Source organism: Lactuca serriola, chromosome 2 (genome assembly GCF_051521515.1).
Source record: "Lactuca serriola cultivar US96UC23 chromosome 2, Lser_US96UC23_V15, whole genome shotgun sequence".
Classification (NCBI taxonomy): Eukaryota; Viridiplantae; Streptophyta; class Magnoliopsida; order Asterales; family Asteraceae; genus Lactuca; species Lactuca serriola.
In genome coordinates this window covers 51,965,242-52,037,330 of record NC_136409.1, presented here as the reverse complement: position 1 = coordinate 52,037,330, position 72,089 = coordinate 51,965,242, and the positions used below count along the sequence as shown (strand labels likewise).

The 72,089-nt window shown below is 36.7% G+C and overlaps 1 protein-coding gene and 1 long non-coding RNA gene across 2 annotated transcripts; one reads left to right on the top strand and one right to left on the bottom strand.

Moving 5' to 3' along the window:
* Positions 1-27,176: 27,176 nt before the first annotated feature.
* Positions 27,177-30,328, bottom strand: LOC145086239 (O-methyltransferase family protein). Its single transcript, XM_079023987.1, has 4 exons — positions 29,907-30,328; positions 29,373-29,797; positions 29,104-29,168; positions 27,177-27,629 (listed from the first exon to the last, which is right to left on the bottom strand). Exons 1-4 carry the CDS (start codon positions 30,308-30,310, stop codon positions 27,330-27,332), a joined length of 1,194 nt encoding a protein of 397 aa, XP_078880113.1. The 5' UTR covers positions 30,311-30,328; the 3' UTR covers positions 27,177-27,329.
* A 20,552-nt stretch (positions 30,329-50,880) lies between these two features.
* LOC145086238 (uncharacterized) lies at positions 50,881-52,299 on the top strand. The gene is made up of 3 exons (XR_013700351.1): positions 50,881-51,336; positions 51,512-51,563; positions 52,078-52,299. It is a non-coding gene; the product is annotated as an uncharacterized LOC145086238 (long non-coding RNA).
* The last annotated feature ends 19,790 nt before the right edge of the window (positions 52,300-72,089 follow it).

Below are 72,089 nucleotides of genomic sequence, written 5' to 3'. Positions count from 1 at the left end.
CATTTTTAAATTTGTTTTTGTTTCTGTAAGTAGGTTTATTTAAATTTGCGTATTTTATTTTCTTTTACTTTTATTCTCACCCATGCACAAATTTAGGGGGAGAAATAATCAAAAATCCAAAAACAATAAAAATTTCAAAATCCAAAAACAATAAAAAATCCAGAAAATTAAAAATATTGCTGATAGTTTTGTTTGTAGGTGTCGTGACGGGAAATGAAATTAGCAAGTGATAACGGGCAATCTGAATCTGCGTAACATACCTAAGTTGAAATGTCAAACGCTCTGTGCTCGATGCGCTGGTAGGCACGAAAGATTTTAAACGGACTTGACTAGGAAGAGTTAAAACTTAAGTAATTCAAGGACTTGACAAACATTGACTTAGTTAGATCCGTTTAGCCTGACAATACGATGCTCGGATAGTTTGAGCAGGGAGATATACACGGGATCTACTAGTCACACTAATGAACCCGTATCTAGAACTGTGGATTCACTTCTCCTCGATGTGCAGATTCTGTCCTTAATTCTGGTTGGATGGGGTAACTGGGGAATTCCGATAAATTAGGTCTGTAGAAGGTTATTTTCTTTCTTTCTATATGTTAGTCATATGTTGCCTCCTCTACGTGATCGAGAGATCCGACCTGGAATGTAACATATGCAATTCTATCTCTCTGCATTTTCTCTCTATGTAATTCTTTCTATCTGTTAGCCATATACTGTCTCCTTTGCATGACTCAAAATCCGACCTGGTACACAGTATATGCACCATTCTCTTCTCAATCCCTCTAAAAACCTCAGTTAGTCATATGTTTCATCCTTTGCGTGATTGGAAGAGATCCGACCTGGATGTACAGCATATGCATTCTAAATCTATCTTCTCTCTTAATAATTGTCTGCTCACCCGGTGTAAGGAGTATTCTAGAAGTCCTTGATGGATGGGGCATATCAGGAAGCGGGAAACACATTCTAATATAATTATAATTGAACATATACAGATTATCTGTAGATCTCGCTGCTCAATTTAGGTGGACAACAATATCCCTGGTCGTCGTCAGCTAAATGGTCCCTAAGAAATTTACTTAAGAATAAGGGCCAAAAATGTCATATTATTGGTAAATTGTCCAAAATAATGTCACAAATGTTTCGTGCTTAATTGGACCACAATACTGGCGATCGATCAGACGAAGACGTGAAAATAAGGGTTCCGACAAGTGGAATAAGGATGTCCAACAACTTTGATCCCAGCGTCACAAATTCATTCTCAGTAATTAAACGTGTATGTTGTATATATTATTTGAAGTTATTTCCATTTAATTTAATTTATCTTATTTTTATTTTATTTTGTTAACTTGTAAAATCTAACAATTATTTTTAATTTTAAATTTTGTAGAATTAATTTTATTTTATTTTACTTTATTTTAATTTTAATTTTAGTTTTAATATTAATCCTCAAAAAGATTTGTTTTTTTTTAAGTTTTGAAAAATATTAGATTGTGTTGGATCCTGCCTTATACTGTGTGGACATCAGGTAAAGGAAAGCTAGGTATAAAAGGGGTTTACAGCCGGAATCCTCCTCATTCTTCTGATTCCGGCCGCAAACCCTCCCACTCTCTGTCTCCTCGAAAAAAATTTCTCGATTTTTGCGAAATTACTCCGATAGCTTTGGTATAGTTTCAATTAATTATTATATATTTGTTAAATCTTCGTTTATAGTCTTTTAAGAAAATGTACCTTTACTTTGTACATGATAATATCGAATAACATATTTTGTTATGTATATTGTATCACCCAGAATTCCAGGTATCTTATTTTAATTAATTATTTTGTGTCAAGAAGAGGGACTCGACAAGTTGACGCCTAAACTCGTCAAGTAGGGTCGCGATTGCTGACTGGATTTAATGAATGGACTCGACGAGTCCGCGCTATGGACAGAAACCCTAAATCTTTGGGCATGTGCCCTATTTAAGGGATCTTATGGCCCTCATTTGCGGCCACCTACACCCTTCAGAGCACCAGATAACCTAAGAGCATTTTGAGAGAGAGAAGAAGCCATTTTCATCATTCTAAGTGTGATTTTGCAAGAAAGAAGGAAGGAGGGCAAGCTGGGCAAATTAAGGAGCTCATATCTACCACCATTTGATCAGAAGAGGCTGCTAGAGGTATAAATCTATGCTCATTCTCTTGTATATGGTGATCTACTTGAATCTAGGGTTTTCTTATGCCTTCTTTAGCTTGGATTCGAAGCATATGAGGTCCCAAGGTGGAGTCCTTCTTAGATCTGGACCTTAAGAGGTCCAGAGAGTCCTAACTATCCTGCTTTATGCTATTCCATTAGAGATATGAACCTAGGATGCCATTTTAGAAGCTATTTCACCAAAAGAAGTCTTATGTGTGTTGCATGAGTGTAAAGATTGGACCTTTACGTAGTTATTGAGCATTGGGAAGTCAGATCTATAGTTTAGAGAAACAGATCTGACCTCAGAAGGTCATTTGAGTGTTGCCGTGGAAGGAACTCGCCGAGTCCATAAGGGAACTCGACGACTCGAGTTGGGTAGCCCCGCGATTCGTGACCAGTGGTAACCCGTTGAGTGAAAGGTTAACTCGACGAGTCGAGTGAGGATTTATGAGGATTAAAAGGACACACATGGACTCGCCGAGTCTGCTCAAAGTTTGACCGTTGACTAGAGTTGACTTTAGTTGACCTTAGGGTTTAGGTCAAGCTGGTTTAAGAGAGGTCAGGGAGGGGTAGAATGGTCTTCTACCCATTCTTTAGAAATGAGGTCAAGAGAAAGTATTGATTAGAGATGTTATTATGTTTATAGGAGGAGGCTATGTCGGGTTATCGAGCACAATAGGTTATCCGACATCGTACGAGGTGAGTCTTCTCACTATACCTTACTTTGAGTAGTAATTATGTGTGACCGAAAGGTCTTGTGTGCTATGATGAGTATGTGATGTATGATGTTATATGATTATGTGTTGTGTTATGTTATGAGTATTATGATATGGACGGGAAGGTCACTAAGGTATGGACCGGAAGGTCTACTGGAACTACGGGACGGAAGTCCCCTGAGACACATTGACCGGAAGGTCTTGAGGAGTTACAGCCTTGAGTGGCGTATGTGTTATATGTACTATTTTGGGGAACTCACTAAGCATTTATGTTTACCGTGTTGTGTGATATGTGTTTCTGGTACCAACGATGGTTGCGGGAAGGCGCCAACATGATTTGTACGCATTGATAGAGTTTTATGTATTTGAGATCTTGGGGTTGTTTTATTTGGATGACATGTGTTACATTGGATTTTGATATTTCTTATGAATGAAATTATGTTTTAAAAATGAAAAAATGTTTTGGAAATTCACGTTGTTACATATATAATGTCTTATTATGATTTCTCAATATTTTCGTGTATACGACGTTTATTATAGTTTATGATTCGTCGAATAACTTATATCTTCGTATCAATCTACTTATAATCTTGTGATGTTTCTTAATATTAATTAATATATCACAACAAGGTATAATTATATCATTTATAGCATTCTACTAATACTTATATAATTTATTAATGCTTTATACCTTTTAGATTGTTATTTTCATAAAATCTTAACCAATAATAAAGTATGATGTTATTTTATGTATAAAACTAGAAAATATTCAAAGCTTTAAATAGACACTCAAGTATTCTTCCCCAAAATTTAAACTGTAAAAGAGGGGCCCTAGAAACTCACATTCGATGCATGATCTCGATCTAGGCTCGCTTCGTGAAGCTTGTCGTGAGAAATCGCAAAGTAACCATTGTTGGACTTAAAAACATTTTCGGGTTTGTTTTGAAAAATATCAAACAATAGGATTTTCCTTGAAAATATTTAGGTCAAAGGGTTAGTTTTAATTTAAGGTATTAAACATTGGGACTTTTTTTGACATATTGTCTAAATATGACAAATGGGCACGTCTTATTTCTTTTGGGCGTCTGATTGGAATACACGGAATGCAGCAGCGACCAGGGTTAGCAACCCAACTCCAGCGTCCTACTGCAATCCTTCTCTCCTCGCCGACGACAACAATCAAGGGGAAGAAGAACATATCGAAGGCAGGTCGGAGAATAGGAACTCGATCGAAATCAGGAAACCAAGAGGCACCGGTGGTTTAGAAAACGCGATGGGGGGTGGTTCGGTGGTAGATTTCAATTGTAGGGAGGAGGGAAGAAGAAGTCCGTCAAAAACGGCGATTTATCCCTGGGTCTTCATGATTCGGTCGCCGACAACAACTCGAAAAAGAAATCAGAACAACAAGCAACAACGATTGGGTTTTGGGTGTTCGGCTAGGATCGGTGAACAAGAAGGGAGCACCTCCGGTACTTGGCCGGTCCGAAGAAAAGAGAAGGAAGAGGCAGCAAAGCTTCTCTCTTGTTGCTTAGGCAGTGAGATACAAAGGGGAAAAACGGGCGGAAATAGCAGCTACGGTGGGGTGGGGGGGAGGGTGTTCGACTTCTTTGTTTGACAGTAAGCAAATAGCAAAACGGGAAGGTCTTGATGTTTTCTTGATTTCAGGGAAATCTCCACTTTTGGTGGAGGTTTGGGTTGATTCAATTGACAGGTAAGGAACAAGAAAGAATCAAGAGAAGAGGCTGATGGCCTCTTGTTGTTTCTTGGCAGGAAATAATGAAGATGAAGGGAGGGGTCGATGCTTCTTCAATGACCATAAACCACCACTTCTTATGATGTTCTTCATAGCAAACGATCCCAACAACAAAGAAGGAAGAAAGCAATTGTTTGAGGCGATCAAATTTGTTCATCAATAGTTTGAGTAATTACTTAAGTGAAGCATTGTGTATAATATGTAGTGTGTAGTTTTGGGTAAGGTGAGGTGTAGAAGAAACATCAATATCTTTATCAGTATACTCTTAGATAGATTTAGAAGCAAAATATTGCTTCAATTATTAACATATTAACATGTATTTGTGTATGTATTAATATGTATTTGTATATGTATTAACATATATTACGTATTGAGTAATGTGGTAGAAACAGTGTAGATGTTATAGCCATATTGCTAGTAATTTAAAATAATTTATGATTGCCAACATTACAATGTCATATTTGGAATATCTATAACGGTTATATTTTCTAACTTTTTGGATCCGTGTACTTTAACTTTTACAAATCTGATTTTGGTTATGTTAAAAAAAATATTATAAAAATATAATAAAATAATAGACCGTAGTCTAAATTCAAAAACATGCTCGAAAACAGTTTACGAGGCTCGTAGTTATTCAAAATGAAACAGTGCACGGTTCGTTTCAAAAAAATCATATAAATACTGATTTTTATAACTTTAAATAGTTGTAACTTTCTCATACGACCTTCGTTTTGAACGATTCTTATATCCATGATGCCATGAGACTGTAATCTATTCAAATATCTTATCCATAATTCTCAAATATACTTAATGCAAAAGTTTATTTTTACGTCACCAATAAATTTAATTTTGGTAAATTTTTGTTCTATTCTCAACGATAGATGTTTTGAATAGTTTGAGACGTTTTAAAAGGTAATCATGAATATAATATTTTTAATATACATTATACGTATAAATTTTACACACAATTGGTCTTTGATATATAAAGGTTCGTGATTGTTTGATCGCCGAACTCTGACCAATTTTTATCGGTTGTTACACATTGACTAATTGAGCATTAAAATTAGTTTAATTTAGTTTACACAATAACCACCCTTTACTTTATTGTTATTAATTGAAGTAGCATTTAAATTATTTTAGCTAAACCATCACGTTTTATGTGTTAGACACCCATTTCTTACCTTAAACTATATTACTTCACGACTAGGTATACTGCATATTTGTGTTTAAGACTAGTTGGGATTATATAGAACTTTATAAATGAAATCTAGTGCAAATAAAATAGACAATCAAGTTTTGGCGTCGTTGCAGGGGAACTGTTGCGTTTAGTTCAAATTTTCTATTTGTTGATTAAATTTTGTTTATAGTTTATTCTTTATTTTTGTTTAATTTTTTTAGATTTTATTTTTTATTTTTTTTTTAATGGATACTAATGATGTTATTATTGAGCATGAGTTGCAGGCCCTTGATGATCTCTTTGATTCAGAAAAATATTTGAGGAGCTGGAGAGGTTGCTAGCTAAAGAGTCAGACGAAGACGAAGAACAAGAACAAGCTGAATTACAGGATCCATGTCGTCGTGTGACCATTACCACGACGTGGACCCCTGTTTTTTCGGTTTGTGTTTCAAAGCATAGGGTGATTATTCAAACTTTGGAGAAAGTTCTGATGTGTGGCACATTTCTGATGAGTGTCCAACCGGTTCCAACCATTGTCAACATTCTTGGATTTTATGGATTCAAGTTTGTTGGGCCGATTTTGGAAACAAAATATCAAATCTTTCAATTCGGTCCAAAAAGAATATTAAATGCAACAGATGGATTGGGATGATCCGATGCGAGTTTGTTCTTTTTCTTCTTCTTTTATTTTATAAGCTCTTAATTGTTTTTATACAATGAGAGCATTGTATAATTTATGTGTGGGGTAGGGAATCGAATTAAATAAAAAGGGCATGCTAGAAAAAATATATATGCTAGATTTAAAAAAAAAAATAGAAAGATTTAAAATAATAATCTAAAATTGAATCTAGTTAAAAACAAAATGTTTATATTGTTGTGCTGAGATCTGGATTGCTAGTGTTGTGTGCGACGATCTGGTGCGATTTCTATGTTTATTTGAGCCAATATATATGTTATATTGTATTTATGGACTTCTTATCCTAGTGAAATCATGGAACAAAGAAATGACATTAGTTTGCATCATGTACCAGGAATGTATCCAGGAGAGTTTATGTAGTATTTGCACCTTAGGCTAATACCTCTAACCAATAAGGGTTGTAGTTAAGTTCCCTTGATTAACCATATGTTTTTTTTATAGGATATTTAGTTTTGAGTGGAAAAAAAGTGAGAAAAGAAAAAAATAAAAAAAAGAGAGAGAGAGACAGAGAGAGAGAGAGAGAGAAAGAAAATAGAAAAAACAGTTACAAAAGTTTAAGAGAATAAGAGTCTACAAAGCTATGAAGATAAAAAAAAATATGAAGAAAAGTTCAAACATGGAAGACTCAAGAATAAGACAATGTGTCAAGTTATTATTTATTTTATTTTTTTATTTCTATGTTATTTTTCCATATGTATGCTTGGGAGCTTAACCAAAAATTACATTGAGGTTAAGAAAGATTTCTGAGGATATATTCGGAGGTATGCATATAATGAATGTTGTTCAAAAGAAGCGAGGAAGTGTTTATAAAGATTGTGAGTACTTAGGATTGGGGAGGTTATTAGGTTTAGACAAAAATACATGCATTGCAGTCTTGATGTAATAGAGAGGCTCAAAATGGATTATCTTGTGCAATGTTGGCAGCTTGGGTTTTAATGTGATAGTATGATAATAAATTTAGTTTTGCTTGACGGCAAGCAAAATATAAGTGTGGGGTATTTTGATATGGCCTTACTTAACTATATATTCTAGGCCATTATCTTAATATATTTGATTAAGATGTTGTACTTTTAGATATATGATAATTAATATGGTTGAAAATATAAAATTACAGTTAAAATGGGAGCTAGGATATAAGAGGTGGAGAATGGATGTGAAAAAGGCACAAAAATGATGTTGTTGGCAGTTTGACCCCTCGTCAGTGTTTTGAACATATCTCATGACTTATAACTCCGATTGACGAGATTCAAATTGTTCCAAAAGCTAGACACAATTTTGGACAACTTTAATGTTTTGAGAAAAGGATGATTCTCGATAACCACAACATGGTGATCACCACCACGACGCGTTGAATGGAATCTTTGAGATTCTTGAAGCTGACTTGGAGAATACGGGATATACTCGAGTACTAGGACATAGTGATGGTCAACCACGTCGTGGTGGCCAAAATTTTATAATTACATATATTTAAGACATTAGGTCGATTCCATAGGCTAAAGTCCTTAGGGATGCAATTGTTGACGAAGAAAAACCCTTCCAAGATCACTTTGGGGTCGGATTCGAAGCTAGTGAGCTAACTGGAGCAAGGATTTGAAGATTCAAGCGCTATTGTATCGAGATTTCACTTCGGGTTTGTTTGATGATCATGTCTAAAAATCTTTTGGTGGTGTTTTTCTTCTTTAGTTTACTAAATATAATGTAAAAACCTTTACTTTCACTAGATGTTGCCTTTGTTGATATGTTTTGATTTCGTTAGTAGGATTAATTGAATTTGCTTTTTACTTATGTTCGATTGATTGCATTACCTTTCATGTTAAAGTGGTGATTTTTATTGTTTATTGTTGAGTATTATTAGGGTTAGATGATCATTCTATATTGATGTAATTGAATCATATCAATCTGGGTCATATCGTTCATAGGTCGGATATATTTAATTAATTGTGTGTTCAATAATTGCATTATCATTGTGTTAGTTGTTCATTAATTATTAGTACTAGAAAATCCGATCAAGATAATTAGTCATATTACAATTCAGTAATCAATTCATAATCCATTGCACTTCTAATAAATCAAACATAAGAACTTGGGGGATTCGTATTCTAGCGGAAGTACTTCTTATCTATTGTTTTCATTAAGTTATTTAGTTTCGTTGATTAATTGAGCATTAAAGTTAGTTTAATTTAGTTTACACAAAAACCACCCTTTACTTTAGTGTTATTAAGTTAACTAACATTTGAATTATTTGATCTAAACCATCATCTTCCCTGTTTTCGACACCCTTTCTCATCTTAAATTATATCACCTAATGACTAAGTATGTTGGCTATTGTGTTTAAGACTAGTTGAGATTATATAGAACTTTATAAATAAAAAAACAATGTAAATAAATTACACAATCATTTTGTATCAGCAGAGAGTGATCAACCAACACACACACACACACACACACACACACACACATATATATATATATATATATATATATATATATATACTCTTTACAAAAGAAGAAGTTAAAGATTGATAAGTTAGTTATCAAAATTCTTCTACTTTTGATAGTTTTGTTTATCTGTGTGTAATAGCAATGTACTAAATGGGAAAAATGCAATGTACTTTAATGGTTGGTGTGTGGCTATGTGTTTCTAACTATTAAAAAAAGTTTAATATACTTTAATAGGAAAAGTACATGTAAGAGAAATGCATATTTTAGGCATTATTAATAAAACAAATATGGTAATAATTGTTGGATTAGTGTCTAAGTCCATAACTATTTTCGTATGTACTTGACCCGATGGTGCATGGTCCTTTTGGGTTGCCTTCACCAAAGCAATTTGATAGGATGAATTATGGGGAGAAAGGATTAAATATGATTTATTAATATATTATGAGAATAATATATTAAAGGAGAAATCATATTGTTTAATTAATATTAGTCAAGAATTAATAAGAATTAAGTTTGTGACTAAAAGAGATTAATTAAACTTAAGGGACTACAATTGTAATTATAAGATAATTGAAATTGGGCCATGGATTGCCTTATATTATAAGGTTGGACTAATTCTATGGGGAAACCCATTAGAAATCGTCCAAGGCCTTTAAGGAAAGGAGTTCATGGGTTGCTTAGGGCTTAAGCATCCAAATTAGGGTTTCCTTGTTAGATAACCCAAATAGTCTCACAATATATAGAACCCTTATACCCCAAAAACGTGGTGAACTTGTTCTCTAGGGTTTCCACACGTTTTTTGGGCAGCCTCCTTCTCTTCTCCTCTTCATCCTCTTGCTCTTGGTGTTTGTGAACCATTAGAGGAGTGACATTTGTGACTCTAAGCTTTCTAAGGTCAATACAAGGAGGATTTGAGATTGTTATTGCTACATAACAATCAAGGTATGATCTAAACCCTAATTATATGTTATATTGATTATCATATGCTAGATCTAGGGTTTATAGTCTTGGATGAATTGCATGTACAATAGAGAAACCTAGATCCAAGCATTAGGGTTTGTATGAGCACATAGGATGTTCTTATAGCCAAACCCATAAGTGGTATCAGAGCCTTGATTGGTTTCTATTGTATTGATGCATTATGTAGCTGAAAATCGAATTTTGGCTTACTGTTTGACCTGACTCGGCGAGTCACTACTTGGACTCAGTGAGTCAGCCCTACTCGGCGAGTTCCAAAGTGTGACTCGGCGAGTCGGAGCGTCAAACAGAGGAAACTTCATATCTTGTTGTTGTTTTGCTTAAGGATTATTACCATATTCGTTTTAAACCTATAAAATACGAATTTTATTGTTTCTTAATGAATATCCTTGCCGAAACACAAGATAATTACCAATTTATTAGATAATAACTTCCTTATATGATAAAGATTGGATTATTTGTATTAATTGGGTAACTTATTTTGCAAGAAATTGAAAATTAGGTCAAATATAGATAATGATGAAATTAATTGTTTAATTTATATTATTTGTTATTTGATCCTTGTGTTATGAAAAGTTTCAATTTTTCCCCTTTAGGTTTTATAGTTTAAATTCAAACTCAAAAGTTTAGTTTTGAAATTTAAATAGTTGAAACCCTAATGTTTTGAAAAGGTTTCAAAACTTGTCCTCAAGTTTTGGAATTTAAATTTTAATTAAAAGTTTAATTTTGATGTATATTTAAATTCTAAACCTAGTGTTTTGAAATGTTTCAAAACTTGCCCTCAAGTTTTGGAATTTAAAAGTTGATTAAAAGTTTAATTTAGGAATGTTAAATTCTAAAACCCTAGTATTGTTTTGAAAAGTTCGAATCATACCCTTATGGTTTTATTAATTAATTAAGGTATATAATTAAAAGAGGTTTAATAAATCCATAAAAGTTTAGGTTTACAATTTAATTGAATTAAAAGTATAATTGTTAAATTTGACCTCCTAGTATTTTAAAAGTGTAAAAACACCCTATATATATATATATATATATATATATATAACATTAAAAGTATAACATTATATATATATATATATATATATATGTGTGTGTGTGTGTGTGTATGAGTAAAAGTCTGTCTTACCGTTAGTAGGCCTCATTCACGAAGCTGGTCTATAAGGGGTGTTTAAGGAAATTGCCTATAAAATGGCGATTGAATGGGTATCCACTCTTACCCACCGCACTCTTGACTAGTGGAGGGTCGTTAGCCGAACGGGTAGGATAGGACAAAACCTTCCATTATAAGTATAATGAAGTACAAAAGTAACTTAATGTTTTACAAATTCCCAATCTTCGTTACTTAGGCAAAAGTGAATTGATGCAATTCCATGAAATTACACTTTGTGCCCTTGCGAAGACGTTAGTGGAGCGTGTGTGGTTAACCGGCACACTAAATGGTTCTAAGCAAAGGTAGCAAAGGGTGACTCAATGTTTGTCATAGTTCGGTGGAGCGTGTGTGGTTTACCCGCACATCGAATAGGTGACTATAACATGTGAGGGCACCATGTAAGTTTGCATGGTTATTCACACCCGCTTTGTGATCCTCGGCATCCCAGTCACAAACTAGAGGGGCATATCGAGATTTAAACATGCCATTGAAATGTTCAATGAATCTCAAAGGATCTAGGAGTTTTCATAGAATTTAAAACTTAAATTTATTTTTCGTTTTTTTTAATGGTGGAAATTAGTGAATCGTCATTCACTTACCTTCAAATATTCTGCAACTAGATTACGGCATCCCTTTTCTAGGTTGTAGCGTATTGTGTTGGGTCCTAGCCTTAGTATCTCATTTGGGTGATTTACTAAGGACTCGATCAATCAACTAACTTGAATTCGTTTTCTCCCGTTTTGTAGATGTCAAAGTACGACAACTATGGTCTTCCCAAATCCCGTGGAACAAGCATTCCACATGAAGATGATATTCCACGATTCGATCGAGGAACAAGAGATCATGTTTCACTTCCTCCACCTCCTCCAATTATTCTCCCTAACCCACAAGTTCGAAGACTTGAAAGGTTCAAGCTCACTCAAGCCCTTTTGGCAAGTAAACATAAGGAAGGAAAGTCGGTGTGTGCACACGTCCTAGGGATGAAGTCACACATTGATAAGTTAAGAATGTTGGGATCCGTTGTCTGTGAGGAGATGGCTGTTGATTGGGTTCTTCAGTCACTTCCTAACTCATATAATGAGTTCGTAAGAGAGTACTATATGATGAACTGCGACGTGACCCTTATAGATCTCACCTATATGCTTATTGCTGCTGAATCAGCAATGGATTGGCGCAATAGAAAAGCAAAGTTGATTGGTGAATCTGCCTTCAAGACCTCTATGGATATAGACAGTGGCAACGAAAGACATGCTATGATCGAAAAGTTTGATCATAAGAGAAAGGCAATGTTTGAAGTAGTTTCATGTCCTGTTCCAAAAGAGTCAATTTGCTTTTATTGCCAAGAGAAGGGGCATTGGAGACGAAGCTGTCCTATTTACCTAAGAGATCTAAGAGATGGGAGAGTCAAAACGTATGGCTCTGCTTTAGGTAAAAATCCATTGACTAACTCTTTTAAGCTTCTATTCTAGATTCTTAATACATAATGTGATAAGATTACAATTGATGTTTTGTAGGATCGAAGAAAAGAAAGGAAGCTTAAGGGAAGAAGTGAGCAGAATCTAACCGTGAAGAAATGGATTTCGATCGCATTACTTGAAGATTAGATTCTTGAGCTACTACTTAGAGTTAGAATTAGAAATATGTATGAGCATAGTTTTTCAATAAATTGCATTGTAAGGACAAATTTTTCCGCAATAAAATAAATTTTGATTTTATATTATTTATTTATCCTTGCAATGGCATGCATGAAAATTGATGTTTGAAGGTTTCTAATATTAGCAATAACGGATTTGATTTTTAATCATGTTGTTTGTGGAAATGTCGAGAATTTACCAAATAAGGAGAGTTTCTCATCGCCCAAGTTTCAATTGGACAGAAACATGGAATCATGCAACTTGGTTGCACGAAGAATGAGAAATTCCATATTTGGAAATTAGACTAATTCATTGACAAAGTGTCAAGTAAAGGACTAGGAGATCGAGCACACAAAGTTGCGTGTTGATCAAGTCCACCATAAGAGTAACATGATATTCGTCGTGATTTACTAAAGGTTTAGTAAATATGATTATACTTATAAGATTAAGTGTAATTCTGAATTGATTGAAAAAGTTTAAATCAATAGCGGAATGAATAAGAACAATCAAGTAGGCAGAAAGATAAAAGTTTCTCCATTCTAAGAAGAAAGGAGAGTACCTTTTATGATTTATGATAGGTCTTAATGATTAAAGAACCATATCTTAATTGATCCTCTAAGTGAGTCTTAGTACAATTGTATGTCTAAGAAGAGGAATCAAGAATTGAAGAAATGGTTAAATCAAGAAGTCAATCATACTTCGTTCCAAAACAAGTCTTAGAGTTAAGATTGTGACATTGAGTGATAAGTGTTAAGAAGGTTTATAACATTCATCAAATGTGGAAAGTTGTGATGTCTTGGATAAGACAAAGACCAACTAGGACCAATTTATATAGTGTTTTGATAAAAACTACACTAACTCTTGAATATTTGTTTGTCAAGAAATATTTGTTGACAAGAGAATCTTATATGTCAAGGAGTCAATGGGAGTCTTAATGGTCTTGAAAACAATTCAAAAAATAAACCTTATCGATCATCACTAGCACACGAGTTGAGGTTTACAACCTATCGTGTTCACACTATTTTGTTTCTATGCCATTTCAATTGAGTTAATTATGCATGTGAGTTCTATGAGTTCTCATTTGAACGCATAAAAGACAGGCACCTTGATCAATGGAAAGTATATTGATAGGAAAGGGTGAGCTGCTTAACTACTTGGAAGACATGGTGGGCAGCTGTGCTACCATAAGGCAAGAGATCAAGATTGAGAAGGTTCGGTCCATATGAGTTTGGATTTGTCGCAAACTTTGGTTTGACAAATTCACATGGATAGGAACACATACACCATTAAAATCTAAGTGTCATAAGATTCCCTCCTTCATGAAGATGACTGTGAGGAAATGCTTTCACTAAGAGAGATTTTAAGAAGATAGTGATTGTGAAAATTGTATTCTCGAATTCGATTATGGTTACGGTATCCCTTTCCATAATTCGAATTGTGAGATTTGGAAATTAGTCTGAACATTTAGGACTTAGTAAAATAAGTTCTGAATTAGTTTAGACGCACATGTGAGCTGTCTAAGGATAGGTGTGTGATTTTAGAGAAGCTTAGATAAAGGCTTATCGAAGCATTAGGTATTAGAAATATGAACTTAAGGAATTCAATAAGCATTGTTTTCTAGAAGTTCAAGTTGTTTTCTAAAACATGTCAAAGCTAGTGGGAGCATAAGTGTTATGCTTATGTGATAATAATCATTATGATAGTGGGAACATAAATGTAAGTGTCATAAGATTCCCTCCTTCATAAAAATGACTGTGAGGAAATACTTTCACTGAGAGAGATTTTAAGAAGATAGTGATTGTGAAATTGTATTCTCAAATTCGATTATGGTTACGGTATCCCTTTCCATGATTCGAATTGTGAGATTTGGCAATTAGTCTGAATTGTTTAGACACACATATGAGCTATCTAAGGCAAAGGTATATAAGCTTAGATAAAGGATTATCAAAGCATTAGGTATTAGAAACATGAACTTAAGAAATTCAATAAGTATTGTTTTTCTGGAAGTTAAGCTGGTTTCTGAATACATGTCAAAGCTAGTGGGAGCATAAGTGTTATGTTTATAATAATCATCATGATAGTGGGAGCATAAATGTTATGATTGTATGATTATTAAGGAAAGTATTGCAAGTTAGCAATATTAATTATAGAAAACAAGAGTCATACTTTGCAAAGTTGTAAAGGTTGAATAGTTGTTTTGCTATAATTAAAGGAGAGGATATTATGCTTCATTTCAAATTTAAAGGTTTAGGTTGTGAAATGTTAATAAATTTAGTCAAGGAAACATAGTGTGTTCTCAAATTTCGATTATGATTACGGCATTCCTCTTCATAGTTCGAATTTTGAGAACGTAGAACATAAAATATTATGGCAGAAGATTGATAAAGTATCAAATCTTCATGTAAGACATTATGCATCGTGTCTCATACGCTTCGGGTATAGGATTGATTGCAAATGCTATAATATTTGATCATTCTAAAATTTTCCAAATGTCTAGCGCATTTAGAGGGAAAATGACGAGAATCGGTTTTGACTAAGATAATTAAACAACTATCAAAGGACAATCCAAAGTTCGCCGAGGATCGGTCGCTTGTGAGTAGTTGGAAGTATAGTATTGGATGGACCATATCGACATTATTATGAATAGATAAGATTCCATTGAGAATGAGTTGTCATATGGTAAGTATGGAAAGGTATCCATATTGGGAGTTGGATATTGAGAATCAATGTCCAGATTAGAAATTTTATGCGAAAGGATGTTCAAAGGAATGTACTTTGAGTGAGAGACATCACATCTAAGGAGTTGTCTTGTAACAATCTCCGATAGAGGACTTTGTAATATCATTGGCAATAGTCATTGTGACTTTTGTGCTATGACATTACGAAAGGATCATTGCATAAAATGTTAGAATCTAGCATATTCCATAAGTGGCAAGAATTTGATATTCTTTTACTTATGAAAAAGGATTGGGAGTTGTGAAATGAGTATGATTAGAAATGTGTCCATTTGATCTATTTCACAAAGTAAGAACCATAGGTAAACATTGTGTGCATGCTAAGAGCATGGGACAAGTGTTGTAATAATTCAAGTAAGAAGTTGATTACCCGAAACAACAAATAATGAGTAATCGATATGGTGATAAATAAAAGGTGTTTTATTTATGCTCAAAGGTTTGAGGCCATATGGGATTAGTATTATTCTTGTGTTTCACTTTGCATGTTTTGACTTCCTGAATAATTTAATTGGTTTAGAGCAGTCAAATTATTCGAACGGGCCACAGTCGTTCATATGTTGGAAGTAGGTATGAATGAAGACAGTCGTGAATTGGTCTGTGGATTGTCTAAAGAGTATTAGACATAAGCAAATGTTTGCTGCAACGTTCATGAGTGCTTATGAATATGATTTGAGCATTGGATTAAACCCACGCTCACTTGGATCACTCCATGAATTGTATCACGAGTGATTGGTGAGACGATGACATCTTATATTCTTGAAACCGAGATGTGTGAGTTGTATCTTGCAAATCAGTTGCACATTGATAATATGTAAACGCACCAATAACGTGGTGTTATAAAACATATTGTTGTGTGTAATTCGGTGAGTGAGTGCAAGCGAGCATTGAATCAAAGTTTATCCGTTCCTTTTATCCGAAGTAGGATAAAAGCGATATCTTTGGGGCCCTCGATGATTTAGTGATGAAAAATGTAAATGCTCGGCCGGGCTAGCGCTAATTTGATTTGTTCAATTAGTCAGTCGTCATAAATCGGAAGTCGAGAAATAGTACAGAGAGAATGATTAGAAATCATGTCTCATATGATATCTAGAATGGAGGAATATATGATCCCTTATCTAAAGGACACGCGTATCTGATAGGATCAGAGTTGACAGCGGCTTTGGAAAGCTACGATTGCAAACCAGGATCAGAAGTCATACGCAGAATGGTTATTAGACTTATCCAAGTGGGAGACTGTTGGATTAGTGTCTAAGTCCATAACTATTTTGGTATGTACTTGACCCGATGGTGCATGGTCATTTTGGGTTGCCTTCACCAAAGCAACTTGATAGGATGAATTATGGAGAGAAAGGATTAAATATGATTTATTAATATATTATGAGAATAATATATTAAAGGAGAAATCATATTGTTTAATTAATATTAGTCAAGAATTAATAAGAATTAAGTTTGTGACTAAAAGAGATTAATTAAAATTAAGGGACTAGAATTGTAATTATAAGATAATTGCAATTGGGCCATGGATTGCCTTATATTATAAGGTTGGACGAATTCTATGGGGAAACCCATTAGAAATCATCCAAGGCCTTTAAGGAAAGGAGTCAATGGGTTGCTTAGGGCTTAAGCATCCAAATTAGGGTTTCTTTGTTAGATAACCCTAATAGTCTCACTATATATATAGAACCCTTATACCCCAAAAACGTGGTGAACTTGTTCTCTAGGGTTTCCACACGTTTTTTGGGCAGCCTCCTTCTCTTCTCCTCTTCATCCTCTTGCTCTTGGTGTTTGTGAACCATTAGAGGAGTGACATTTGTGACTCTAAGCTTTCTAAGGTCAATACAAGGAGGATTTGAGATTGTTATTGCTACATAACAATCAAGGTATGATCTAAACCCTAATTATATGTTATATTGATTATCATATGCTAGATCTAGGGTTTATAGTCTTGGATGAATTGCATGTACAATAGAGAAACCTAGATCCAAGCATTAGGGTTTGTATGAGCACATAGGATGTTCTTATAGCCAAAACCCATCAATAATTTGAGTTTTTGAGTCAGCTTCAACAATTCAGGAAAATAGTTATTATTCAATACCATTAGATCTTAAGTTTGAACTAATTACAAGTTTGAGTTTTCTAAAATACAGGAAATTAAAAAAAATGGCCAACATATGGATTTATTTCTTATTTTTTTGTTAGAGGTTGAATCATGGTAATCTATCGATGTATTTTGGGTATGCAAGAAAAAAAATAAAAATATAGCATGGTTGGGTCTAATTTTTTTAAGGTAGTTTATTGCGCTCTTCTTATCTCTTTCTTAAATGTCTTAAAAATAAGTGCTTGGATTTTCCTCATTACAAAAACTATAATATAATTATATCAATATTGTGTTTTATATATATATTTTTTGAAATAAGATGGATTTGGAGTGTGAAAGCTATGTCGATCATGTTCTTTGAAGACCTTTTTTTAGAAGGGATAATGACTTGAGAAGGTAACTAAGTATGCGTTTTGTACATATTTGGTCACTTAACTATTTTTGGTGCACTGTTAACCCTTAAACTTGTATTTTTGTCTAAATCATACCATTATTACTGACAATAGCAGGTAAAAAATGTTTTGAGGCACCTCCCGTGACATCTCCGGTCAAACGTGAGTTTTCCGACCATATTTTTTCCAGTCTTCTTCTCCGGTCAATCATCACTTTTCTGGTGAGTCGAAATCAGATTTCTCTTTTTCTAAAATGATCTTTTTTCCTTACAACTGAATGGAAGTTCATCTGAAAATCATGTTCATCAAATAAAAATCATGTCTCGGTTGTTCCTGAACATGAAAAAACCCCAATTCGAAACCTGCAAAATCATTTCTTCAACAAAATCGTTGCAATTATGGGTTACTTGAACAAAATTATATCGGTTTTTGGGTTTCTTGAACACAACATTTCAAGTTCTAGGGTTTTTAGATGAAGAACACACCGAAAAATGTAGAACAGATGCGAAGAGTTTCATGAGTGAATATGAGGTAATAAAACACAAACTCACAAAACAAGATGAATCTTCAAGTCCAAATCAAAAACCGATTCTGAAATCGTGTTCACGTTCATCCCTTTTTTCTACAGATCGATGTTTTAGTTCTTCAAAAAATCTCATAAATCAATGTTCTTCAGAATGATACAAACAATTTGTTGCAACAAATCTTCGATTTTATTCCAAAATCGAGTGGTTCTTTATTCCAAGTTTCATTATTTTGTTCCAAAATAGAGTGTCTTGAGTTCTCTGAGCTTTTCACATGAACACACATATGGCGAGACAAAATTACGTTTTTTGTTGGATTTCTGTGGGTTCTAAACTTATTTTTTCATGGGTAAATCAATAATATTGGTAAGGAAAAACTCACATTTGACTGGAAAAAATGGTCGGAAAATTCACATTTGACCGGGGAAGATAACCGGAGATGTCGTCGGAGGTGCTCCAACCTCCAAAACAGGTTTTACCTGCTATTGCCGGTAATAATGGTGTGATTTAGACAAAAATACAAGTTTAAGGGTTAACAGGGCACCAAAAATAGTTAAGTGACTAAACACGTACAAAACATATAGTTAGTTACCCTTTCAAGTCATTATCCCTTTTTAGAACGGCAGCATTGAAAAAACTAGCAAATAGCTAGAAAAAAAAGGAACATTAAGTTATTATAAGAGTGAGATTTAGTACCCAATTAATCCATTTAACACAAATTTAGGATTTCTAGAATTTATCCATAAAAAAAGATTGAGACCGGATGAAATCCCGAAGTCTCGCCTTGACGGGTTTAACATGAGCAAACAACAATCTATTACGAAAAAACCAAAGCGCCGAAAACATAGTAGACCCAAATGCATCAAGACATTTTTTCGCTTGAGCGGACAAAAGGGCAAAGTCAACCCAATACAACCACTCAAAAATAGAAGAGAAAACATGTAAGTCCAACTCCCACCATCTTGATAGCAAACTCCATAAATCCATCGCCATCCCACAAGAAAAGAACAAATGATTAGCAATTTCAACATCTAAACCATAGATAGGGCATAAAACATAACCATATCAGTACATCGCTTATCCAAATTAAATCTATTAGGAATCTAATTTAACTCCAACCTCTAAACAAGAACATTAACTTTTTGAAGGGACACAACGGTTCCATCTAGAAGCATGAGTAGATATCTCCAAGATTTTAAAATTGATCAGCCCCCGAGCAGAAGCTATAGTGATACCTGTAGAACCATCAATAGACCAAACCCATTCATCCTTTTTCTCAACAAGATAAACATGAGAATTAAACAATCTCAACAAGATTTATTGGGATACCTCTTCACCTTCTCTTGGCGGTGTTCTAAAAGCTGTAAACCAGTCAAAACGGTTAAGCCGCTCGGAAACACGACAAGTCTTTTCCAAATCAAGAGCATACACCCAAGGAAACTCCATATTGAGAGGAACATTAGCACATTAAAAGTCATCCCAAAAATGAATAGAAGACCCATTGCCAATTTTCCATTTAAATAGCGAGATTAGGTCAACACCTTTTTCCGAAATGTCTTTAACAACATTGAGAAACACATTCCATGGAGAGCTAGCTGAACTATGAGTGGACAATTTACCAATACCACCATCTTCCCCGTGAATGTTTTTAATGACTTTAACCTAAAGGTCATTAGAACTTAATCTGAAACACCAAATCCATTTAAACAAAAGAGATCTATTCAAAGCATAAATACTTCTAATTCCCAAACCCCCAAGATCTTTACTTTCCAAACACTTTATCCAAGCAACCCAAGTCATATTTCTATATTCCAGATCACCTCCAATAAATAAGTATTTTGAAAAGACTCTAATTTTTTTCCACAACAACCGGTAATCTATATAAATACATATAATAAGTTAGAAGATTTTCGAAAACGGATTTGATCAACATCAATCAACCCTCAATAGAAAGAGTATGAGCCTTCCAGTTGGAGATTTTAGACTTAAACTTATCTATAACATGTTTTTTTCCAACTAGCTATACACGTCATATTACATTCAACATGACACCAATGGATGAAGATCTAAACCCTAAAATTGAACAATATCATTGACCTCACCTTCAGTAACACCCATTCCAAATAGCTTGCTTTTCTGAACATTAATTTAAAGACATTATTTTTCATTCCATGTATCTGATTTGTGCAATTTCAATGATCTTTTTTCTTCAAAATATCAAACCATATATGTTGATTTCTTTTATATAGTTTTTTAAAATATCTGCGCCAAGGCGTCTCATTTATGAAATATTTTCACTTTTAAAATTGAGAAAAAAAACGAAGAATTATGTGATGCACAACATCATCACCAAAGGTCAGCATGCCATTATGGCTCATGAGTACATTTTCGGTCCCTGAGTTTAGCTCATCTATATGGTTTGACAGCACTAAAAAAATAGGTTATAACTATTAATTTTTTAAAAAAAATACATTTTGTATTTGGACTAAATTGAAGTAAGCAATATATCACAATGATCAAATCTGTAACTTTCAGCTTTTTAAAAGATTATAGCATGGTATATATCTTATACCTATTACTATTATTTATTACGATATACAATTTTATATTTAGATGGTTTTTAACATTCTTTCTTTGAATAATACTTTAATTTAGAATAATAATTATTAATCAATTTCTTTTAGTTAATATACAAATTAAATTTGACGAATTGACGTTACAGTATTTACAAATGTCGTTTCTAGTAAAAAAGAAATCTTTAGTTTTTATACAGTTATGTTACATTAAAAAAAACAAAATTATGTTGCTATTTATCTAATTTCAATTTCTAAAATTTATGTTATTTTACTTTGTCATTTTTTGTGTTGTGTTTATTTATTTTTATTATATTTTTGTTACATTTAATTTTTTCGAATATTATTATCATCCGTTGTTGCCAACGTAGACGAGCCAAAATGTTATGGTAACAGCCGGAACACCACCTTACCCTCCCGTTAAGGTACACAACGTTGTAATGACGACGGAGAGCAACGCCACGTTCTTCTCTCTTCCTTCCTCTATTTTTAATGTTGACTTTAATGATGTTTTACCATACTGAGTTGTATAAAGTACAATCCTTGTAAATATAACGCATGACAAAGGTTTAAAAATCATAGAGCATTAGGTATGGGCCCATGTTATAATATCATTTCACATGACACCTCATCCTTAACACCATATGGGAAATGATGCACCTATATTATGTAACACCGGTGTTCTAGATTGGTTTAGCTTAATATTTAATAGGGACCAAAGATGGAGTTTCAGGAAAAACTTTGTGCCACGATTTGGTGCAAGGATGCTCACGATGTGGCATGAAATAAATGGAACGCGTGTTTTTAATAAGTGTCACGGTGTTGCAATAGGTTACCCACAACATGACAGCTATTCTAGCCCAATCCCATAAATTTAGGGTTGCCTCCCATATTTAAGCAACATTTCTAGAGGATTAGGGCATCCTCTTCATCCTCCAATGCTCTACCTCAAAACCCAAGCCTCTCTTAAAAAGTTTTGGTTCATATTAGTATTCTTAGTGCCTAGAAAAGACGAAGATGCGGTTTTGGTGCATGAATTGAGCAAGCAACTTCATCATCACCATCTTAAGCACATTCTAGACTCTTGTGCACATTCAAATTCCAATCTTTCTAGTTAGTCAGATCTAGGGTTCTTGTCCCTTTTCTTCATGTTGTAACAGTTTAAAGTAATGGATTTCATAAAGCTGGCAACTTTATGGATTCTTCAGGTCCATTTGAAGTTTTATGTTCCAATTTGAAGTTATATGTTGTGGCAACCCATAAGTTTCTATCTGGTAAGTCAAGCATAATGATCAAAAGTTAGACTTGTTTCTGTTATCTTCTAGTGATGTTAAGAGTTATTCTATGAGTTTTAAGCCTTGTACACTTTAGACTTGATACTAAGAAGTGTGAGAAATGGAACTATGGAATACATACGAGCCAAGAGCATCAACAAGGGTGTTCACAGCCGCAAACTAGGTTCACAGCCGTGAACCCAAGTTTGGCCGTGAACCCCTCTCTACACATATAGGTTTTCCTTCATTTTTCTTAGTTTCTCACATCTTCCAACCAAAAACTCTCAAACTCTCTCAAGTATCATCAAGGGAAACCCTCCTTTCTCTTCAAAAACGTAAGTGGTACACCCCTTTTTTACTAGTTATTCTTCTTATTCACATGAAACCCCTTGATAACATCCTTGAATTCATCACTTTTTCTTCAAGATCTTCAAATTGCCATCTTTTCCACCAAGAACACATACTAGTTCTTGGGTCGTGAACACTCTCAAGGCTTCCAGTAAGTAAGTATCTTATTCATCTTCTTGTTATCCATTAGTAACACTAGCATTCCCATGAAACAAACACCTCTTTGGCAAGATTCTTCAAGATTTCATGGCTATAACCCCTTCATAGGGCCGTGAACCCTTCATAAAATCTTGGGCCGTAAAGCCTTGTAAGACCGTAAACCCTTCATAGGATCATGGTTTGGCCACAAACCCTTCATCCATGGCCGTGAACCATGCTAAGGTCTTGAACACTTCCTTGTGTGGCCGTAAACTCCTTTCAATCAATAATTTGAGATTGTAACACTTCATTGCAAGTGTTTCCTAGTTCCTAAGGTTGTTTACCTTAGCATGTTAGTTGTTTACCTTACAAGTGTTTCCTAGTTCCTAAGGTTGTTTGCCTTATATGTGTCATTATATGCTTATTAGGATCCGTTTGTGCTCGAGGCTTCACTTGGCATACTTAACATCCTATATCGATCTTTCATTCGAATCACCCACTACAAATGAATTCATACCCCCACAATCAACCTTTTACATATTTTAAATGCTTTTAGGGGGGATACAAGTTAAAACACAATAAAATTGTGTTTGTTTATACATTTGATTACTTGCAAAGAAAAGTAACTTTACTGTTTTCAAATTTGGTTAAACTTCATTTCAAAACCCTTTCCAAACTTCTTATAAAGTTTTTTTACTTTCAAAACCATATACATATAGATATTTGTGTATAAATATGCTTTAATGGACTTAGGGCTAATGTTAATGACCTTAACTCATGTTCCTTGTTTGGTTGTGGGCTTAGGGTAAGATTACTAGTCCGATTTTCGATTAACTTATAATTATACATACTAAATACTTATATAAATCTTAAATCTCATTCTCAAAGTTATACTTAACTTAAATGTTTATGCTTAACAATTAAGTCTTTTCAACAATTCAGTTATACAGTAGTTATACTAGTAAACTATAATAGATATAGTTTAGAGATCACACATATACATATACAAGAATAAGAAGTAATACTATACACATACATTTACAGACGGAACATGTACATTTACAAAAGGAACACACACATACATATACAAGAAACAGAAGGAACATACACACTATACATGTACATGATAACTAAAATGTGAGATACTATTTCATGGCACAACAACACACTTGCTGTGTCACGTTTTGTAACTAGAGTCTCCTGGAGGGGAATGTGAGTTTGTGTATAGGTCTATACGGGATTGACCATCCCACACCTCGTTGCTAGCTACAGTGAGACCTGCAAGTCCACGGGTGAACAAATGTCATACCTTTTCAATGTCGGAAGAACGTCGTGTATTTACTCTAGGTCGATCAAGCATGGTTATAACCCCCATCACATTTAACTTAAATTAACCAATCTGGTTATAAGACACTAAGTCTATCTGTTGAGTATCATTCGTTAGTACAAACATTTCATTTTTATTATTACAAGAAAACAACCATACAAACAGTTGAGTCTTGCCAAGTCCAATATGGAGGAGGTTCGAACTCCAGGCATCCTTGTGGACATATCTAATATGGACAGAAATGTCAACTTGGGTGAAGGGGTTTCGACACACGAAGCCCATGGTATTTCGAATGTTACCACTCTGTTCCCAGTTTCCATTGTTATCTCTTCTATATTCGAAACCACAGTTGTGGATACATCTACTTCGCTACCACCATTTTTTTCACCCATTCCTACATCTTTTCTTGCTTCTACCGTATCACCTACATATTCTAATATTCTAGATCAGCCTATTACTTCTTTATTTCCTTCTCCATCCACTGAAGGACCCAAATCTGTTCCTGATGAGAACACCGAATAGGATGATGTTATGGTTTCGTTTGCTGATATACAATTTGATCCTGAAGAAGAAAACATTCCAGATCATATTCATATATCTGGGAAGCAGTTCAAGATTCTCAACAGAAAGCCTAATTCTTTGTTACAACTTCAAGAAGATGCTGGAAATCAACATAGTGTTTCTGGGATTGAAGTAGATGTTATGCTCAAAGCTTAGGAACTTCGTTTGAAATATTTGATGGAACAGATAGATTCGAAGACTAAAAAACGTTTGAAACAACAATTTGATTCTTTTGTCCCCGAGGTAAAGCATTTATGAGCTACCGTAAAAAAAGAAAGACAAATTCTTTTTGTTGAGGAAGTGAAACGTATACAGGAGGATGTTAATTTGAAGACTAAAGAAATTCGATCTGAAATGGCGAAAGAGGTTGTTAATCTTGATCACAATTATTCAACTCTTAATACGAAAGTTAATATTGTTGATGTTGCTGTTACGAAAGTTGTTAAACTTCACAATTCTCTTATAACCAAGATTGAAGCAAAGTCGACATTTGATTCTCAAAGCTTTGCCAATTTGGAAGAGTTGTTGGGCCGTTTGAAAGAGTTACTTACGAAGCTTGATTATTCTCCACGGTCTTCAATTTCTCCAGATTTCTTTTCTCTGAAGTTTTCGTCCCTCGAGTCCAATCTCAAATCGGAGTTAGCTGTACTTATGAAGCTTATCATTTTGATGCCAACTAATAACCCACCTATTCATATAGGGGTGCAAGGGGAGAGAAGGGTGTTGGTTCATCAAAATACTCAGATGGAGGGAAGGTTGCCGGGAAGGTAATGAGTACACAACTTCCTACTTCGTTACCTAAGTCTACTTTATCAACAACTGCAACTACTATGACTTCGAAGCCTTTAACAAAGGGTGTGGTTATTGGTTCATCTGCTGGTGGATCAAGTTCGATGTCTCCTCCATCAACTAAAGAAATGAAAGAAAAAGGGAAAGGAATCCATACTGATCCAACAGAAGAAGAAAAGAAAATTGCATTAGAAAAAAAAAATGGAATGACAATGGCAAATTCATAGCATTTTTAGAAAAAAGAAAGGAAACCCACCTGGTCTTGAGAAAGGTGACCCAATGAAGCCTTATTGTTACGAAATCATAGAACATAACGTTCCTCTTGGTAACATGCATGATGTTTCTCAAAGTTCCAAAGAAAAGTTTTGAGATAGAAAATTCAGACTTCAATCAACTGGATTTTCCTATCAACCATATGACATTCATTTCAGCTGAGTATCAGTTGATAGACAAATTCGAAGACAAAGAAGAGCTCAAGAAGCTGAAAACGAGGTTTCATGCGGTAATTGGAAAGAAAGAAAAAGATATTTGGTTAATGATGAAGATTGTCAAAGTGTTGGGGATAATCAAGGATCAGCTATTCGAAGGGTTATTGCAGAACTTTCGTTATCACGTAGTTCGTGCAAATAGTGTAGCATGTGATTTCACTATAGTTGATTTTCCTTTGATGAATCTAACTGATCTCATCTGTGTAACAAAAATTTTAAGTGAGGGTGATGCTTCGAAACTTCAGGTGATAAGCAAAGAAGATTTCTTACTTAGGTATGCGCATATCAAGAACTTCATTGACAATTACTATGATTGTCTTGCCATAACGGATGTGGAGTTGGGTTTAGCAATGGGAAAACAAATCACTATTCCACAACCCTTGTTGAAAGGTGTTGGGAACTTGACGAATTTTGATGATGGTGAAATCTGTCTTAAATCCTTGGGAATCGTTTTTGTTGGGAAGAATAAAAACAACAAGAATACAAAGTTTTTATTCATGGTTGAAGATGTGGAAAGATACACAAATTCTTAGTATACGAATTTACTTGTTCCAATCAATAATTGCAAGAAGAGTACTGAAGGTGATAAAGTTGAGGTTCATAGATCAATTGTTTGGTATATGGAGGTTAGAAGAGTTCTTCATCAAGCGACCAAGATGCTAATGACTTAGGATTCGACACTGCTCACAAGGGGGAAGAATGTAGAGGTCGAAATTAGTAGTAAGGTGTCGATGTGTCCTTAGTTATTTGTTAGTGTCGATGTCTGTGTTATATGTATTACATAAGGCCATTTATGTGTGTCGGAGCGGATCTGTTTTAGCCCTTGTGTATTTTTTGTAAACTTCCTTCATTCCTATAAATAGGGATAGGTGCTAGAGTAACTTTTGAGCCTTGGTTGTTCTTACTCTAAACTTTCTCTTGTATATCTCAGAAGTTTTAATCGAACCAACCAGATTATATTTACTTTAGTGTTCCTGAATCAATTCATACTCTGATTTCATTTCATATTCTCGATCAATAACAACTACATATAGAAGAAAATCTTTCCTCGTCGTTAAATTTGTCATTGCACCTTCTGACCAAGGATTTGTGATTTATAGATTTGCAATTCGAGGCTCTCACCACGTCCTTCGGTTTTAGGGAAATAGGAGGTTTACCCCTCGAGCATAAACTAAAAAGCACCCCTATAAATAAAGATTTAACTCATGAAACAAACAAGATCTACGTTTCCATGTAGTTCTCAATAAACCAACGGTTCTCAAACGAACCCATATTGCTTCGTCTTTTCAAATTACATTGCTAGAATTATTTTATCATCCGTATAACTTGGGTCCAGTTTCAAGTAAAATGAAAGTTAGATCATTTTCCAAATTCAAGAAGCGTATAGAAATGATCGATATAAACAGCTCGAAAACTTTTGAACCCAGCTGATTTGCCAAGTTGACAATACTCCTCTTCAGTCCGATGTTTACCCTTGGCACGATAAATTGTCATGACAAAGATGTCACCTTCAAGCAAGGCTCGTGTGCGATGACTGTCGTTGGTCTCATCAGGTAACACTGGTTCACAAGCAATCAACTTTCCTCCAATTGGGATTGCTTTAAAACAGTTAGTCATGATAGCTTTCACTTCATCGTCTGTCCATGTCGTTAGAATCCACTGAACATCACAAAATCGACAAATTCATGAATTACTTTTATCGGTTGGGGTGGAATAATTGATTATTTTTGATACAATAAAATCGATAATCTAAAATAACATTACTTCTTTATCCTTTTTCTTAGCCTGTATGAAGAGAATTTTATTCATTTTATGGGCGAAAAGCCTTCCTTACAACAATGTAGTTTTTTAATATTTTATATGTTTTAGACTGCATATTGGGGATAGATACAATCCTCCACAAGCTTTAGTTATAAAAAATCCTTTTCTTTCGCAATTTATATTCAACTTTTATTCTAAAATTTATTAGAATAATATAATAATATTTTACATTGTGGAACCTTTTATATATATATATATATATATATATATATATATATATATATATATATATATATATATATATATATATATATATATTGTTCTCTAAATAAAAGTAAAGTCTAATTTATGATCAATTAAATTTAATCCAAAAATAAATATAATTAATCGATAAATATATGTTCACGTATTAGATGTAAGACCCAAGTATTACATGGGTTAATTAAAAAAAATATATGAAGGCCTAAATATTTGAGAGTTTTAGATTTATATGAAAATAAGAAAAATAATGAATTATTAAAATTGATTTTTTATTTTTTAAATTTAATAAATAAACAAAATAAACTAATAAACTTTAATCCGAGAATTTTAAAATAAAAAAGTAAGTCCATTAATGAAATTGATATTTATTTATTACTATATTTATTGTAATTATTACATTAAAGTATTATTATGTGTAATTTATTAAAATACGAAACCCATAAAATGACATTTTAAAAAGGAATTAATTCAAAATAATTACAAAATAACATTAGACCAATAGAATGAGAATGTGACACGTAACAAAAAAAAAATCATTTATCCAAGTACATAAAACGAAAGAAATAAAAATGTGTTAAATATAGTCTCGGATAATTCAGGTATATAAAAAACAAAATAACTAATTTCCTAATGATGATAAATTTTGGTAACTTGGGTCGCATTAAAAATCTATAATACGTAACAAATTTATATGAGAGTAAATTACACAAATAGTTTATGTGTTTTCGACATAAATATATACTTGTTCCAAACATTAAAAAAAGTTATAGATTGCGTTTTTATTGTTAAAAAAAGGTACACCATTGGATAGATACCTCAACCAAAGGTTAAGATTCAAATCATTAATAAAATAAAAATAACATAAGACAAAAATCATAGATTTTAATTTTAAAAATAAAGTAATAGATACGTTTGTAAAGCGTTTAGAAAATAAAATTTCAATAATTAGATCAAACGTGTCATTCAGACAACACTCTTTGGACCATGTCTAATTATTTTTTATATTAAAATATAATTTAATTCTAATTAATCAATATCAAATAATAGTTTTAAAATAGATCACAAAACGCACGACTTTATTATATTTTACGCCATTTAAAAATTAATTTACCTTCATAAAGATTGCATCACCATTTGGAATTGAATCAAACATATCACCACCAACATGACTCACTCCTGCACAAAAAGACAATACTACCCTTAGAAACCAACACGACTTGTATCCAACATACACAAAAAGACAATACTACCCTTATATACCAACACCACTTGTATCCAACATGTACTTTATGCATCATAAGTAGTACACATACACTATTACACTATGTGTTTTCATGTGTGAGAACTTCATTTTACAAAAAGTCAAGAATTACAACTAACCGTCAATTTTAGGAGCTTTTGCAACAACTTCAGGCAAATCGAAGTTAACACCTTCTTTAATATGCGAATGTTTCTGCAAAATCATCCTCAAACAATCGCCGGCGCTGCCACCCACATCCACCAACCGTTCAACACCATTAAAGCCGTCGTACCCTTCAAGAACTACCTTCATAAACGGCACTGTGACTCCCGACATTGCCTTCAACATCAGATCATTCATCTCCGGTTTCTTCCCGTAGAGGCCATACGCCGTCTCACCGCCGTTCGCCTTCACGAAAGGCTCCGTCGACGAATCCACCACCGCCTCATGCACCACCCCCCACGCCTTCATCAGCTCCTCCTGGTGGTGTTGCAGAACGTAGGCCCCATACGACAGTCCGTTTTCATCTGTCACTAGCGTCTTCCCTATCTCCGTCAATGAGTATCTTTAATCAGGCATACGAATCCAGTAAGTAGAGGAACTTAATCACATCATAATTAACAAGATCATACGAGAAACTGATTATATGAATTTGATAAAATTTGATAAAATACCTTCGTTGTAAGGTATCACCGGAGATGATGTGTTCGTTAAAAACACCATAGCTAGTGAGCATGCGGAGGATACGCTGCAGGTTTTCGGGATCTCCGGCGCCGGAAGGTAGAATAAGAGGGATAATCTCTGCGGCGGATAGGGGTTTGTTTGAGCCGTTTTGCCATATGGCGTCAGCGACGTTCAGGCGAACCACCGCGTTGAGCGACATAGGGACGCTGATCATGTTTGCTAGCTCCATGATTGCCAGCCTAGCGGCGTTGCCGGTGGGCGGCGGTGTTTCTGCATCAGGGGTTTCCATTTTCGTGTTTTCGGCTTGGTTTGATGTATCCGTAGATATTACCATTAGGGAGTGGAGTGGGCAGTTTAGTCTTTTGGGCGTATGTATGTTGGTCACATGATACATGTTAAAAGACAAAACAGGCGCTATTCCAAAGGGAGGTAGTAGGTAGCCTCATGTGAGGTTGTTTTTGAAATGTATTTGGAAAATGATTCAGTAAGGTAAGTGCCTTTTATCTGTGTTTATGTATTTATTTTTTATATATAAGAAAGCAACTAATTTGTTTTAACTATGTAACATTTCAGAAATTATGACCAAAAATTTCGTTTTTAATTTATACTAAAACCATAATTGTCTAACCATTAATTTAATACTCCGGCATCGGGCCCCGCCCGACATCAGGCCTCGCCTGGCATCGAGCCCCATTCGGTATTCATATCTGTCTCTCTTAGGCTCCGTCTGTCTTCGGGCTCCGCCCGTTAAACACATACAATCATATAATATACTAACACATAAAAAAACATACTCTACTGTATCCCTGTCCTAAGAAACATACTATGCTAATAATGAGATACGGAACATCGTCCGTACTCAGCTAGTGATGAGATACGGGACCTCGCCCACACTCACCTCCCTACCAGGCACATACAAGTATCACACAGACAACATGTATAATCTAACATGCAAACATTCCTCGGGCACCTGCCCGACATCGGACATTGGTCTGGAATAACACATTAGCTTACAATGCCTAGGGCTAACCCCCGGGTCTTCCTACTCATAGAGTACATGGGCTATCATTGTGGCCTTAGACCCATTCACACAGTGAGGAGACCCACCTTGCACTGATGAAGCCCTGGTTGGAACTAGCTGAGTACGGACGAAGTTCTGTATCTCATTATTAGCAGAGTATGTTTCTTAGGACAGAGATACAATAGAATATGTTTCTTTATGTGTTAGCATGTTATGTGATTGTATGTGTTTAGCGGGGAGGTCCCGGAGACAGGCAGGGCCTAAGAGAGACAGATTTGTATACCGAGCGAGGCTCGATGCTAAGCGGGGGCTGATGTTGGGCGGGGCCTGATGTCGGAGTATTAAATTAATATTTTGACAATTATGGTTTTAGTATTAAATTAAAAACAAAATTTTGGTCATGATTTCTGTGATGTTACACAGTTAAAACAAGTTAGTTGCTTTCTTATGTACAAAAAATAAGAAGTTGTCAATATGTGAACACGGATAAGAGGTAGTTACCCTCCTAAGTAATTTTCCCAAATGTATTTGGCATCTCCAACCAAGGTTAAATTAGGCTTTACCATTTTCAATGCGATATACAATATAATCCACCACATTATACGAAATAAATGAATTTGAGTTGAGTTTTCGATTCGTCACCTTTTATTAAACAGGTTATATATGAGTTTGTCAAAAAAACATGGACATTGATAAACCAACATATATGAGTTTTTCAAAAAAAAAACATGCAGATTGATCTACCGATCCGTTTAGAACTATAATAAAAAAAATTATATATTTTTTAAACGTGTTAAGTATTATTTGTAGGAATGTAGGATTAATGTTTGTATTAATGTGGCTATTACATTAACACTTAAATTTATTTATATTTGTATTAATGTTATAGTTTAAATATGTTTCTATGAATGTATTTAATTTTTATTGCATCTAGAATTTATGTATGATTAATTATTTATTTTATTTATAGAATCTGACCTACGAACCCCCAATCTGTGAAGTCGTATAAATAAGAGGGTTGACGGGTCGTATATGGATTTATGTTCTGAACCCGCCAACCCATGACCCGCTAACTCATGACATGTATAGTTAAATGGATCGTGTTCGGATTGATGTATTTTGACTTGCCAACCTGTCAATCTCGCGACCCACCAACCTGAACACGATTGTCAGGCCTAGGCTAAATCATATATTAGTTTCATTTTAACTTTTTTTTTTGTCTCATTAAGATTCTTTTGGTTTAGAAAATTTTACACACAGTCTTTTTGGTTTCTTCAATTAATTTTGATCCGTTAAATCACAACATGTGCAATATATATGAGATCAAAATCATATTTTAAAAATTTTGGAAACTGTTCATGAAGTTTTGAAATAAGTTATCCTTGTCCCAACTCACGCACCCTTAAGGGGTCGCCTCCATTCAGGATAGAACTCTCAACTATCAAGAGACCATCAGACATTCGACCATCCTTTAATGCTTTACTATTGGACAAAATCAAGAGATCGCCAATGTCGACCATTGTTATGGGACGATGATACCATTGCTTTCGGTTTGAAATAACGTCTTCCTTATGTTGTTGGAACCCTTATGTAGCTCCTCAAGAGACCATCGAACATCAATTCATCCAACCACCACCAATGCCAACTATATTATAACTTTGTATGAACCCTAATCTACTCTTAATCAATCTAGTGTAACAAGTGTGAAAGACAAGAAGTTTGCAAAACTAAGTCTTGAAGCACCTTGGGAGTAAGACAAGATTAGTTTTTATTTTTTAAATTTGGTGCGCGTAGCAAAGATACATCAATAATAAATCTCATACAATAAGACTAAATAAATTTCTAGTCTGGGGTAAATGTAAATGCTTTGCATTTTAAGAAAATAAACCCAAACAGGACTGATTGTTATTTATTTATTTATTTATTTGTAAATAATTAGGATTCACTAATTCAGATAATGATAATTGAAGAATGATGAAAGTTATTATCATTCAAATTCATGGATTCACTTCGTTGAGTTCTTATTATTAATATTACTAGGCAAAATGTTGCATGTTGTACAGATAAAATTTTAATATTGATAAATATATGTTATTTAAAAAAAATATTCTTGCTTGTAACTTTAAATTAATAATTGTTACATTAATTTAGTTTAAAACATTATAAATATGTTAAATAAATGTTAGTATATATATATATATATATATATATATAAATCCGGTAAAAATATTTTTTTGTAAGAAGGTAAGAAGTTTCTTTTTTACATATTTTTTTGGGGAACAAAATAAATGAATCACTAGATGATTCATAAGAAAAAAGTTTCACAAAAAAAATCTTCATTATTCATTTTTAAGTAAATTAAGAAAATATTCATTTTTATGACAATTTTAGTGAATAACAACAAAATCATTGTATAAATGAATCATCAACATGTTTTTTTGAGAATTTTTTCTTGTGAATCATCTTACAAATAAATCATGTGACGATTCATTTTGTTTGTTCGCTAAAAAAATATGTAGAAAAAAAAAACTTCTTACCTTCCTACCAAAAATTTTCTTCTTATTTGATCTTGACTCTTTCTTTCTTTCTCTCTCTCTCTCTCTCTCTCTGTATATATATATATATATATATATATATATATATATATATATATATATACCATCCTATAAAGAGTTTATAAATGTGGGCCCAAAAAAATTTAAGACAATCGTCTTAAAAGTCAACGAAACAAAATCTGGAGCATTTGATATTCATTGGACGGTGAGGATTATACTTTTGGTGATCCATGTGACTTGCTTACAACCAATGAAAAACGAGTGTTTAAATCCCTCTTACACCATACACGAACAAACACTCACATACATAGTGTGCCCTAATTTTTGATTCCATAAAATTTTAACTAGGTTCAGCCGCATCTATTATGTAACATCCGGAATTTCAGGTATTATATTTATTCGTTAGATTTCAGGTTTTGTGGAAGAACTCGGCGAGTTGATGTGTAGACTCGCCGAGTAGAGACGCTTTTCATTATCCGGGTGGATGACTGGACTCGGCGAGTCCACGCTGTTTAATGAAACCCTAATTCCTCGGGTTTAGGGCCTATTTAAGGGGCCTTATGGCCGTCATTTGCGGCTACCAGACCCCAGAGAGAAACCCTAACTGAGCTAGAGCGTTTGTGAGAGGAAAGGAGTCATTTCTTGATCATTGTTAGTGTTTTTGCAAATAGAAGAGGACCAAGACAATTGGAGGCTAAAGAGGGTGCTAATCCAGTGATTCTAGGGCTAAGAGACTTCATTTTGAGGTATTCATTCGACTCTTCTTCAGTTTATGGTGTAATTCTTAGAGTTAGGGCTTTTTAGCCCCTTTAGAGGATGGTTATATGGAGTAATTGGTCCCCTCTCGTGTTGGTGCTGTAGATCTAGACCCAAAGAGGTCCAGAGACCCTTTTCCTTTGAGCTTTATGAGTGTTAATGGGGGTTATGAGCTTTGGATGTCATTTTAGAGGTCATATCTTCAAATACGGCCTTTGAGCCTTTGCATGAGCACCAAGATGTTAGCTTTACGTGATTATAATGCTTTGGGAAGCTAGATCTACGGTTTAGAGGAGCGGATCTGACCTCAGGAGGTCAGTTCAACTTGAGCATGGCATGAACTCGCTGAGTCCTATAGCCGACTCGGCGAGTAGGACGAGGGTTTTCCCGATAATCACACCGTTGGTGACTCACTGAGTTAGGGAAGTGACTCGATGAGTCAGAGGGAATCTAGAGGACAGAGTGTACGATGGTACTCACCGAGTCAGGAGCCGGACTCGGCGAGTTGGGTCAGGACACTTCACAGATTGTGATTTGTGATGATTTGCAGAGTTGAGGATTGACTCAGTAAGTCGAAGGAGGACTAGGAGAGTGAAGAAAACGTGTGGACTCGCCGACTCACAGTTGTACACTCGGCGAGTTTGGTCAAGGTTGACCGTTGACTTCGTTGACTTTTAGGGTTAGTCGATGTTTGGACCATAGAGTCATCGGAAGGGTAGGATAGTGTAACGACCAAAAATTCCAACCAGTTTAAAATTTTCAAAAACAACCCGATTTCCATTTAAGTTATTACAAAAAGGTTTTCAATACAATTTATTTAAAGTATTCCCAGAATCTCATCACAACATAAACATGAGGATCGGTGCGATCATGCCTTTGCCTTGCCACGGTCTCCTAAAGAACTTGAAAAACATAAAAACACAACTGTAAGCCCGAAAGCTTAGTGAGATATCCCCAAAATACCAACCACATATACCATACACGCATAACATGCCATATCATATCCGATCACAGAACAGCCATGCACTTCGGGTCTACTGTGTGACTAGTCCGCCGCACCGGCCAACAGTCCACCTGGTCCACCCTCTGAGTCTAATCATATACACCGAGTCTACAATGTGATTGGTCCGCCCGCATCGGGCCTTCAATCCACCTGGTCCACTATCCGAATCTAGCCACATACATCGAGTCTGCAGTGTGATTGGTCCGCCCGCACCGGGCCTTCAATCCACCTGGTCCACTCTCTAAGTCTACAGTATGACTGGTCCGCCCGCACCGGGCCTTCAGTCGGCCTGGTCCACTCTCCGAGCCTCGGCACATCTGGTCCGCCCTCTTAGGGCCTACAGCCTATCCGGACTGCTCGTTGGGCCTTCGGGACAACCGGTCTGCCCTGGGTATCTTGGCCTACAGCACGAAGCAGGACCCGCCTCAACCCAACTCCAGTCCAAACAACCATGTGCACATAAACATACAATCATATAAGCATTCAGAGTCAACAAACCGATCAAACAGATCACATAGCATATCATCATCCTAACCAGGATACCGACCTAACCAGTCACTAGCATAGCATCACCCTATATCTCAGGATACTGATCTCAACCAAATCTCTAACACATACCATCCTAGCTACCAGGATGCAACATATCAAAGCAATAACATACAACAAATACCCGGATCTCAATCCGATAAAGGGACGGCCTTGGTGCCTTAGACCCTGTTGATATAGTGAGGATAACTCACCTCGAAACTGTCGACTGAACAGATAAGATCCCACTGCTCCAAACTCCGACACAAACTCCTCCACTAAACAACACCAAAGCACTGAACTCAAAACAATATCCAACAATTACAAAAACGCCCCTGGAAGACAACTGGTCAACCCTTGGTCAAAGACAAGGTCAAAGTCAACCCCTGACTGACTCTACTCGCCGAGTCAACCCGATGACTCGTCGAGTCCCCATACACAGAACTTCCCCAATCCGCGACTCAACTCGCCGAGTCACCCCGAGACTCGCCGAGTCCAACAACTCTGAGTCCACTCACACACAACTCACCGAGTCATCCCTTGACTCACCGATTCTCGGCTCAACCAGAAAAGATTGGGACTCTTCGACAAGACTCGTCGAGTCCAAGAACAGACTCGCCGAGCCTAAGGCTATCTTCAACTTACTCGTCGAGTTGTTCTTCCAACTCGCCGAGTTCCAGGCCATCTTCATCCAACTCCCCGAGTTGTTCTTCCAACTCGTCGAGTTCCAACCTATCTTCAAGCAACTCGCCGAGTCCACCCATGTGACTCACCGAGTACCACCGGGTCTGAATCCATACAGAGGCTTTCCAATCCATGCAGATGATCCAAACCATAGATCTACCCTTCCTAAGGCCATCCATCACGTAAAGTGGCAAACTTTACGTGAATCCAAGGAGATCTAGGCATTCTCACTCTAGGGTTTGGGTTTGGGACAAGATAGCTCCTTCAATCACTCAAAAACAGGGACTTTTATGCATTCTAACCCTTCTCCATTCCAGATCTGAGGTAGCAACCTCAGATCTAACCTCTAAACTCCAATATACCAAAAGATATGATCTCTAACACTCCCAAAATGATGAATCTAGACAATAGCAGCTCAAACAATGAAATAATACCTCAAAAGGAAGCTCCAAGAGAAGATTAATTCGGATCCTTGCAAAGCCCTTTGATCCAAATCTCTTCTCCTTCAAGATTTCTTCAACAATCACTTCTCTAAGCTCCAAATGCACTCTAATCCCTCACAATCACGACTTAGAGCTTTCTGGACTTCTACAGAGGGTAAAGAGGCTGGGGAGAGGGTATAATGTCCTTTAAATAGGGCTCATCCTCCGGATTTAGGGTATTCTCCACTCAGCGCCTACTCGCCGAGTCCACCCATGGACTCGCCGAGTTCTCCTTTCATACTTATACTTTGAACCCTGAAATTTGCACTCCTGAACTCGGGATGTTACAATTCTCCCCCACTTAAATTAGGCTTCGTCCTCGAAGCCTGTGGCAACTCAACTCCAGAAATACTCCTGCCACGCCCCACCTGGCATTAGCCCAACCAGGTTCCTCGAAACACAACCATAGAAACCAGAAACTCACTTTCTCCTTTCTTACGGTTTCCTGACCCCCGTCTCAAGCCGGCCACCGACTTTACCCTCTGATAACCCCACTTAACAACTGAGTACCACTCATGATGTAACACTGCTCCAATTCGCAACCATCACTCGACCCATATGAGCTAAAAATAACCATGCACCACCGGATTCCTGATCCGAGTCCAACTCTGTCCATTCCATGCTGACAAAATGACACATTCTTCAGTCTCAGAGCAACTCCCATGAGTCCTCTTCTCGCCATCGCATGCACAAGCAGCACCAGCTCTAGCACTCTCGGGTTGGGAAAACCCATTACAATGATGACATCTCCAAACATCCCCCAGGATGAACCACTACTACATACACAATTCCCTAATCAGAATCACACTGAAAGCCCAAGACTCCCTCCCTGCATCCCTTCCGAGCCTCTTGGCTCTACACCCACAAAATTCCTTCCGCGACCTCAGCAGACATCCCAAACCGGATGTGATTCCATGCCACTGCCGCAATCATGTTGCTCAAAGCCCATAATTGGATCACTTTAATCATAACTCTGCTCTGCCACGTTCACTTCCATGAACTTGCACTCCCTCTCGTAGTTATACTCCTCTCTCTTTCCTTTACCAAGGAAATCCACTTGGCCGCCTTGTCACTCCGACAAGTGCCACGGTGCTCGCCCAACGCTACACCACTCCTTCATAGCATAACCGCTATCCATGCAACACACATGCTCTGAACCTGCTCGCCAGGACTCTCGAGTCCATTCACTATCTTCACTAATCAAGATCAATACCCGGGGCCTGACCTTCCAATGCTATCACACCGCACATACACAATCCATATCCTCGAACCGATCTAACAATTCCTGCAGAGTCTTCAGCATGACTGGACCGCCTCACCAGGGCTTCAGCAAATCTGGACCACTCTCAGAACCTTCAGCCAATCTGGACCGCTCTAAGTGCCTTCAGTCTGGCTGGACCGTCCTCCGAGCCTTCGGCTTGACTGGTACGCCTACCGGCCTTCAGTCTATCCGGACCGCTCAACTAGCATTCATCATTCTGGGCTATCTCTCCGGAAATCCTCCCATGCATACTGTTCTAGCCCACTAGGGGTTCCGAACTCTATCTCCATCACACATAATCGATCCCGGCCTGATCCCAGGCCCTCCACAATCAAATGCCCTAGGTCTGTATCCCGCCCCGCATGCCCGACACTTACTCCTACCAGCCTATACTCTGGGCTGACAGAACACTGCTGAATCCCAAACAGCTAAGAAACCTCACATGCTCATCGATCTTCCGGAGAATTTTCCAATTCTCCCCCACTTATAGCACTGACTATCAATTACCGGTCGCCATCACCGACCACCCAAAAAAACCCTGCACAAAACCAACACTTACACGCGGACTAATTCCCACTAGCACTAACAACCTTAACAAAATCCCATTTCCACACTGATCATCCTGCTCGAAAGAAACTCAATCTGCAGCTAACCACTCCTCAGAAAGCAGATGCTACCCGACCTTCAGACTAATGCCCGGTTTTCACTAACAACCCCTCATGAAAGATAACCAACGAAATTCCCATCACTAACCCATAACCATACCATAATTCTTAAATAACAACGGATACCACACCAAAAACCACACAATGAGACTAGCAGATACGCAAATCCGACAATAATCACAAGAAAATCAAGACATCAAGAAAGAAACATATCCGCGACTGCATCCGGCACTGCTCTGACCTCCTCTGCTGAAAGCTGAAAAGCACAACCCTGAGCCCTTGGGGGCTCCGCTCCACCCTGACCTCCACCTGTGATCCTCAAAGTGGTCGGTACTGGAGCCTACCCCGGTCCTGCAGCAATTTGTGGACAGTTGACCCTCAAGTGTCCAGCCTGATGACAATGATAATAAATCCTCAAATCCTGCACCGGCGCTGACTGCCGACAATCCCTCGCATAGTGCCCCTCTTTTCCGCACTTGCGACATGCACCACCAGACCTACAAACTCCGGTGTGACTCCTCCCGCACTTCCCACAAGTGTGGCTACTCAGATCCCCCACTCTAGAATCAACGGTCTTGGACCGTATTGGCATCGGCTGCAACTGCACCGGAGCCTGCCTCAGCTCACGCAACTGCAACTCAATCTCTAACTTGCGCCGCCTGGCGGCCTCCTGCAACTCCAACAAAGTCTCGCACCTCTGTGTAGACACAAACTGCCTGATATCCCTCTTGAGAATGCTCAGGTATCGAGACATCTAAGCCTGCTCCGAAGTGAACTCAAGGCAGAACATCGCCCTCTATGTGAACATCCTGGTGATCTCAGTCACCAACTCCGAACCCTGCTTCAGCTCTAGGAACTCCTGAGCCAATCTCTCTCTCTCTCTCAACCCGTGGAACATAACAAGTGCTGAACATCTCTCTGAACTGATCCCATGAAACCGCTACCCTCTGCGCATCCGAATATGACCCCGTGGTCAACCTCCACCAATCCTTTGCCCCGAGCCTCAACAGGTTCAGAGCACACCTCACCCTCTGATCAGCAGGGCATGAACACGTGAAGAAACACCCCTCCACGTCCGATAACCATCTCATAGCAACAATCGGGTCCTGGACTCCATCAAAGGTGGGAGGCTTCGTATTATCAAAGTCCCGATACTGAAAACCCCGACTAGCTCCTCCCCCTGCCGCTGCTACAGCCGCTGTAGCCGCCGCGACAGCCGTCTCTGTGAGAGCTGCATAACGCTCATCAAAATACTCAACCATAGCGGTCTTGATCGACCCAAACAGTTCTGGCAACTCAGCCCGGAACAACGTAGCAATCTCATCATGCAGGATCTCACGAATCCTCGCATCCAACTCGCATGTGCTCATCTGACCAATAACCTCGGGCAGTACTGACCCGCCCGGAACTCCTTCTCCTGCTCCTGATCCTGACCCGGATCCACTCCCAGCATGCCTCGGAATCTCCATACTGAAAAACACCACAAAATCTCAGACACTTCCCACTAATCTGGGAACCAACTCTCTCAACCCAACCCTAGAGGTCATGGTTTCCCTGATACGCATATGGGTCCTGTGCTTTCAGTAGTACGGGCCCATACTACCTTCCACACCTACCCATATTTATATGAAGTACTACCACAACACCCTAGTGAAAACATGCATAACAACGCTCAACCCTAACTACTAGAGGAACACTGGAAATCTCTCACAAGGAAACCCTAGGCTACATGCATCACAAATCAGGCAACATTATCATGAAATCCTGAAGATCCTTAGCCTAGCACTAGCATGTTGTTCTATCAAAGCTCAAAAACAAACATCATGTATGGTATTTTGGGGTTACTTACTGGCTCCGGCTGATCGTACCTTCGCGTCCTCCTTTACTCATTTTGAAAACCATTTTAAATTCTCTTTTGAAAACTCTCCTCGATTTGAGACTGGAGTCACACGAGTGTTCCTCCAATTCAATCAAACCAAGTCTATGATACCAACTTGTAACGACCAAAAATTCCAACCAATTTAAAATTTTCAAAAACAACACGATTTCCATTAAAGTTATTACAAAAAGGTTTTCAATACAATTTATTTAAAGTATTCCCAGAATCTCATCACAACATAAACAAGAGGAGCGGTACGATCACGCCTTTGCCTTGCCACGGTCTCCTGAAGAACCTGAAAAACATAAAACCACAACTGTAAGCCCGAAATCTTAGTGAAATATCCCCAAAATACCAACCACATATACCATACACGCATAACATGTCATATCATATCCGATCACAGAACAACCATGCACTTCGGGTCTACTGTGTGACTGGTCCGCCGCACCGGCCAACAGTCCACCTGGTCCACCCTCCGAGTCTAACCATATACACCGAGTCTGCAGTGTGATTGGTCCGCCCGCACCGGGCCTTCAATCCACCTGGTCCACTCTCCGAATCTAACCACATACATCGAGTCTGCAGTGTGATTGGTCCGCCCGCACCGGGCCTTCAATCCACCTGGTCCACTCTCTAAGTCTACAGTATGACTGGTCCGCCCGCACTGGGCCTTCAGTCGGCCTGGTCCACTCTCCGAGCCTCGACACGTCTGGTCCGCCCTCTTGGGGCCTACAGCCTATCCGGACCTCTCGCTGGGCCTTCGGGACAACCGGTCCGCCCTGGGTATCTTGGCCTACAGCACGAAGCAGGACCCGCCTCAACCCAACTCCAGTCTAAACAACCATGTGCACATAAACATACAATCATATAAGCATTCATAGTCAACAAACCGATCAAACATATCACATAGCATATCATCATTCTAACCAGGATACCGACCTAACCGGTCACTAGCATAGCATCACCCTACATCTCAGGATACCGATCTCAACCAAATCTCTAACACATACCATCCTAGCTACCAGGATGCAACATATCAAAGCAATAACATACAACAAATACCCGGATCTCAATCCAATAAAGGGACGGCCTTGGTGCCTTAGACCCTGTTGATATAGTGAGGATAACTCACCTCGAAACTGCCGACTGAACAGATAAGATCCCACTGCTCCAAACTCCGACACAAACTCCTCCACTGAACAACACCAAAGCACTGAACTCAAAACAATATCCAAAAATTACCAAAATGCCCCTGGAAGACAACTGGTCAACCCTTGGTCAAAGACAAGGTCAAAGTCAACCCCTGACTGACACTACTCGCCGAGTCAACCCGATGACTCGTCGAGTCCCCATACACAGAACTTCCCCAATCCGCGACTCAACTCGCCGAGTCACCCCGAGACTCGCCGAGTCCAACAACTCCGAGTCCACTCACACACAACTCACCGAGTCATCCCTTGACTCACCGATTCTCGGCTCAACCATAAAAGATTGGGACTCTTCGACAAGACTTGCCGAGTCCAAGAACAGACTCGCCGAGCCTAAGGCTATCTTCAACTTACTCGCCGAGTTGTTCTTCCAACTCGCCGAGTTCCAGGCCATCTTCATCCAACTCCCCGAGTTGTTCTTCCAACTCGTCGAGTTCCAGCTTATCTTCAAGCAACTCGCCGAGTCCACCCATGTGACTCGCCGAGTACCACCGGGTCTGAATCCATACAGAGGCTTTCCAAGCCATGCAGATGATCCAAACCATAGATCTACCCTTCTTAAGGCCATCCATCACGTAAAGTGGCAAACTTTACGTGAATCCAAGGAGATCTAGGCATTCTCACTCTAGGGTTTGGGTTTGGGACAAGATAGCTCCTTCAATCACTCAAAAACAGGGACTTTTATGCATTCTAACCCTTCTCCATTCCAGATCTGAGGTAGCAACCTCAGATCTAACCTCTAAACTCCAATATACCAAAAGATATGATCTCTAACACTCCCAAAATGATGAATCTAGACAATAGCAGCTCAAACAATGAAATAATACCTCAAAAGGAAGCTCCAAGAGAAGATTAATTCGGATCCTTGCAAAGCCCTTTGATCCAAATCTCTTCTCCTTCAAGATTTCTTCAACAATCACTTCTCCAAGCTCCAAATGCACTCTAATCCCTCACAATCACGACTTAGAGCTTTCTGGACTTCTACATAGGGTAAAGAGGCTGGGGAGAGGGTATAATGTCCTTTAAATAGGGCTCATCCTCCGGATTTAGGGTATTCTCCACTCAGCGCCTACTCGCCGAGTCCATCCGCTGACTCGCCGAGTCGGCCACTTAACACGCGACCAAGTCGCGACCCTACTCGCCGAGTCCACCCATGGACTCGCCGAGTTCTCCTTTCATACTTACACTTTGAACCCTGAAGTTTGCACTCCTGAACTCGGGATGTTACAGATAGTCTTTTACCCTTCCTAGAGGATGTATATATATATATATATATATATATAGAGAGAGAGAGAGATTAGCCTAGCCCTAAGGGTCGTATTAATTAGAGTATTTATTTCATGTGATTAGGCAGGGGCTAGACCAGAGTTTACCGAGTCAGAGATTTACTGAGATATCCGAGGTGAGTCTTCTCACTATACTTTACCTTGAGTAGGTAATCGGAGTTATGCGATATAGTGTTTGTATGCTATATATGTGTTATGTGTTGCACTGCATTATTCTATGTGATTTATGTTGTGCATGTTTACAGAGTTAGAACTTGAAGGTTCACAGAGACAGAACCTGAGGGTTCATAGAGTTTGGGTGCACGGACCCACAGAGTTATAGCCTCGAGTGGCTAATATGTGTTATATGTGGTATATTGGGGAACTCACTAAGCTTTGTGCTTATAGTGTTTCGTGTTATGTGTTTTCAAGTACTAGTGAGGATCGAGGAAAGGCGCCGACTTGATCAGTACACACACGGGATTTTTATGTTATGAGATCTTGGGATTGATATATGTTATGAATTGAGTTTTAAACAATGATGTTTTTATAAATAATGAATGAATTATGTTTTTATAAAATGCAAAAAATTGTTTTGAAATTTACGGTGTTACAAGTTGGTATCAGAGCCTTGGTTTGAGGGATTCGAGTACACCTTCGGGCGTATTTGAACTCAAACTGAGGATTTGAGAAATATTTTCAAAAGAGAACCAAGTTTTCTAAAAAGAGTAAAAGATTTGTGGAAAACGCAGAGCAGAGTCGTGTGTACGATCAGTCAACGCTCGAACGGTGATTTCCCAAAATACCCTTATATTATATGCTTATGAGATTGATATGATGTATTCTCGTGCTAGAGTGGGCTAGGTATTCCTATTAGGACTAGAGTGGCCTGATTTGTGATGCCTTAGCCTAGGGGGAGGTGAGCTGCTATGAGATGCTTGAGAGTGAGTAGGTAGCAGTGAGGAGCTTATGAGAGATCTGTTAGAGAGTGGATTATGCATAATAGAGTACTTGGGACTTGGGATCCTAGGAGGAGGACTTGGGGTGTATACTGACGCGGTGTGGACGGTAGTATTGAGCCCATACTACTGAAATCACTGGGACGGTGTACAGTTCAAGTAAGAATCTTCGGGATGCCAGGGATCAAGGAGGAATGATTTATCGAGTGCGAGTATGCTCGAGTGAGTTTCTAATATGTCGTATGTTGTATTTCAGAGGTAGATCATGGTGAGGACACGTCATGTGCCAGAGACCAGCAAGACTAGTGATCAGGAGATCCGCCGGATCATCCATGAGGAGGTGGCTGCGACCATCAGGGCAGAGATACCAGAGATGTTCGGGTCTATTAAGACCACGCTGATTGAGACTTTTGACGAGCGTTATGCTGCTCTTTCTGAGGCTGCTATTGCAGCGGCCACCGCAGCCGTCGCTGCTGCTAGGCCGCAAGGGGGTGACTTGTTGTTGTTTAGGGAGTTCAGCAACACTAAGCCACCAGAGTTTGATGGGACGCAGGATCCAATTGCAGCGATGAGGGGTGTTTCTATACATGCTCATGCCCGGAGCACTTGAGGGTTCGGTTTGCATTGAACCAGCTTCGCCTGGGGGCGAAGGACTGGTGGAAGTTCGCGACAGCACACTATTCTCCAGCAGAGCTTGCTGTGGTGACCTGGGAGAGGTTCACCGCCATGTTTCGTGATGAGTACGTTCCCTCGTTGGAACGGGATCGGTTGGAACAAGAGTTTTTGACCCTCAAGCAGGGTACGGAGTCTATTACGGTTATTACCAGGATGTTTCATGAGAGGGCGATGTTTTTCCCTGAGCACGTGTCTACTGAGCAGGCACGTATGAGCCGTTATTTGATTATTTTAAGGAGAGATATTCGGGAGTTCGTGGCGAACTCCTCGTACCGAACATTTTCCGAGCTTCAGGCAAATGCCCAGAAGAGGGAGATCGAGCTAGAGACTCAGGCTAGGGAGGAGGCGGAGTCTCAGGGGAGGGATCGGCGACCGGCACAATCCCAGCCGGCAGCCAAGCGGGCCAAGCCTGCTGATTCCAAAGCAGGGAGCCAGAAGGGCCGCACTTGTGGAAAGTGCGGCAAGGGTCATGATGGAGTTTGTAGAGCTGGATCTTGCTACAAGTGTGGCAAAGAGGGGCATATGGCCAAGGACTGCCCCAAGGGGTTTGCAGTGTGTTTTCACTGCAACCAGACCGGACACCGGAAGGCCGTGTGTCCGCTACTACGAGGGTCAGCACATGGAGCTTCTCAGGGGTCTGTCCCTGTTGCTGTTAGAGCTTCTGATAGTCGGCCGGTGAAGACCGAGACGTCGAAGGCTCGGGGGAGAGCCTTCCAGTTGACTGCGGAAGAGGTCCGCGCAGCACCCGATGTCGTGGCTGGTATGTATTCCTTCATATATTTATTTTAATGTTTGAGATTTTGTGCTTATGATATGCGTAGGTACTTTTCTTGTGAGTTCTATACCTGCTTTGGTGTTATTTGACTCGGGTGCGAGTCGATCTTTTATATCGTTGGCTTTTAGTCAGCACATTAGTATTAGTCGAGAGGCGTTGAGTCGACCTCTGAGAGTCTCCATCGCCGACGAGAGAGCAGTATATGACACGGAGGTGATTCGAGGATGTGTACTCGAGATTTTCGGTGTAGAGTTTCCTATTGATTTGGTCTCGATTGCGATGGGGACGTCTGTGTCATCGTAGGCATGGATTGGTTGAGCAGATTTGGAGCAGTTATCAATTGCGAGCGGCAGCTGGTGACTATACGAGACCCAAGTGGGGGAGTTCTTACGGTGTACGGTGAGGGTACCCGTCCCGATTCAGCGTTTTGTTCGGCTGCTAGAGCGAGGCAGAGTCTACAGCAGGGCTGTAGTGGTTTTGTAGCGTATGTGATGGATACGAGAGTTAGTGCAGAGAGAACGAGTACGGTTGAGGAGGTTCCGATAGTGCGTGAATTCCCCGATGTCTTTCCCGAGGAGTTATCGGGTGTACCTCCCGAGAGGCAGATTGAGTTTCGCATTGATTTCATTCCAGGGGCAACACCTATTGCCAAGGCACCCTATCGCCTTGCACCTCCAGAGATGCAAGAGTTATCCTCGCAGCTTCAGGAGCTGCTGGGGAAGGGGTTTATACGGCCGAGCAGCTCGCCGTGGGGAGCACCAATCCTTTTGTTGAAGAAAAAGGATGGTTCTCACTGAATGTGCATAGATTATCGAGAGCTGAACAAGTTAACGGTCAAGAACCGTTATCCTTTGCCAAGGATCGACGATTTGTTCGATCAGCTGCAGGGAGCGTCTTGGTTTTCCAAGATTGATCTGAGATCTGGATATCATCAGATGAAGGTGCGCGAGGAGGATATCCAGAAGACCGCATTCAGGACTCGTTATGGGCATTACGAGCTCGTGGTGATGTCATTCGGGCTCACCAATGTGCCTGCAGCGTTCATGGATCTCATGAACAGGGTATGCAGACCGATGTTGGATCGATCAGTGATTGTGTTCATTGACAACATTTTGGTGTATTCGAGATCCAGGGAGCAGCATGAGGAGCATTTGCGAGAAATCCTCAGTATGCTGAGATCGGAGAGGCTTTACGCCAAATTCTCCAAGTGAGATTTTTGGTTACGGGGGGTGCAGTTCCTTGGTCACCTCGTTAACCAAAAGGGGATTTTGGTCGATCCGGCCAAGATCGAGGTGGTGATGAGTTGGGAGGTGCCGAAATCTCCTTCTAAGATCAGGAGTTTTCTAGGGTTGGCCGGCTATTATCGGAGGTTCATCAGAGATTTCTCCAAGATTGTTGTTCCTCTCACCAGGTTGACCCGGAAGGGTGTGGTGTTCAGCTGGGGCCCAGAGCAGCAGGCCTCATTTGAGACTCTTCGCCAGAGATTGTGCGAAGCCCCGGTGTTGGCTCTTCTAGAAGGAATGGAGGACTTCATGGTGTATTGTGACGCATCGATATCTGGGTTGGGCGCGGTGTTGATGCAGATGGGGCATGTGATCGCGTACGCATCAAGGCAGCTGAAGCCCCATGAGGCAAGATATCCCACCCACGATCTAGAGTTGGGGGTTGTGGTGTTCGCCCTCAAGATTTGGTGCCATTATCTGTATGGGGTTCGGTGTACAATATACACGTACCACAAGAGTTTGAAGTATTTGATGGATCAGCCAAACCTGAACATGCGTCAGAGGAGATGGTTGGATGTAGTAAAGGATTATGATTGCGAGATCCTGTACCTCCCGGGCAAGGCTAATGTGGTAGCCGACGCCCTGAGTCGTAGGTCAGAGAGCGCCCCGATTCGGGATATTTGTATGAGATTGACGGTGATGACTCCGGTGTTGGACACCATCAGAGGGGCTCAGGCTGAGGCAGTGAGACCAGAGAACCGTAAGAGAGAGCGAGTTATCGGACAGGTGTCAGGGTTCGTGACCGATAGCAGAGGGCTTATGGCCTTCCTGGGTCGGTTTTGGGTACCGTTTGTTGGAGGAACGCATACCATCTTGATGGAGGAGGCGCATAGATCGAGATTCTCGATCCATCCCGGGGCCACTAAGATGTTTCTGGATCTTAAAAGGGAGTATTGGTGGCCTTGTATGAAGAGAGATGTAGCGTGGTTTGTTGAGAGGTGCCTAACATGTCGTAGGGTTAAAGCCGAACATCAGAGACTGCATGGTAAGTTGCAGCCACTGGAAGTCCCAGAGTGGAAATGGGAGCAGATATCCATGGATTTTATCACCAAATTGCCGAGAACGGTGAGGGGTGTCGATGCGATTTGGATGATAGTAGACCGCTTGACAAAGAGCGCTCACTTTCTCGCCATTAGTGAGAGTTCTTCTGCGGAGAAGTTAGCAGAGATATATGTGAGAGAGGTGGTATCGCGGCATGGGGTGCCGATCTCGATTGTGTCAGATCGAGATGTGCGTTTCACTTCCAGATTTTGGAAGAAATTCCATGAGGAGTTGGGTACGAGGCTGCATTTTAGTACCGTATACCACCCACAGACTGACGGTCAGAGCGAGCGGACGATTCAGACGCTCGAGGACATGCTTCGAGCATGTGTGTTGGATTTTGGCGGAAGTTGAGACACGTATTTGCCCTTAGCGGAGTTTTCCTACAACAACAACCATCATTCGAGCATTGGAATGCCGCCCTTTGAGCTGTTGTATGGGAGAAGGTGTCGGACTCCTATTTGTTGGGGAGAGGTGGGGCAACGAGTGATGGGTAGCACAGAGATTGTGCTTCAGACGACAGAGCAGATACAGCAGGTCAGGCAAAGATTGTTGACTGCTCAGAGTCGCTAGAAGAGTTATGCGGATAGGCGACGATCCGAGCTTGAGTTCCAGGTCGGTGATTATGTTCTCCTGAAGGTATCTCCTTGGAAAGGAGTGATTCGATTCAGGAAGAGGGGTAAGCTAGGGCCCCGGTATATTGGGCCGTTCAGAGTAATCGTGAGGGTGGGCAGGGTAGCGTATCGCTTGGAGCTACCTGCGGAGTTGGAGCGGATTCATAATACCTTCCACGTGTCTCAGTTGAGGAAGTGTATAACCGACGAATCGACGGTAGTACCTTTAGAGGATATTCAGGTGGATGCGAGCCTGAACTACGCGGAGAGACCAGTTGCGATTGTGGATCGGAAGATCAAGGTTCCGAGGAACAAGGAGGTGCCTCTGGTGCGGGTTCAGTGGCAACATCGGAGAGGATCCGAGATGACTTGGGAGCCAGAGCGGGAGATGCGTGAGCAGCATCCGGAGCTATTTCAGGGATGAGTCTTCGAGGGCAAAGACTGTTTCAAGTGGGGGAGAATTGTAACATCCGGAATTTCAGGTATTATATTTATTCATTGAATTTCAAGTTTTGTGGAAGAACTCGGCGAGTTGATGCGTAGACTCGCCGAGTAGAGACGCGAATCATTATCTGGGTGGATGGCTGGACTCGGCGAGTCGCCCCAAGGACTCGGCAAGTCCATGCTATTTAATGAAACCCTAATTCCTCGGGTTTGGGGCCTATTTAAGGGGCCTTATGGCCGTCATTTGCGGCTACCAGACCCCAGAGAGAAACCCTAAGTGAGCTAGAGCGTTTGTGAGAGGAAAGGAGTCATTTCTTGATCATTGTTAGTGTTTTTCAAATAGAAGAGGACCAAGACAAGAGGAGGCTGGAGAGGGTGCTAATCCAGTGATTCCAGGGCTCAGAGACTTCATTTTGAGGTATTCATTCGACCCTTCTTCAGTTTATGGTGTAATTCTTAGAGTTAGGGCTTTTTAGCCCCTTTAGAGGATGGTTATATGGAGTAATTGGTCCCTTTTCGTGTTGGTGCTATAGATCTGGACCCAAAGAGGTCCAGAGACCCTTTTCCCTTGAGCTTTATGAGTGTTAATGGGGGTTATGAGCTTTGGATGTCATTTTAGAGGTCATATCTTCAAATAAGGCCTTTGAGCCTTTGCATGAGCACCAAGATGTTAGCTTTACGTGATTATAATGCTTTGGGAAGCTAGATCTACGGTTTAGAGGAGCGGATCTGACCTCAGGAGGTCAGTTCAGCTTGAGCATGGCATGAACTCGCCGAGTCCTATAGCCGACTCGGCGAGTAAGACAAGGTTTTTCGCGATAATCACATAGTTGGTGACTCACTGAGTTGGGGAAGTGACTCGGTGAGTCAGAGGGAATCTAGAGGACAAAGTGCACGATGGTACTCGCCGAGTCAGGAGCCGGACTCGGCGAGTTGTGTCGGGACACTTCACAGATTGTGATTTGTGATGATTTATAGAGTTGAGGATTAACTCAGTAAGTCGAAGGAGGACTAGGAGAGTGAAGAAAACGTGTGGACTCGCCGAGTCACAGTTGTGCACTCGACGAGTTTAGTCAAGGTTGACCGTTGACTTCGTTGACTTTTAGGGTTAGTCAATGTTTGGACCTTAGAGTCATCGGAAGGGTAGGATAGTCTTTTACCCTTCTTAGAGGATATATATATATATATATATATATATATATATATATATATATATATATATATATATATATATAGAGAGAGAGAGAGAGAGAGAGAGAGAGAGAGATTAGCCTAGCCCTGAGGGTCGTATTAATTAGAGTATCTGTTTCATGTGATTAGGCAGGGGTTAGACCAGAGTTTACCGAGTCAGAGATTTACTGAGATATATGAGGTGAGTTTTCTCACTATACTTTACCTTGAGTAGGTAATCGGAGTTATGCGATACAGTGTTTGTATTTTATATATGTGTTATGTGTTGCACTGCATTATTCTATGTGATTTATGTTGTGCATGTTTACAGAGTTAGAACCTGAAGGTTCACAGAGACAGAACCTGAGGGTTCATAGAGTTTGGGTGCACGGACCCACAGAGTTATAGCCTCGAGTGGCTAATATGTGTTATATGTGGTATATTGGGGAACTCACTAAGCTTTGTGCTTACAGTGCTTCATGTTATGTGTTTCAGGTACTAGTGAGGATCGCGGAAAGGCGCCGTCTTGATCAGTAAACACACGAGATTTTTATGTTATGAGATCTTGGGATTGATATATGTTATGAATTGAGTTTTAAACAATGATACTTTTATAAATAATGAATGAATTATGTTTTTATAAAATACGAAAAATTATTTTAAAATTTACGATGTTACGAATTATTTCAGCACACCCCCACCGTCGATTCCATTTGCGTTAACCCTCCTCCCTCGCCTGCTTCTTCTACACCACCAATGAAGAATGCCATATATACGCCACCATTGAAGCCACTGATCAAAGTCATTCCTCTTAGCCACCATCATCAAATCTGTTTGCTCAAACAATCCTACCCCGTAGCCACTAATTTTCGTCACCGCCATCAATTTACTCCATCAGTGGATGTGGAGGTTTTCGATTTCATCTATTAGGGATCAAATGAGTTCGAGGGCTTCCAACATGTGTTATTTATGGGTTTTTGTTTGTTAAGATATTATGTTGTGTTTTTCGATTTTACTTGATTTGATTTATGGGCTTTTTAGAGTATATTACTTGATAACATGTTTGATTTACTAATAGGCAAATAAATCTGCAGCAAACCGTCTCTGAACGAACCAGTGGTGTTGGTTCTTGGTGCTTTATAAAGTTAACAGGTCATACTTCTTATTGTTTCATTTGTTTTTTTATAATAAGTCCGAAATTCCTTTTATTGTTCATCTTGGTCTTTTTATTGTATTGTATCTAAAAAGTCCGATTATTCACATTTAAAATGAGTCAAATGACTTATTTAGTGATTTTTTCTTCTATTGTATATTTGAATGATAATAGATCTGGAAGGGCTGGTATCATTTTTGAAGGAAGGAAGGATGATGCTATTCAGGTATAAGTATTAGTGTTTATTGAACTTTTTTATTGTTAGCTCTATTTTTCTTAAGGAATAACTTCATATTTTGGTTTATTGTTTCATACACGTCTCATGATTTTTTTCTTCTTAACCTCTTTATCTTATTTTAATTGAAGTTGCTCTTTTTTTTTTTTTTTTCCATTTCATTGTTTATTGGGTTGGGATGTTCTTGGAGTTTCTCGATGTTCTTGGACTCATACGTGAGAAGTATGATCTAAATACAAGGTGGGATGGATCTTTGGATTTGAGTTTTCATTTGTTCGAATACTCCTCAACTATTTTTACTTTTGTCTGCTTTAGTTTTCCTATGAGTTCTTATTGCACTAATTTGATTTGGCAAAATCCTTAAGTATTTTGCTTGATATGTAGTAGTGTCTAAAGTGCAGTTGAGTGAGATGTGGTTAAATGAAGTTCCGATTGTAAGATCTCAACCTCTTAACCTAAATTTCTCTAATCTAACTGGTTGTTTGTTTGGGAATATACCTTGTAGATCTACAAGTTCATTGAGATAAAGATTTGACAAGTTTCATTCCTGAGTAGATATGAAGTTCATATGTGTTTAAAAGTATGTCTACCATTTGAGTTCAAATACTCTTATTGTTCAGATCTTATGATAAATGTTGTATTTCATTTTGCTTTTCAATTAAAGTCTTGTATAAAAGATGCGGATCGAATAATGATGACAGAGTTGTATATAATTGAATAAATTCATTTTGGCAACTTCTAATAACATTTCTATATTGTTATATAAGAAAAAAGAAAAATAAAATTTTAGAGTTGTCAATTTGATTTTAAACTTTTTAATTTTTAATATTTTTTATGAATACTTTTTGATGTGAGTAATTAAAAAAACAATAAGAAAGTAAAAATTTATAGGTTGACTATTGTCTTTTATACTAAATTTCTAACTTTTGAATGTTTATCATAAATATACAATCAGTTTTGTGAAGCATATTTATTTGATTGCTTTTTATATGAAGTTAATTATGTGATTCTTTAAAAATTTGTTTAATATCTGGATTTTGCAATGAAAATAAATTGAAACTTACTAAAAAGTATTAAACTAAATGGAACTGATAAGTAGTAAAAATGATGAATATATACTTTAAAGTATTTAGAAATTTTAATATAATATTTCCTAGATAAAAAGTTATATAATATAATAAAAGTGATCATATTTTTAATCGTTGAAAATGGAAAATAATTCATAATTATAAGTGTCATAGATGTGACATTTACTTTGTATATAGACAAGTAGCAATAGCAGCCTTTGTCAGCCATGTCAATGTCATGGCGGATGTCTTTCAATTTAAATTTGTAATTTCCAATGAAATTTGGGAATGATAACACACCATGGGTAACAACAATTAGTGCTAGATAAATTATAATTACAATTTGAATTTGAATTTTATTTATTGTTGTTATAAAAAAAAATATTTTAAATGTAGAATATTTTATTTATATTTCATAACTTAATATACAAAAATATTAAAATTAATTATGGATGATAAATACTATACATTAAAAAAGTATAAAAATGTTATTTATATTATAATTTCGTATGTATAAATAATAAGTTAACTAAATAAAAACACAACTTAGAATGTGGTGTTTCCTATTAACTTTAGCATGTGTTTTCTTTCTATTTCTCTTTTCCTATTTAGATATTAGGTTTAAATTAGTTTTAGATACTTCTAATAAAAACAAAATAATGGATTAGAAAAAAATTGTCTATCAACTTGGAATTTGATTTTTTTTTCTTCGATTGGAACAAAAATACAAAACTAAGTGCTTATATGTTTAGAACAGATACATAAATAAATAGTTTAACTTTAAGTATTAATATCTTTGTTTTCTCTTTTGTTAATTTTTATTTTTCGATTATATATTTATATAAGTATAATACCGTTTTCATTTAATATACACGATGATGCAAACTTTGTAATAATAAAATCTATTGGAAATTTAAAGTTTTCATTTATATGTTTACAAGAGATTAAGCTAATACAATCAAAAATATAAAATATAAAATATAAAATAAAATGTGTAAGTTAAAACATTTTTATAAGGGATTTTCTAATATGTGCCCTAAGGACACATATAATAAGCATTAATTGATGATATATATTAACATAACTAATTATAAAATACATTAATTATAAGAAATATTATCATAATTAAATGTGAAGTGCATTAATAATTTCCATAATAAATGTATTTCGAATTTAATTATAGTAATATTTTTCATAATTAATACTTCTTATAAGGCAAATAAAAAATCCCTTTTTATAATATGAGAGATACATGAAAATGAAAATGTACATTATATGATGTTACCATCCGAAATTGTGAGAAAGTAAACATGACTATCTTTAATAATTTTTTAATAACGTAGATATGGTACATCTTTTGTTATCTTTAGAAATGTATTGTTTTTAATAAGTCTATAAAGTTTGAAGTTTTCTAATTTCTATGTTTTTATGTATTTTTTTAATCATGTCTATAAATAATTATTGAAATAAAATAATTGGACGAAAAACAACTATTTACCACTTGACACTAAGGATTGATATTTGTAATGGATCCACTACTTTTTGGAATATGATATGTTTCCCAAACGAAATTAATTGCCTAAAAAATTTAGTTCACCCTAAAGAAACAATTAGAAGCCCAACTAAAGGAAACTAATCATTGTCTATAAACTAACTCTCATGAAAATATATGTTTTCGCCGCATTGCGTGAGTTCCTTGTTAGATATAACTTAGTGGTAAATTAGAATAATAATAACATCTTGAGCAATACATGACACTCAAAAGAAAACTATTCGCCGTAAACCGTAATGCGTATCTCTGCAACTACCTAGAAACTAGACACCGCATGTAACTATATTATTGCACAAAATAGTTTGCCAGAAGCCTGAATCTATCTGGAGCAAAAAATTAATTGTTGTACGGAAACCGCTCCCCAAAAAAACTATCTAGCGCTGCCGCATCGCGCGGGTACCCCACTCCCACTAGTATATATATATATATATATATATATATATATATATATATATATATATATATATATATATATATATATATATATATAAAAGCTTGGTTTAAATAGACATATTTTATAATGATATTATTTTAATTGATTATATACTTATAGATTGTGTGTGAATTTGAGATTTTGATGTATGTTTTGTCTTAATATTTTACTTAAATCTTTATTATTTTTAAATAATTTTAAAACTAACTTTTGATGCATTTTTATATTTAGTATTATATTTAAACTTTTAAAATTTTTAATTAATTTTAAAATATCTATTTTGAAGAAAAGATGATTATTACAAAAAAGTATTTTTTTTAATCAACTTTTTTGTTAATTCAGACATTTTGATTTAGGTTTTATACTTAAACATAGAAAAATAGGGTTTGAATATTTATTTTCATATATAAAAATTAGTTTATTATTATTTTTTTTGTTAATTTGACATTTGATTATGTATTATAATTAAAAATTTTAAGTATTTAAAAAAAAAAAATAGGTTTTAAATATATTTTTTTCTATGTTCATTTGAAATTTTGATTTATGTTTTGAATTTAATATCATATTTAATTTAACAAATTAAATGTATTAGATTAATAATGACAAAGTGAAAGTTTTAAATTCAAATTAAGTATATCGAATTTATGTATTGAACATAAAATCACATAGAGATATAACAAGTTAAGCATATTATATTAAACATACAAAATTAATATTAAAATTAAAATAATAATGGATTTAATGTATTAATTTAAACAATTTGGCTGTTGAAAAAAAAATTAATCAAAAAATTGAAAGGTTAGAGAATGTAAATCAACGAGGATATTGCAAAATGGTCTCTTTAATCGTAAATGATAGATACTAGATAATAAATGATAAATAAATGAGTAAATTACACAAATGGTTTCTATGGTTTAGGGTAATTTACGCGTTTGGTCCCCAACTTATTTTTTTTAATTTGGAAGGTCCCTACTACTTGTTTTTGTTACGCGCTTGGTCCCTGTCTTACCTAAAAAAACTACAGTAAATTACACGAATCGTCCCTATTGCTCTTATCAATTTCTTTTTTCGTTTATTATGATTTATCAATTAAAATTTAAAAAATAAAAGGACCAATCTTTCTTTTAGTTTACTGGAAAATATATTTATTTCTTTCTCTTCTTAACATCACCTGTCACTCTCCGCCACCACCATTGATGAACCCTATATTTGAATATCAACCATCAAATCTCAAACCCTAAAACCTGCATTCATATATGAAACTCAACCTTTCCTGGATAGCAAACCCAATCAGATCTACATTTAGATCTGAAATTTAAACCCTTTTCTAAAGTAGGGATTACTGGAGAGAAGGGGATTAGAGAAGATGTACATTTAGATATGATAAGAAGCAAATTCAAATCAGAGTAGAAGCAGATCTACATCAGAAACTCGAATCTATAATCACCATCTGTCACAACTAGCATTTTTAGCTAGAAAATTTTGTTTTCATGTAACCATCATTTGTTGTAAGACTGGTAATCTAAGTGGATATTATGTCATATGCTCAATCAGAATCATTCATTTGAATCAAAACTCCGGAGTGAAGTTCAAAACCTAATACAATGCATCTCATATACTTAACTATGGGTCTGGAACCCTAAAAATCTCGGTTCAAGTTTATTATGGACTAGGATCCTCTTATTGGGCCTAATGGGCATGTAAACCTCTTATTTCATGATTTTGGGCCAATGAAACCCATTTGGGCTCTAGTTGGGCCCACATTCATCAAACCATAGCAATTGGGCCATATTGGGTCTAAAATAACTCACTTACTTATCATGGGTCATGATGGGCCATGAACTATTCTAATGACCCATGATGGGGCGTGAATCCATCTTCTCATGATAATTGGGCTGTAAACCCCACCTTTTCACGGCCTTTGGGCCGTGAACCCTCAAGAAGGGCCCAAAGGGCCGAGAACCTTTATCATGGGCCTCATAATCTCGAACCAAATCAAGAAAAGGCCCAAACTCTTTCATTCCTTTTCCCTTCTCGGTTTTGTGATATGAAAGAAACAAAAAATTTATATGATGAAAGACTTTGACACTTCATCTTTACTTAGTGGTAATCTAGAGAAATAAACTCACATATAACTAAGCATCTACACTCTAAACCATCATGTATTAACCATTTGATCCTCTCTCTTCCTTCTTCTTTATTTACGGCCGAGAATCACAACCCACCGCCATTCTCACTTCAATTTGAAACACATACTATAATTCCTCTCATATTCCTCCAAGAACTTCAAGAAAATCCTCCCCTTCCCTCTTCAAAATTCGTGTGTGCTAGTGTGTGAGTTCAAGAACACTTCATCCAAAACTCCACTCATCTTGGTAAGCTACTTCCAATCAAGAGGTTCAACTTCATGTTCATGTTAAACTTACCTCTCCTAACACTCCATTTCATGATCCATGCTTCTTAGAACTCCATAAGTTCGAAGATCTCCTCAAAGGGAGCTTGTAAAGCCGAAAACTCCTCTAATGTTCATTAAGAACCGAAATCTTCAAAGCAAAGTGAGTTCATACCCCCTATTTTCGGTTTTTACTATGTTTTGGGGGAGAATACAAGTTTTTTTGTGTAGATATATGTGTTTATGCATGTATGTGTGTGTTTTCATGTTATATGTTGTGTTTATGTTATGAAAACATGCTAGATCTCTACTAAACTCGAAATATCTACTATACTTGGTGATGTTTTTAAACTAAACCATCTTATATGACTTATATAAGGTGGGAAAGATTAAACATGCTAAAAATTTTGAAAACTTACTAAAATCGTGTAAAGGGGCCATTTTTGACAAAATAAACAAAAAGTGAGGTTCTTATGTAATTCACGAATTTGAGAGGACCAAAAGAGCCATTTTTAAATCAAAATGGATCTTTATGATATTCATGGTCTTAAAGGGGCTAAAAGTGCAAATTTTCACAAATGGGCTTCTATATGGGCCTTCATGGTTTTAATGGGCCAAATATGCTAATTTTCACAAAACGGGTCTTATTTAAGTAACTCACTGTTATTAGGGGTCAAAAAGGATTATTTTTGCTAAACATAGTTAGTTGCAATATTTGAGATCCTACAAGGACTAAAAATGTAAACATTTTCTTAAATGTGCCTTATTTGGGCTTCTCACGGCTTTGGGCCAAAAAATTCATACTTTTTGGACTTTTATGGGCTTAAATGTCATTTTCAACAAAGTTGTGCCAAAAATGTAATTTTTTGATAAGAGGGATTAAAAATGTGAATCTATTAAAATTTGGGCTAAAAAGATGGATTTATCTATAATGGGCCGAAAATGCACCTTTTTATAAAAATCAAGAAAAAAATGGTATTTTTGACAAAAGTGAGTTAAAAGTATTATTTTTACAAAAAGTGGGCCTTTTATGTCATTTTGGTAAATAATTGAACTAAAACAAGCAATAAAATAACAAACGGGCTAATTTTGTCATTCTTGTGTTATTGGACCTTAGTGACCCATTTATATGCTTGATAGGTCCTGAATACTCTTTACATGTTTATTGGGCTTTGTTGACCCATTTACATGCTCAGCGGACCTTGGATACTCCTTGTGTTCTTATTGGGCCTGTAAATAATATACATGTGAAACGGGCCTTAGTTGTCCTTCTACATATATATTGGGTCTGGGTTATATAATTTCATTCCTTACGAGCCTAGAAATGATTTACATGCTTAGTGGGCCTTAGCTGTTCATTTACATGTTCATTGGGTCTGGAATGTACTTTATATTTTTCTCTTCGCGTAAATTTGATTAAGGATCTAGTAAGACGTGTCAGTTAATACCTATTGAGTGTACGATCGTAGACTGTAGTTATAATCAGAGTCTCTTGGAGGGAGAGCGGGGATTTGTGTATAGATTTATACGGGGATGACACCCCACACCTGAGATGTTCGCTATAGTTAGACTAAACCATTCTAGGGTGACAAAAACCTTACCTTATTCCGTCGGCGTCCATAAACGGCAAGACATACGAAATTGTCATTATCTAGTATGGTTATAACGACTCAGTTAGAGGAATTAACGTTATAAAATTTATGGGAGACGATTCTCTTTTCTCATTGGATTACTCGGGAACATACTCGTGCCGGTACTCAACCCCGGAGATTGGTATACCAGCATTCTCTTTCACAGACAAGATCGGGTTGTCTGGGAGCATTCTCTTTACATTCTCTTTACATTCTATGAATTCTCTTTTTGCATGCTAGTAAACATTAACACAGATGCATTAATACAAGATCGGACACAAACACACTAAACTGTTTTAAAAAAATATAGGATTTTCTGGTGGTTACAAAGTTATACAAATCATTTTCACAAACATGCTTATGAACTCACCAACATTTTTATGTTGACATTTTTAAATTAACTTGTATTCTCAGGAAACCGTTGAGTAGGTTGGGCGGAACGAATTAATGGATATTTGTATATTTTGTTTCATCATACTTTAACTATTTTGGCATGTAATATTCAAAACAAAATACTTGATGTTGTTATATTACATGTGTGATGATGATGTTATGTTTCAATTATATAGTATGTGATGATACTACAAGGATGAAGTCACACCAAGCCCCCAGACGTTTCCGCCGTCTGGTTCGGGGGTGTGACACCATCAATCTCCACCACCATAACCACCACCTCTGAATCTCGAACCCAAATCAGAGGGTGGTGATGTTGTTACTAAATCTCTGTGTGGTTTCATTCTCTCTCCAAGACCATACAAAAATACTTCTTTTGGAAGTGATGTTGATATCTCTGAGTACTAGTATTTGAAGACCAAGGAGTTGTAGGGTGATGATTAATCGGAGGTGGAGTTGAATAGCTTCTCACCGTTTGATTTCCTTCTCACAGCAAATAAGAACAGGTTTGAGATGCAGCTGAAGTTTAACTCACCTTCGTAGAACTCGGAGACGGTGATCGGGATTTTCCTTGACCGGCCAATGGTTTGCGTCAATGACCTCGGAGGTTGGTCTGTTTTGCATCCCTTATGTGTACCCTCAACCGGCCTTCTATTTCACGTCTGAACAAAACTTCATGATGCTTTAGGTTTATTTGTTAAAGATTTAGGGAAAGAGGATTTGAAATAAGGTGTATGGGTTTTTTATTTTATTTTTTTATATTAAAAATAGTTTAAAGAAAAATATATAAATCAAAAAAGAATAAAAAGGGCATAATAGTCATTTCAAATATTGTAAGGGATGAAACATGCAAATTTAAATTAATGAGGGATGACACATGTGGCTTTTAACCAAACGAGTGACGGTCCGAGTTAATTTTTTTTAAAATAGGGACTGAATATGTCTTTTGGGTCCTGCATGAGAGACGATTCATGTAATTTACTCAAAAAACTATTTTGTCGTTGATTTTTTTAATTTATTTAAAATAAACAAACCTCCAACCTCACCTGATCACCTTACCTTACTTACCCCACCATTTTTCCGTATTTGAATAATAGTCTTTTCAGGTAAGACAAAGACTAAACACGTAACAAAAACAAACAGTAAGAACCAAGCATGTAACAAAAACAAAAATTATGTACTTTCTGAGTTAAAATAATAAGTTAGGAACTAAACGTGCAAATTACCCGAAACTATATGAACAATTTGTGTAATTTACTCTAAATAAATGTGTCTACTTGTTTGATAAATATTTAATATTTTACACCATTTTAATGTAAAAATTATTTTAAATTCGATATAATTTTCAACATCATTCGATGCAAATGGATAATATAAAAACATCTAATTTTTTTAAATGCTTTTTTCTTTTTTATATTATTTATAAATCATACATTCTTTTTACTAATATTTATTTCACAGGGTATTTATATTAATATATTTAACATTTAAGATTTCATGATGTGTGCCCGCGTAAAGTGGCGGTGATAAATAGATTTTTTTGGTGAATAGTTTTCATATCGGAAAATAATTATTAGATTTTCTTATTAGGTATTATAAAATGAAAAAAAATTACTACTTTTAAATAAAATATTTATGTTTAGACCTTATATTTATATTTTATGTTTATACATTTGATGTAAATTAATTACTATTAGTGTCCAATTTAAGAAATGTAAATTAATTTTTATATATGAACTTAATATTTTAAAATTTTTGTTTTACTCAAAATTAAATTTCTTAATAACTTTTCTTAATTCAAATCTTCAAACTTTTAGCAAATATTAATGATTTATTTATACATAATTGATTTGTACAAAAAGTTTTGTATCTTATACCTCTTAAAATTCAAAATCAGACAAATATATATATATATATATATATATATATATATATATATATATATATATATATATATATATATATATATATATATGAGATATTTTACTTGCACCACATGCATTTACATCCTCATGACTTTTCAATAATATTTTATTTATAAATCATGCGTTCTTTTTAATAAAATTTATTTTGCCGCGTATTTATATGAATATATTTAACATTTAAGTTTTCATGACAAAATGATATATATATATATATATATATATATAATATTATCATTATCTATATCATACATACTTATAAAGCTAACATTTTTTTCTTGAATTTCATGCATTTGAAACCCAATTTTTTAACTAATGCAATTTCAAAGTTTTTTTAATTATGATTTAACACTCAAAAGTTTTATAACTTATATTATGTTTAATTAGAATTTAGTGAAAAATTTACTATAAAAAGGTCAATCTTTTGGAACTACATGCATACAAATCATATACAATTTTCAGAAAGAAAAATAAACTTAAAGGTTTTTGTGTTGGGTTGAGGTCTTATGACCACTTTTGGAGATATTCTATTATATCAGAGCTTTTAATTTGTAAGTTTGTTATAATAATTCGTTTTTATATTTTCTCCGTTTTTCGATTACTGTAATACAGTCGTTGTATATATTGGTTTAATCGTTAATATTTTGATCATATGTTATATACGGTGATGTCGAAAATATTTTATTAAGTATTTTAAATATGTTTTTTTTTTGTAATTGTACCGTTTCAAAAAAATAGTTAATTAAAACTCATACATATGTTATACTTTCCATCTCTCTCTCTCTCTCTATATATATATATATATATATATATATATATATATATATATATATATATATATATATATATATATATATATATATATATATATATTGTAATAGACGTCAAAACACTTAAACCAAAATTTATTTAAAATCTAATATTTCAAATGCTTTTTAATAATGATTGTAAAAATTTTAACATGTGTTACTTAATTGATTGATTAATCAAAATATTAATGTTTTGAAACTCCTAACTCTTAAACTTATATTATTTAATTTGTTAGTTAACTAAAATATATTTCCTACATAAAGATAACATTTTTATGTTTGGTTACTCATTTGTTTATTTCATTAGAAAACAATGTGTACATAGAAAGAATACTTTAATTTCATATAGGACTCGATACCACTAAAGATGTATGTTGTCTTTAATCGGTGGTAGGATATCCACACACCCATTTTAATTATTTATATTAATGTTGAATATTATCTATTTTATATTTCTATTCACCTTAATTTTTTTGGTACAAATTAAGGAAGATGATTCTCTGCGCACCAACATAAAGTCAAATGTACACCTTGCAAAATATGTAATTAAAATTAAATATCATATTTACTAATCAACTTATTTTAAAACTCTTGATAACATTTATGTATAATGATATATTTGGTATGACTTCATTCTTAATTTCAATGTTTAATATTTGAAAGTTCATATATGAAACCTTGGATGTTTTGGTGTAATATAAATAATGTAATGCAAAGTTTATTAGTTCAATATTGTTTATTAATAGCTCATTTAAAACAACTTATTTATTACTAATGCAACTCAAAAGTTTTCTTAATTATGATTTAACACTCAAATGTTTTATAACTTATATTATATTTAATTAGCATTTAGTGAAAAGTTTACTATAAAAAGGTCAATCTTTGGGAAGACATGCATACAAATCATATACAAATTTCAGAAAGAAAATAAACTTAAAGGTTCTTGTGTTGGGTTGAGGTCTTAAGACTACTTTTGGAGATATGTTATTATATTGGAGCTTTTAATTTTTAAGTTTGTTATACTAATTCGTTTTTATATTTTCTTCGTTTTGGGATTATTGTAATACAGTCGTTGTACATTATGGTTTAATCGTTAACATTTTGATCATATGTTATATAGGGTGATTGTCACACCCCAAAACCGAGAACGGCGGAAACGTTCTGGGGTGGAGGACGTCATGTAATGTATCACAACAATGTAAAGTAGTAAACAAGCAACAACATCATCAATTGCATTAATAGTATAATTTTAATTACAAGTGTGTTCTTTCATATCATAAACAACATAATGAATGTTGAAAAAAGAGAAGATGAGTATCGACTGCTCCGTCTTCACAAAACCTGGTCGTCGTATGTGTCTATTTGTGACCTGAAAATACAAGTTATTTTGAAAGCGAGTATTAGCCAAAAAGCTGGTGAATTCATAAGTATTTATTTGTCTTTGATTTGTAAAACTATAAAGTAAAGACTTGTAAACATTTGGAGAAAAGTTTGTATAAGTGTGAAAATGTTTGTAAGTAATTGTAAACGTTTGAAAACCCTAGAAAATCCCATATTTCCTACAAGTATAAAAAGTAATTTCTACCAAGACCTAACTGTTTTGAAAGTAGTCTTCTACCAAGACCAGACTGTTTTGAAAGTAGTCTTCTACCAAGACCCGACTGTACGACTATTATTATTAATTTAATCTACCTCATCAATTATGTGTATATGACACATAGTAAAGGTATTAATAATATATTAACTAGAGTTTTATATCCTTTTGTAATTGTCATAAGTACTGTAGTATTTGTAATAAGTGACTGCTTTTGTACTATTTTGCCTTAATTGAGGGTTAAGGCATAATGTGATGGCTAGATCCCATGCTAAACGCTCCCTGTCAAGAGATTATGGGAACCAAACGCGACCCCTGCAACGATTACAAGCCACGAACATCCACATTACTATGATCCTGTATACCCAATATAACTATCACAATGCATTGTGATTCATTGGTATAGTTAGATCCTGAAATTATTCCATGCTATAGCACCTTATTATGTCTGTTCTGTTATTGTGTATTGTAATCGTATTTATGTAGGCGTATCTATGTAAACGTATTCATGTAAGCATATCTGTGTAAACGTATTCATGTAAGCGTATTCATGTAAGTGTATCTATGTAAACATATTCATGTAAGCGTATTCATGTAAGCGTATCTATGTAAATGTATTTATGTAAGCATATTCATGTAAACGTATTCATGTAACATGTAATGTACTAGTATAGACTTATGAATGAACTGACTCTTGTGTGATTCCTTGTACTTGAAATGGTAAGTAGTATCTCCTAACTATGCCTATTATAGTTACTAATAATGTACGTGTAGAACCGAAGTATGCCTTTGCTACCCAAAGGTACTGAACTGACTGAGGAAACTTTTATGTCTATATATGTATACATGATATATAACTAATATTTAGACGACATTCGGACGACCAACCGATACCCTAAAGCCACATCCAAACGAGGAAAAGGAAATAAAGTGAACTAGCCTTCCTAAGTCCTTTAAACATTACTTATATAACTATACATATATGGGCATGCATTTGATAATATAAAAGCATAAAAGAATTTTTGAAAAACCTTTGAAAAGTTTAATACTAAGAAACGATGACTTGATGTCAGTTTATAAAACGATTTGAAAGTATTTTGTTTGATAAGACAGTTTAAGTATAAGGAAAACCTTTGTTTGAAAACACATTTGTAACAGAGTTTGAAAGGAAACTTACATTAGGTAAGTCAGTTTAATAAAGAGGTTTAAACATGTGAAACGTTTAAGAAAGTCATTTTAAGAAATCACATGCGATTGATGTACTAACTAGCATGATTCAACTTGTATTCCCCGCACCCATGAAAGCATTTATAAACATTTAGAAACATTTAAAGGTTAATTAAGGGGTATGACCTCACCTGCAGTGAACGGATCAGATGGAAGTGTCGGATAAGTGCTTGGTGTCAAGTGAAGACTTAGACACAAACAATGATCCTAATAACATATGAAGACATATGTATATATAATTAGTGATTATAACACTAATTAGACATGTATAAACATCCTAATGTGAGGAAAACACTTTGGTCAAAGTGTTAGAAGGCTATCGGGTTGCAACAAAGGTGTGCAAGGCCTTATACGGGAGTTTATGGTCAATGGACCATGTTTGTTGGAGTCTACGGCCCAGGAGAGTTTACTCCTGACCGTAAACTCTCAATTGGGTCACCAAATGAGGCTTACAATTATTATAACTTAAGTGGTTAAGTGTTCCAAGGTTTAAATAAGAGGTTGGGTGAGTTTAAGGTCCAAGAATGGCCTTGTATGGTGTTTATGGTCTCGGGACCACTTCCCCATGAGTTTACGGCCGTAAACTCATGGTAAGAAGTACCATTTCGTGTATTGAAATCCTTAGTTCAATGGTGTAAGGTTCTATGCTAATATCCAACGCTTACTAAGGTGTTAGGGGCATCAAAACACCCTTTGAGGGTGTTTATGGTTTTGGGAGATTCCCAAACTGTAAACTCAATGTTCATGGAGGGGTTTTTGGTGTTTTTCAAGTGCTAAAATCATCAAGGAAAGGATCTACGCCAAGTTCTAAGCATAAGGAAGGAGCTAGGGCACATTTTGGCACCCATTTTAGGGTTTACGGCCTAAGAAGATCTTGGGCCGTAAACACCTTGTTCTTGTGTTTCTTCGGTGATTTCCTTGATATATGGACATGTAACAAGCTTTAATACACTCTAGGATAGAAGTACTTACAATCGGGACGAAATCTTGAAGATCCTTGGGAGAGAAATCGGGTTTTCTCTAGTTGAAATGGGAGAAAATGAAGGAAAAATGGCTAAGTGCCATATATATAGTCCATGGAGTTTACGGTCCAAATGCCATTTGAGCCGTAAACTCCAAGCTCTTGGAGTTTTTGGAACTTTATTGATGCACAATAAACTCTAGGGCACCCTCTCTCCTGATATCTCCTAAAGTGCTAATCCAAAAAGCTTGAAAATTAGCAGAAACTGTTCTGACTTCTATTGAAGTGAAGGGTTGAACAGAATAGAAAATTTCGGGTTCTCACATCATCCCCCTGTTAGAGGGAATTTCGTCCTGAAATTAGAATTTAGGTAAGGAGTAGGCATGAAAAATCGAGTATGGAGGTGGGGATACTTCCTAATCGATTGGTTCTCACGCTCACAAGTGAATTCGGGTCCTCGGTTGGTATCCCAACGAACCTTCACTAGTGGGAGGCGGCTTTGCCTTGTTTGCCTGACCTCTCGGTCCATGATTACTACGGTCCTTCCACAAAGGCGAGGCTCTCGTAGATCTCGATCTCGTTGAGTGGGATTACGAGAGTCCTGTCAGAAAGATATGTTTTCAAGTTCGAGACGTGAAGGGTGTAATGTGCATTACTGAGTTCGTGGTGTAGGTTTGGTTTGCGAGTTACAGGGCCGATTCGGGTAAGAATCTCGGAGGTCCTAACTCTCTTGGATTTAGCTCTCCACACTTTCCGATGTGTATCAAGCCTTCCCAGAGTGAGACTTCCCAAAAGGATTTGGTCTCTCACTTGGAATTCCAAAGGTTTCTTTTTCTTGTTTCTCTTCCCAGTCAAGGGTCACTCCCTTCTGGGTCAATTTCGTAAGAGTTCCGTAATTCGCGAGGAGTTCTGAATGAACTATGACAGTAGGTCGGCGAGACCTAGTATTTGACGAATTCTCGTCGGCGTCTTCGGTGCTGACAAATTCTCAACGGTTTGATCTTTGGAAGGGTCCTCAAGAATTCCCACATCACTAATAGTGTGTCTTAGGAATTCGACTCTTCGATTCTAAAACTCATATTTAGAGAACTTTGTGGAAAGCTTCTCTGATCGTAATGTTTCCATGGTTTGTTGTAGATGCTCTTTATGATTTCCTTTTTACTATGAGAGTAGATAAGTAAGTCATTTATAAGGACAATGACAAACTGATCCAAGTAAGAATGGCGTACCCTATTCATTAAGTTCATGAATACTACGGGCGTATTGGTCATATCCGAGGGGTATCACTACAGACTCGTAGTGTTCGCATCGAGTTTGGAAGATTGTCCTCGGAACATCATTCACTAACACTCGTAACTGGTGATATTCGGATCTTAGGTCCATTTCTGAAAGGTACATCATTCCTTGCGGTTGGTCAACTGATTCATCTAAGCGAGGCCGAGAGTAATGACTTCTAATGGAAATCCTGTTGAGGTCTCTAAAGTCGATGGGCCTACGAAACAATTCGTCTTCCCTCTCGAAGAACAAGACTGGAGCTCTCTAGGGTGAGAAGCTGGGTCTTTTCATTCCATTGTTGAGTAGTTTGTTAAGTTGTTTGGATGGTTCTTGTATCTCCGTGGGTGTTAGTCTGTAGGGCGATTTGGTTACAAGAGTCGTATTGGGTTCTAAGTTTGTTCGCATGACGATGCGATCACTTGTAGTCTTGGGTAGTCTCCGTCCTGAAGTTCATATTAAATGTCATACAGGGTTCATCAAACATAGTCTCGTGTATACGAGTCGTATATAATTAATATTGAAAAGGTAGTCGAATAAATGATTCTTCTTTAAGCCCACATCCCAACGAGGAAAGGAAGTTAAAGTGGAATCATCAATTCTAAACCTGTAGAACCTTGATTATATACCACCCCTGTGTATACATTCTTCAGTGATAGATCAACCGTTTGGGTCTTTGGATTGAACTTGATGTACTGTACGAGTGGTACTTTGGGGAGGTTTGCTGAGATTTCTTCGGAAAGGATAAGAAACACGAGGTACTCTATGCATGAGTACTTCGGAGTTCTGAAATGTCGGCTTCCCTAGAAGGCGTTTTCGGAGAAAGGGATGTGCGCATGAAACTGGTATTGTCAGGATTGAATTGACTCAAGTCGTAAGATAATCTCGGATTTAGTTGGAAGTAAAGACATTAGATATGAACATAAAGGCGTTACAGACAAAACGCAACAGTGCAACCTTTAACAGAGGTACAACACTTTAGATTTACTACAAGACTAATATTGCGAACAAGGTATACTACAAAAGACAAGTAGACATAGCACGAGGGTCCCTTTACTGACGGGATCTTGCAAAAGATAAGACTCAAGTTGCACTAGTTTAAACGGTTTATGAGTCTGTTACAACGAACGCCTTAGATAATTTAACGAGGGTCCAGATTAGTCTCTCCTGCGACACTGATCCTTAGTCTCTTTCCGTCTGTGCCGAAGTTCTTCGTTATCAGACAATCCTTCTCGAGGTGCCCAATTTCACCGCATTGGTGACATATCGGGCTGGTACTAGCATCGGTGGTGGAAGTGATGTGTTGGGTCGGAGTTACGTGGACGCAGGTGCTTTTGTTTTTTCTTCCTTTTTGGACAATTCCTTTTATAGTGTCCAGTCTCACCATAATTATAGTAACCCTGGCTGGCTCTGGTGGTGGGGATGGTTCCACAGAAATGGGCAATGTTTCCCAGTCTGTTGCAATTGATACATTGCAATACCCGGCAGGCCCCAATATGATGATAACTACACTTGTTACACTTTAGGAGTGTTCCCTCATATAGCTTGCATTCCTTTTGGGCTTGACGCTTTCGTTTCTTGAACTCTGAGTTGTGTCTTTGGGTGTTTGCGACTGTTACTATTTGTTGATTTGCCGGATCGTTACCACTATCGGAATATCAATTCCTTTGTTAGCCTTGTTTTGCATTGTTAGCGCTGCGGTTTGCAAGGACAGCTGTCACGGCATCCGTCACGACAGCTGTAACTGCGGCTTGGAAAGTAGCGGTGTCCATAGGAAAATCAGAGGTTTCGTTGTTTGGTTGACTATTTCCGGATGAAGACATGATTATGTAACACGAAAGATAAGGAGTTCATGAGCAATTAAGCTTGACGCTAGATATATTTCGATCGTTCATGTAATGAGTAAAAGTATGTTCTCAGGGTTTTGACCTGCATCCCTATGATGCAGTCCTAGTACAGAGTAAAAGTAAGTTCGTAGAATGGTCTCAAGATGTTTTTGTCGTTCAAGCTGAGGAATTATTGGTTGGTGGATAATATGATCCAACATTTGAAAGAGGCTTGAAAATGATCCTAGAGTTAGATTACCATAGTCCAAGGACTTGACTAAAGCAAGTTTCAGATAGACTCCAATGAAGGTATGATGAAAGTATTTGATCAGAGAATGATTCAGAAGTTAGTCGACTGTCAATATCATCAATGTTTAAGATGTAACAAGTTCGGGAAAATTGACCTTGTAGTAGGTCTTACATCACATCTGGAGTAGAAAAGTCTTTGACAACATAAAGACCTAACTAAAGTACGTACAGTACAAGGTAGTTTCATAGAAAAATGCCACATAGGACATAGATAGGAAAACGATTCCTTTAACAAGGAAGGAAAATAAAGCATTTCCTATTGGTGACGGTCATCCCTCTGGTGAACTCTTAGTTCAGCCAGTTGACGTTCGATGTTAAGCAGGTGTCTTTCGTACACCCTTTGGCGTACTCGGAGCTCTGTGACTTCGGCTTGGGTTTCAACTAGTGCTTGTAGTAGGGTCTCATGGTTTCTCTCAGATCTCTCACTTGTGTGATCAAGGCGATTGGTGCGAACGGTATGCATTCTTGCATTGGCATTAACCTCTTCGATACGTTGGAGAGCCGTCCTGCCCTGAATTTCGTTTCGGGCAACTCTACGGATCAGGATTGGTAGAACTCTGTCTGCTGAGCTCCCTTCGTTTACGTTGTAGAAGCTTCGGTCTCCATTAAACGACATAAGTTGATCTTGATCTTCGCTCCATGTTTCCAAGCATTCTACCCAAGGGGGCGTCGGGCCATGAAAAGCCGGACGAGGGTTAGGATTTGGAATGGGAGCTACCGGGGTAGGTTCTCAACCTCGGGTTCGGAGTTATCATCATCCGAAAGGTCTTAAGCATGGTCATCAAGGGATTGGATGATCATTCTCGGGTTATTCTCCAAACTATCCAACATTGCCTTCATTCGGAAGGTACGGGTTGCTGTGGCGATGGAGTCCGACCATGTTATCTACGCGAGAATTGGGGTAAGAACATAATTATTAGACGAACTATCTAGATAATTATTAGATAATATTCATTAGTTACATCATTATTTGTAAAGTGTATACAAGTTATATGTAATCAAAACAGGATAGGCCTTCGAATAAGTGACCTTAACTCCAAGTTCACGAGGAACCGGGGTAAAGCAAAAATTTCACAGATTCTATGTCTTTGACATCCTAGTTACATATAACCTTAGTGTATCCACTTAGCAACTATCAACTTCGTAATGAAGATTACTTTTAGTTCTCAAGTAAGTAATTATAGTAACATAAAATACTCCCATAGTATTTTAGACTTAGGTTCTGTTATAATGTTCTCATTATGGTAATGTTGGTAAGTTTTTTTAGACTTGTTGACACATCACAACCATTCTTGGGCATGTGCTAATCACTCTTCGGACCAGCATAGTTGATCAGGCTATTCCACTCCCAAGACTGACCTTACATCCCCGAGCTTACCTGTGATATTCAACAATCGTAATACTTTCGTTCTTGTCATTGTGACACAAATTTTAGTATGAATGCAGACAAGCATACTTAGTTAAATATTTTATCATTTAAAAGTATAAAATCTTGGTCAAGTATTTTTAATCCCATTGTATTTATATTTAGTATATCTTTTATAAGTTGATATACTTAATTCACTATAAACAATGCTCTGATACCAATCTGTCACACCCCAAAACCGAGAACGACGGAAACGTTCTGGGGCGGAGGACGTCATGTAATGTATCACAACAATGTAAAGTAGTAAACAAGCAACAACATCATCCATTGCATTAATAGTATAATTTTAATTACAAGTGCGTTCTTTCATATCATAAACAACATAATGAATGTTCAAAATAAAAGACGAGTCTCGACTACTCCGTCTTCACAAAACCTGGTCGCCGTACCTATCTATTTGTGACATGAGAATACAAGTTATTTTGAAAGAGAGTATCAGCCAAAAAGCCGGTGAATTCATAAGTATTTATGTGTCTTTAATTTGTAAAACTGTAAAGTAAAGACTTTTAAACATTTGGAGAAAAGTTTGTATAAGTGTGAAAATGTTTGTAAGTAATTGTAAACGTTTGAAAACCCTAGAAAATCCCATATTTCCTACTAGTATAAAAAGTAATATTTTACCAAGACCTAACTGTTTTGAAAGTAGTCTTCTACCAAGACCCGACTGTTTTGAAAGTAGCCTTCTACCAAGACCCGGTTGTTTTGAATGTAGCCTTCTACCAAGAGCCCACTGTACGACTATTATTATTATTCTAATCTACCTCGTCGATTATGTGTACATGACACATAGTCAAGGTATTAATAATATATTAACCGGAGTTTTATATCCTTTTGTAATTGTCGTAAGTACTGTAGTATTTGTAATAAGTGACTACTTTTGTACTATTTTGCCTTAATTGAGGGTTAAGGCATAATGTGATGGCTAGATCCCATGCTAAACGCTCCCTCTCAAGAGATTATGGGAACCAAACGCGACCCATGCAATGATTGCAAGCCGCGGACATCCACATTACTATGATCATGTATACCTAATATAACTATCACAATGCATTGTGATTCCTATCACAATGCATTGTGATTCATTGGTATAGTTAGATCCTGAAATTGTTCCATGCTATAGCACCTTGTTATGTCTGTTCTGTTATCATGTATTGTAATCGTATTTATGTAGGCGTATCTATGTAAACGTATTCATGTAAGCGTATCTATGTAAACGTATTCATGTATGCGTATTCATGTAAGCGTATCTATGTAAACATATTCATGTAAGCATATCTATGTAAACGTATTCATGTAAGTGTATTCATGTAAGCGTATCTATGTAAACATATTCATGTAACATGTAATGTATTAGTATAGACTCATGAATAAACTGACTCTTGTGTGATTCTTTGTACTTGGAATGGTAAGTAGTATCTCCTAACTATGCCTGTTATAGTTACTAATAATGTTCGAGTATAACCGAAAGTATGCCTTTGCTACCCAAAGGTACTAAACTGACTAAGGAGACTTTTATGTCTATATATGTATACATGATATATAACTAATATTTAGACGACATTCGGACGACTAACCGATACCCTAAAGCCACATCCAAACGAGGAAAAGGAAATAAAGTGAACTAGCCTTCCTAAGTCCTTTAAACAGTACTTATATAACTATACATATATGGGCATGCATTTGATAATATAAAAGTATAAAAG

Excerpts from the sequence above, each read along its gene's own strand:
- LOC145086239 (XM_079023987.1), bottom strand. The coding sequence starts at position 30,310 with ATGTATCATGTGACCAACATACATACGCCCAAAAGACTAAACTGCCCA. Across the intron at positions 29,798-29,906 it reads GGTGATACCTTACAACGAAG|ATACTCATTGACGGAGATAG; the intron begins GTATTTTATCAA and ends GCCTGATTAAAG. Across the intron at positions 27,630-29,103 it reads GTGATGCAATCTTTATGAAG|TGGATTCTAACGACATGGAC; the intron begins GTAAATTAATTT and ends TGTGATGTTCAG.